Source organism: Erythrolamprus reginae, chromosome 3 (genome assembly GCF_031021105.1).
Source record: "Erythrolamprus reginae isolate rEryReg1 chromosome 3, rEryReg1.hap1, whole genome shotgun sequence".
In the NCBI taxonomy this organism is placed as follows: Eukaryota; Metazoa; Chordata; class Lepidosauria; order Squamata; family Dipsadidae; genus Erythrolamprus; species Erythrolamprus reginae.
In genome coordinates, this window is record NC_091952.1 from 51,507,450 (window position 1) to 51,579,538 (window position 72,089).

Here is a 72,089-nt window from a genome sequence, read left to right on the forward strand (position 1 = left end):
AGCTCATAAAAATTTTATATAATTCTGGTATTATCTTGCATATGGAAGTTTCCTTCCCATGTTTTCCTTCTGACCTTTCTTTTTCCATGAAGCATAAGTACTAATATGACCATGTGATGTACCTTAAAATAACTTAAAACAACCAGTTGATTGGCAGAATGTCAATGTAAATAGTTGTCAAACATTTGTTACAAAAAGTGGATCCTTTCATAATGAAATACTTTAAAAGAATATTTAGAAAAAGGATTTTTCCCATATTGATACAACAGCAAAATCTGATACTATGTAGCCATCATCATCATCATCATGGATAACCATTGTCTATCCACTGCAGGATGAAAACTTCTTCCATGTTTTCAACCAATACGGTCCTTGAGTTTTCTTTTGCTAATTGGGCATGCAATACTTGTTGATATTCTCCATCCATCTTGTTTTAGGCTTCTTTCATGGCCAAGTGGGATCCATTTTGTCACTGCCTTGGTCCACCTGCCATCAGTTCTTCTGATATCTTCATCTTATGTGACCAGCCCATTTCCATTGCAATTCTTTTACTCTCTTGATATCGTATCTTTCGTTTACACTTTAATCCACATACGGGTCTTTCTATCTTGTCTTGTAATGCCGAGCATGTATTTTTCCATGCCTCTTCGCATCATTTGTAGCTTTTATATTGACTGTGAGGTTAGTGTCCATAACATATTTTGGCATATGTTAGAGCAGATAGCACACACCGATCAAAAACTATTCTCTTCAGGCATAGGGGGAAGTTGCTCTTGAAAATTATGCTTAATTTGCTGAATGCCTGCCAAACGTAATTTTCAAGAACAACCTCCCTCTAAACTTGAAGATAAGCTATATTACTTTTAAAAATCCATTTGAGAACTCCAAAATGAAAAAAAACCCTGTTATAAATTATTTAAAAGTTACCATATGTCTACCTTCAATATATAAACCTGCAATATTTTCCATGTGCAACGATTAGATTTAGACAGGCTAGTTTTATTAAAATCTCCAGCCACAATAATCTGATCCAGAGCCAGAGAAAAGCTTTTGAAAACATTTATGTAATATGTCTGGAAAATTCTTACAGAACCACAATTAGTAAATTTAATGTAATAAAGAATTAATAAATGCAGCATGTAATAAAATACAGTACTAATAAAAGCCTAAACATCTGGCTGATTAAGCAGTGTATCATCATCACAATAATCCCCCAATGAGACACTAAATCTTGAGGTGGTGGTGGGGCTTGTTATGCTCGAGGAAGATGAGAACTATGCCAGAGGTTCAAAAATATTGCACAGGTCTCATCAGAGGAGCCAGCTGAAGAATGTGTTTTCTGTAAACAATATGGTGAGATGTAATTTAGAGAAACTCATACTGGATTGGTGTTCACCTGGGGTCAACAAGAACCACGGAAGATACTTCTTGGACAACGAGTGACAAATGGGATAGAGGACAGGTCTATAAGACTGTGTGCTGAACAATCAAGGCTAGCAAATACAGGACTACTGGGAAAAAAGATGAAGAAGAAAATCCAAGTAGATCCTTGGAAAGAGTAGTAGATCCTTGGAACAAACTTCCAGCAGACGTGGTTGGTAAATCCACAGTAACCGAATTTAAACATGCCTGGGATAAACATATATCCATTGTAAGATAAAATACAGGAAATAGTATAAGGGCAGACTAGATGGACCATGAGGTCTTTTTCTGCCGTCAGTCTTCTATGTTTCTATGTTTCATCACAAATATGTAAGGATTGAAAACAACAACAATAATAATAATGTACCAATGTATAACATGGCTTCAATTATAACTTGCAGGGTGTCCAGGGGGAAAGCATTTTGAAATTTCCTGATATTTCCCTGTAACTTGTGATCTAGTTAAGGTGCGGTTGTAGATGACGTCATACCAAACGGCTAAGCCATAGAAAAATATTGGTAGCTGAGGAAGCAAGTTGTTACCAGTTATGCTCATTTTTGCTTGACTCTGCCAGTCAGCGCGATACGGTTTTTTTTCTTCATGATTTTCCCAACTTTTAAACATTTTAATAGAGTTTGTTTTCCCCCCTGCATTTATTCAGGTTTTTTTTCACAAATTCCCTGAAAGTTCTCTGATATTTTCCGAACCGCCGATTTCCCTGATAATTACCTGATTTCCTTTTTTTCCAGGTTTGCTAGACACCCTGAACTGGATACTATGGAAGAAAATTCCACAAAGAGGAAAAAAAAGGTCAAAGAGTGTACCACTACTGTTTTATTAGTACCTTGATTTCTCAGTGAACAACACTGAACAACTCAGGCCATGGCTATCAGTCATCAAAAACATATGCCAGGCTATCTTATGTCTTTTATATGGCTACCTGAAGACCATCAAAAATAGAATCACTGTTCAATACTGTTCAAATATTGCAATAGAGTTTGGACTAGACAAATGTGCCACCCTCACCAGGAGGAAAAATAGTGAAGAGATGAAGGAATCAAGATGCCTTATGGAGATTAAGAAGATAACATTAGGAGTCTGGATAGAGACGATCATTACAAATAATTTGGTGTTCTTCAAATGGACAACATGAAGCACACTGAAGTCAAGAAGGAGGAGAGAAGTGAATACGCCATGAGAGTGAAGATTTTAAAATTCAAACTCAGTGATGGAAATAGCACCAAGGCAATTAACACTTGGGCAATTATATGCATAGCTGGAACAGTGAATAGGACTCATGCAGAACTAAAAAGCATGGATAGGAAGACTAGCAAACTAGTGACAATGAATTACACCCTTCATCTATAAATCAATGCTGACAGACTCTACTTTGCAAAGGAAAGTAGATGAGCATGGATTGCTACAAGTATCCCTAGATAATGGGAGAAGAAAAATGGGCATTGAAGGAATATATGAAGTACTGTATAGTGAAGAAAATGCAGATTTTATATACCATGTAGGCTTACTGAGTACTGAAGATATCAAACTCTTATAAGAATAAAACGAGAATAGAAAAGAAATACAGTGGTACCTCTACCTATGAATTTAATTCTTTCCGTGACCAGGTTCTTAAGTAGAAAAGTTTGTAAGAGGAAGCAATTTTCCCCACAGGAATCAATGTAAAAGCAAATAATGTATGCGATTGGGGAAACCACAGGGAGAGTGCAGGCCCTGTTTCCTCCCAGGAGATTTCTAGAGAGGCCCCATGGAGGCTTTTCCCTGCCTTTTACGGTTACAATTTTGGAGGCTCGGGTTTGTAAGTGGAAAATAGATCTTGAGAAGAGGCAAAGAAGTACAAGGTTTAAAACAGTCCTTATATTTTATGCCCTTAGTTTGCATGTATTGTTATGAGTGACCTAAACTCCCAATACATTTTGATTAAATAAAAATAATTCTCAGTACCACTGCTGCATTAGGTGAACATAAACATAATTATCCAACCCTAATCAGGGAATTAAACTTCTTTGGTGGTGGATTCCAATTATTAATAACAGCAAGACCTATTTGTACCAATTTTTTATTTCCTTGATAAAATGTATAGAGACCAAGTATTTAATAAATAGCACCAGCCTGTTTACATAAAAATAAATGAGCAGTTTAATCAACAGTACAAAATTTTGTTTGGCATTTTCTGTTTGATGTTAGATAGTAAAATACCCCAGTATAATGAATGTGTGCATACTTAACAGGGCTGTGCATGCTTTGAAAATGATTCAAAGAAGTGCTTCAGTCCTGTGTGTGAGCAAAACCTCTCTGTTGAGGACTGAGATCTTATAGTAGTTGAGAAAAAAGAGTATTTTAATGAACAGTGGAATAGCTCACTCAAAAATCTGAATCATTTTTCAAAGGGGTGCAGATCTGGTATTCAAAGCCATAAAAATACAGGCACTGTGGAAGTTTTTGCACATACCAGCAGAAATTACAAACATATTTAAACCAGGGATTTATTTCATACCATCCCATTAGGAGTGTATGCATGGATATTAAAATGGCTAATATCATAGAGGCAGATTTCTGCTAGATGTCTTTGCTCTAATATACAGGCTATACTACAAATTCAGGGCAATTCAGGTTTTTCTTTCACTTAACCAATATGATTGCCTGTTGAATTTTTTTGGGTGTGTGTGTGCGCAGATTTATCTCCTCTGCATCAATTTTCAGCTGATTTCAGCAGGAGGCACATAATGAACTGCTGTGAATTGCAGAGAAAGCAAACTGCAAATAACATCCATAAAAGTTTTAATTTGGCCAGCAGGGGGAGCAGAAGAGCAAATGTAAAGCTAATACCATCAATATTTAAAAATAAAACATGCCGATTTAAAAAATGCCCAAAGTCATAAAAATCCTCAACCAAGTATTTATCAAGGGGTCCATATATGTATATATTATTATAAATACATATGTGTCCTAGCTACATCTGTGGAACAGTAGGATAAATTTATTAAGAAAAAGTAGAATCATTGCTGGCATGTCATTATACAAGTTCTCCAGCAAAACTTTACAGCAAAGGTGTATGGAGTTTTGTAGCAAGGTCTTTTTTCCTTGTTAAATAATTTGCAGAAAGCTGAGCTTGGAGACAAACAAGATGACCTGTACAAAAACCACACCATCACATTGAAAGAGAACAATTTGTCAGTTATGGAAGCATTGCCTAAATGCTTGATCACAGAGACTTCTGTTTGAAGAAAATACTGCAGGAATCACAAACTGATCTCCCTATATAGTAACAATGCCGCTTTACGAGTGCTCTTCACCAAGCCACTTTAACTATAGTAAAATCTTTTAATATTTTTCATATTCAGTTAGGTTCTCTTACTACCCCTTAAGTAAAAAGCACAAAGTTTCTCTGTTTCATTCTTCTGATTTGTCTCCAAAGGCGTGCCTCATCTCACCTCTCATGCTAGAAGCAAGTGTTGGTAGTTGACACAATCACTCAATTCCCTGCAAACCGATAAGAGTATACATCTGTTTTTGGCTGTGACATTTGATTAACAAATCTCTTCCTTTTTCTTTACAGGTAACCTTTAGCAGTTTCAATACAAGTAACAGAGGTCCATAGAACCAGAGAAAAAGTTCTTAATGGCAGCTCTCAATTAAGAAAGTGATTCTTTTTTAAAATAAATAATTCAATTAGAAGAGATTTGTGTACATTGGATATGTTCCAACACATCAACATTTACATCTCTTACAGAAAATGGCTATCCTGAATTGTCATTTCTATTTTTTTTTTTTAAAAGCATTAACTAGTGTCTGGTATGCACCTGAGTATGGATGACAGGAGCTTCCCTAGCCAGTCGCTCTGCACAGTGTTGAAACAGTCTTGCCTCATCTGACAGCTAATGATCAGAGTCAGATAGATACAATGGTTGTGTCCAACGCCAAACTAGCATGTCCTCTCCTGCGACCCTGTGTAATTCAGTCTGAATCCGTGATTCATTGGAGGCAAGAAAATCCTTTGCTCGATCCCAAATGTGCTTCATTTTTCTCCTGGGGGAAAGGGAAACCGATTATGTAAAATTTGGCATACATGTATGCATAAAGAATGTGTACCATCTTTTAAATATGTTTCATGGGTTCATGTGCTAACAAAAAGCTGAAAAGTGTGTTATAAAATGTTCTGATTTGGAACACATGAGACAGCATCAATGCAGAATCAACCAACTTATAAAAATCCAAGATGAATGTGTACATTTTAAGTTACATGTATAACCAATCAAAAGATTAGAATTTTAGGACAACCAACACAATTCATTTTCAAGATTAGTCAAGCAGGAAAGGAAGCCTTTTCCCACAAAAGAAATGAAATGGACGTGAAGGAAATAATTCTTAGGAAGATTATGACCGTCTGTGATCGAATAGTTATTAATCATGCATGAAAATAAAAACCACTCTTCCGTATATCAAAATACTTTTTGCGATTATAGGACTAGTTGTTTGATTTCTAGCGATAATTAGTTTGCTGCTATGAGGCTACATCATCTACAGTGGGAACATATTAGCAGCCCTGAAGAAAACCTCACCGTTCCTGAGGTGGGATGAGCGTATCTCTGATATGAAGGATGCCAACATATGGGTATCGTTCCAGATTCTGCTCCCACTCTTTGTAGTGATTTTGGACAGCAGCTATGAAAAATTCAGTATAAGTAATCAGAGAAACACTATTGAACATGAAACTAAGAGGAATACACGCAAATACATACACACACACACACACACACACACACACACACACACGCACACACCATTACCTATGATTTTCTGCACCATCTCATACATGGCCTGCTCTTGTTCTTCCCTTTTCCGCCAGTAATATTTCAGAAGAATCAGAATTCCCCAAAGGAAAGCTAAACCTGTGAGAGGAAGCACTAAGATTAGACCTTCAAAAAAAAAAAAAATAAGCTGCCTTGCATATAAGATTGTGAGAAAGGAATCTGTTGCCATGTCTTGTCTATGCACTCTTCTAAAGACAACTTTATTTTTGTAGTGAGGGGCTTCTAGACAGCTGCCACATATCTATAAAGTTTTTATTACTTACAGATTCCATAAAACCTGACCACTTCTCAAAAACACAAAGTTGCTTTAGTAGCTGGGATTGCATTTCTTTCACCATGTACATACAGTATATTCTTAAACTAATGAAGAATCTTGAAGCACCTAACACGTATATTATTCCAAGAAACATGCATTTTGCATCCTACTGAAATGGATTATAATCACTTAAAGTTTATACCATACCAAATTTCTTAGCCTTTAAAATGCTATAAAATGTTACAGCTTTACAATTGTACATTGTTATGAATGTTTATGCGTTTACAAAGTTATAATTATATCTACATCCTTCTAATTATATAATTAAAGCAATAAACATGAGACTATTCACTTTATTAAATTTACGTTGACTTCAAAACTAGGTCACAAGCTTCAAAACTAAAGGGAAATCTGAATCCCATCTGCACATCATGTACTCCAAAGCTTTGTTCAATATAGCATAATTTAGTTCCAAAACCAGAGTAGTGATAATATCTCCTTATTCTTGCTATCGTTTATATTATTTATAACCTCTGTAGGGAATTCACTCCTTGTGAATATGCTAGAACTGTTTAACCTTCTCTGGAGTACCATTATAATATATGACTCAGAATAATAAATATTTAAGTAATAAGAAACAATTGTCTGATAATATGGGGAAGAGCATCCACTCTGCTATAAGCATTTGAACAAAAATTGTAAAGTGGTGGTGCACAGCCCACATAGAAATCTTTGATTTTTTAAAAAGTTAATAGAGGAAGCAATTATTAGCCTTCTCTTGGATACTATATCACAAGACTAATTATTCTGGTGAAGGGAATCTTTATTTTTTTTGTATGGTGATGGTACATTTTTATGTTTTATGCGTTTGTTTTGTTTTTTGTAAAACTTTTTAAAAAATCAATAAAAATTATATTTTTTTAAAAAAAGACTAATTATTCAGAATTGTTAGTATCCACTTTCTCCCTTCAACTTTTTAAGGTCTTGAATTGCGCAAGAGATGCACAGACTATTAGCAAAACTTCCCCCGCCCCCCTGTAAACTTACTCCAAAAGAATATAAATAAGTTTGTAACTGCTGTCCATAGCGCCCGATGAAATCGGCAGCCTAACCCCATCCGGGGGCGAGCAGATTCAAGACATACCACTTGCTCCACAGTGGTTACTGGCTCTGAAGGCTCTTTGCCTTGCAACCTGACAGACAGGAGGAAAAAAAAGATATCCCTTTTGAACAATGTGAAACACCTGACATGCCCCAGTAATCAGAATGAAAAAAAATATAAACATTGGGGTTTCTCACTTTTCAAAGTTTTGAAAGACTGGTTGTACAGACTAACTGTAACCTGTATGTTTTTAAATGGGACTCTCCCAGTGACTGCCAAAAAAAGAAAATGTGTTCATACCCGACTATGTTTCCTTGAAGAAATGATTAACATTTAAAAAATAAAAATAATAATCAGGTAGTCCACAATTAATGATTATAATTGGGGCCAAGAACTCCCCTACATGAGCATGTCAACTTATTATGGTAATAGGGTTGCAGCTATTAAACTATGCTTGTTTGTTATGTGCGATGTCACATGGCTGCAACTTGCAACTTCTTGCTGGTTTCCACACTGACTTTGCCTCTGAGAAGTTGGCTAGGAAGGTCATGAAGGGCAATCGTATGGCCACCACTGTTGTAAGTGTGAGCCAGTTATCAAATGCCTTAATTGTGACCAGCTGCAATTTTGTGGACTGCCCTAAGTCCCCTTGTTGAATGCTGTAGTAATTTCAAAAAGTTGTGGAACGAACAGTAGTTAAGCAAGGACTTAACTGCACTTGAATTAAAATCTGAGAAATGCAGTAGAAGTCCCAGTTTCTAGTTCCTTTCAACTAGCATTAACCAACCTATCCAGATGACCATATTTTGAAGAGCTAACTGATGTTACACCAGAGCTGTAAGTTATAAATGAAACACAGAAACTATTTTGTCTAAATCAAAGGCGAGACAAATGCATTCTCAAACTGGCACATTTCATCAGTTTTACTTACTTGATTCATTACCTACAGACTAAAAAGCTGAATATGTAGATAAGCTCTGCTACAGATTTGCTCGTAACAGAACACCATTAAGTAATGCATGTGTTCAAAAATTAGCAACAGCTTTTTAAAATGCTGTACGTTCTTATTTTCACATTGATCTTGTTCTGGTAGCTTAATCTCCTTAAATGTTGATGGAATTCTTAATTATGGTGAGTAAAGGGGCAGAGAGTATATTTTGTTTTTCGAAGCTATAACCTGTAATAGTGAAGCAAATCTTAATTACACAATCCCATCCTACCAACCATTCTAAGCAAGTGCCTAATGGAATAGTGTATAACAAGAGGGATTTTTCACATACAAAGAATGGAGAAAAATAACACAGTTTCAAATATTATAGCCAATTAAATAATATTAAATATTGAGATTAAGGAGGAGTATTTTGCAATTGCTAAAGTTTCATATATACCAACAATTCCATAGATTGAGACATTAATTCTGTTATGTGATAAAAACTAGGGAACTATAGCTATGTACTGATAATCACTTTCAAACCACTACACTTATAGCCTTAATATTTACATTCTGCCAACTTACACTTCTGAACAAACTTTCTGATAGAAATCAAATGGACTTCAACACTGCTGTAAAAGTAAATAATTTCTATATAGAAATGTGACATGTTTTGCTTCAGTGAAGGATTACATTAAAGAACTTAGCACATAATACCACAAATGAAAATTATTTTTACATAATTAGAGCTATAGTAGTGAATGCCAAGTGACTTGAGATTTGTCTGAAAGACCTAAGAATTAAGAGTAATTATTTTGTGAGAACTGAAGCAATTATTGTTAAGCAGATTTAACAATAATTCCTTTGGTAGATGGGTGGCCATGTAAATATGTTTAATATATAAATAAGCAAACAAATAAAGCTAGTATAAAAGGCATAAAATCATGCCTCTACAAACAAATTAATTCCAAAATGATAGCAAGTTGAAATTAGAGTGGTGAATCTAATTAAAAAGAAGTTGTGTGTTTCACTAGCAACTTTTCTAAGCAGAATTTCAAATTCACATTTCCAAAGAAAGCATTTTTAGCACAAAGAAACAGTTTTGATACTTCTGAGTAGGGTAACTACCATATTTGCTGACTTGTACCCAAATAACTGCAAATTGCTACTATCAATTTTCTTGCTCAATAAAATTAATATGCTTTCAAACAACTTATATACATCTGAGAACTAAATATTCAGGTGGGTTTCCTTTCCATAATGAGTAGCTCTTGATATCTCCTTCATAGTTCAAGAGAATATTCTATCATATAAGGATGAGATAGGTTAAAAAGTCCTTATAAATATATAACAGGCACTCCGAGGTACTTTCTTTAAGACTAAGCAAAACCTAAGGGTGTTTTGCACAGAATAATGTTTAGTCTCCAGATACAATTGTATAGATTGTTAATGTATGAGCAGAGTAATCCTTATTTACCAAGGTTATGGACACAAGGAAGTGTTTAGACTGAAATTAGTGGTGAATAACTACTCAGCCACACATCGCTAAACTAACTTGAATTAAATTTTACTTTGAGAAATAACATATTCAGATAAACATTCTGAAGTCATAAACATAATATGTCAAAATAACAACCCAAATATTATCAAGTACAAAGTCTTTGTCATAATCAGCAAGCAAAAATATCAAGACCAAACACATTTTAGCTATAGTACATAACTACAATACAGAGAAAATGCAGAGCAAACCTAACAGGGAGCAGTCATTAAAAGTGAGTAGCTATAGAAAAAGAAACAAAGAGAAAACTCCAGAGAAATAAGCTATAAACCCTAGCTCCCTCTTGTGGTAGTCTGCAACACCTGCAGCCAATATATTGCCAACCCAACAGTTATAGAGTCCTAACACAGACAATAAATTTCAAATATAAAGGGGATATGCTGGTTCACAGAGAATTCAAGTCAGCAACGATGTAACTAAGCATGCCAATGAGGATGTTCTCTGAACATGCTGTTAAGACTATCTAAGTTTTAATTGTGGCCCATTTGTAAAATATGAGTTATCCCACATAAGTAAATGTAGTACCTCCAGTAAATTTCATAAAACTGCCCATGTGAAATCATACTTATCGACTGTACTAAATTAGTATCCCAACTACTTTTAAAGAAAAAAATAATCCAAAGCATTAAACATTAAATACTAAAATACTAAGAGCAGGGAACAGGAATATGCATTATTTTTCTCATAAAATCAGTAAATATTATTTTTATTCTAAAATGTTTTTATATTTCCAACCACAACATAGAGAGAAGCAGATTCACATGGTCCTATCCCAACCTCCATGTTGATTGAATCTGAGAAGAGTGCTACATGATTTTGCTCTCACCAGTGCAAAATATGATGGGAATGTTTCCCAACTGTACATTTACCAATCAGTGAATGGGTCCTATATTGATTTTGTCTGTAAAGTTTCTTTACTCAGTGAGAGACCTGACCCAATCAGGCTTTCCTCTCATATGGAGAAAAGCTATAGTACAACTTTGCCATTTCAGCCAAACGTATAGAAAATATTTTTTATCATAGCTAATTTTTTTATCATGTACAGTTTAGATGCATAAAGAAAATATTGTCACTACAATTGCAATATTTCTTTCTACTTTTTTCTTCTTCAGTGCAGGCAGCCAGGGTATTGGGAATCTTTTCAGAGTTTCAGGTTTTTATTTCTAACACTATGAGATCTAGACTATATTACATGATCTATATCTGTTAACTGTTAAAATATAGCAATAGACTAATATACCACTTCACAGTCTTTTTACAGCCCTCTCTAAGCGGTTTACAGAGTAAGCAGATTGCCCCCAACAATCTGGGTCCTCATTTTACCGACATTAGAAAGATGGAAGGTTGAGTCAACCTTGAGCCTACTGAGATATGATCTGCCAAACTGCTGGTAGCTGGTGATCAGTAGAAGTAGCTTGCAGTACTGCACTCTAACCACTGTGCTCATAAAATATGTGTTTTGATGAATAATTTATTATGCAGAAGTTTAGCTCAGTTTTTCAAATGTCTGGCACTTTATAATAAAGCATTCAGTGAAAACAACAACTAAAAATAATAATTAGCATAGCAACATTTAATTAATTGGTTAGATTAATAAGCTGTCAGAAATCTTTGATCAAGTGACAAGCCATCATGGGCAACACTATTTTTATTTATTTTTTAATATTATTTTTTAACCATGAAAGACAAGTAAAAGAGACCATCTTTGAAAAGGTTTTCTGTCGCAGAAGCTCTCTTTCAAAATAGTGCCTATATTAACAGAGGTTATCATCTGAAAGTGAAGTAGTTTTCTATTTCATTGCTATCATTTCATTTTATACAAATTTGGATTTCTCTAATTATGTGATGACCTAAAAATAATACTTAGCATTTATATACTTCAGAGCAATTAAAAGCCCTTCATATATAATTACTTGCAACAATTCTCTATGACAAGCCTAAAGAGATCCAAGATTAGTAAATTCCTAATTCAGAGTTATCTTTTAACTAAAACTAAAATAAGCTGAACTACATTGCTTAATCTGCCACTGACACAGAAAATTTAACCATTCTTATAAAAATCTTTACATTTATGTTCTATCAAACAGCAGACTATCCACCATCAAATTGTGACATTCCAGATGTTTGAGGCAGGTAAATTGATGAGTTTCAGCATATAATAATAATAATAATAATAATAATAATAATAATAAGCCAGTGAAAGTGGTCCCAGTGGTACTTGGCACGCTGGGCGCGGACATTTGAAAACCATCGGAATTGACAAAATCTCCATCTGTCAATTGCAAAAGGCCGCTTTACTGGGATCGGCAAACATAATTCGCCGCTACATCACGCAGTCCTAGGTGCTTGGGAAGCGCCTGACTGGTGATGAAATACGAAATCCACCATAGTGATCTTGTTTGCTGAATTGTATTGAAATAATAATAATAATAATAATAATAATAATAATAATAATAATAATAATTTATTAGCAATAGTACAATACATTACAAATCTAATATTAAAGTTTAAAAAGTTAACTAAAAAACATTAGCATAAAGATTAGAATTGCCGCCACCCTCCTTGCCTTTCGTAAGCTGCTTAAAACCCACCTCTGCCATCAGCCATGGGGGAATTGAGACCCTCTTCCCCCTAGGCCTTTACAATTCTATGCATGGTATGTATGTATGTATGTTTGGTTTTTTTATATTAATGGACTTTTAATTATTTCTAACATCAGACTACTATTGTACACTGCTTTTATTGTTGCTGTTAGCCGCCTCGAGTCTCCGGAGAGGGGCGGCATACAAATCCAATAAATAAATAACATAATCAGTATCATGAAATCATCAATTACGTAATCATACACACTCAACCCAATTTATCTTACTACAGATGTCAGAAAAACAACAAGGGGGGTAATCATCCTCACTCCTGGCGACAGAGGTGAGTTTTCAACATTTTACGGAAGGCGAGGAGGGTGAGGGCTGTTTGAATCTCTGGAGGGAGTTGATTCTAGAGGGCCGGGGCCGCCACAGAGAAGGCTCTTCCCCTGGGTCCTGCCAACCAACATTGTTTAGTCGAAGGGACCTGGAGAAGGCCAACTCTGTGGGACCTAATTGGCCGCTGGGATTCGTGCAGCAGAAGGCAGTCTCGTAGGTATTCTGGTCCAATGCCATGTAGGGCTTTATTACCAACACTTTGATCGGCAGCCAATGCAGGCCGCGGAGTGTTGATGAAACATGGGCATACCTAGGGAAGGGGCGGCATACAAATCTAATAAATAAATAAATAAATAAGATTGCTCTCGCGGTCGCATTCTGCACGATCTGGAGTTTCCAAACACTCTTCAAAGGTAAACCCATGTAGAGAGTGTTGCAGTAGTCAAACCTCAAGGTGATGAGGGCATGAGTAACTGTGAGCAGTGACTCCCTGTCCAAATAGAGCCGCAACTGGTGCTCCAGGTGAACCTGGGCATACGCCCTCCTCGCCATAGCTGAAAGATGGTGTTCTAATGTTAGCTGTGGATCGAGGAGGACGCCCAAGTTGCGGACCCTCTCTGAGGGAATCAATATTTCCCCCCCAGGGTAATGGATGGACAGATGGAATTGTCCTTGGTAGGCAAAACCAACAGCCACTCCGTCTTGTCAGTGTTGAATTTGAGTCTGTTGACACCCATCCAGACCCTAACAGCCTCCAGGCTGTTACATCACTTCCACTGCTTCGCCAACTGGACATGGGGTGGAGTGTACTGATGATACCTCACTCCATGCCCTTGGATGATCTCACCCAGCGGTTTCATGTAGATATTAAATAGCAGGGGAGGACCGACTCCTGAGGACCCCACAAGGGAGAAACCTAGAGGTCGACCTCTGACCCCCCACTAACACCAACTGCGACTGACCAGAGAGGTAGGAGAACCACTGCAAAACAGTGCCTCCCACTCCCAACTCCTCCAGCCGGCGTAGGAGGATACCATGGTCAATGGTATTGAAAGCTGCTGAGAGGTCAAGAAGCACCAGGACAGAGGATAAACCCTTGCCCCGGGTCCGCCAGAGATCATCCATCAGCGCGATCATATACAGGCAATATTAATGTTGATCTAAATAAAAATATTATATAGCGCCAGATTTTAGGAAACAGAAATATTTTCAGAGGAAAAACATCTCTCTTATATTCCAAACCATTTTAATGTTTTCAGCTTTACAGAAAATGGAGCAAGCATATTGCTAGTATTCAAGGGATTCTTGTATATTTAGAACCAATTGTTCTTAATAACTTACCAAATTCCTGAATCCTGATCACTGTCTAATAACCACTGTAATGCATCTTCAAATTTATTTATTGAATAGCCAGTCATATTCTGTAAGAAAACATACCCACAAATTTAGGGCTATCTAAATATTACAATTACTATTCTCTATTTGCATTATTATTCTATTGTTTGTCCTCAAAAAAACTAAAGATAATATGTATATGCTGAAGATATCATTTCTTTTACCTTTGCTTTTATTTGTACCATGTGGTTGCACAACTACACAACTATAAATGCATTTACACAAATATAACTTGTTGAAAAGCTAAAGGTTTAGAACAGAGTAAGTACAATTTTATAACTACAAAATACATTGCAGCGATTTTATATAAATATATTTTAGGTATAAATACTACTAAAAACTAAAAAGGGGAAACACGTTTTTAAACAGAAACAGATAGATACTAGCTGCTCTATAATATAGCAATTATTTGGCTTCTCAAGGGAAAAAGAAGAGCAAATATGGGCAGACACATTATTTGGGCTTCTTTCTGAAAGAAATACATTGAAAAGAAATGGCTTGGAAAAAACCACAGAAACTAGTGGGGGTGGGGTGGGAGGTGGCACAATCAAATGAAAGTATTTCTTGATGGTAACAAATACAGTGATCCCTTGAGTTTCGCGATCTCGATCTTTGCGAAACGCTATATCGCGATTTTTCCACCCGATGACGTCACTCCCTTCCTTTCTCATCTTTCTTTCTCTCTCTTTCTCTATCTTGCTTCTTCCTCTCTCACACTCTCTTCCTCCCTCTCTCATCTCTTTCTTTCCTTCTCTCTCTTTCTCTATCTCTCCCCCTCTTGCTCTCGAGCGGCGGGCGGCATCCAGGGAAGGTTCCTTCGGCCGCCCAGCAGCTGATCTGCTCGGCAGCGCAGTAGCAGCGAGGAGCCGAAGATGGGGTTTCCCCTTTGCGTGGGCAACGGGGAAACCCCATCTTCGGCTCCTCGCTGCTACTGCGCTGCCGAGCAGATCAGCTGCTGGGCGGCCGAAGGAACCTTCCCTGGGTCTTCAACTCCCAGAATTCCCCGCCGCCCACGCAAAGGGGAAACCCCGATCGTGCACCGAGCGGCGGACAAGCGGCGGACAAGCGGCGGGCGGAAAAGCGGTGGGCGGGCGGAAAAGCGGCGGGCGGAAAAGCGGCGGGCAGGCAGGCGGCTCCTCAGCTGCTGGGCGGCGGAAGGAACCTTCCCTGGGTCTTCCCAGGTGCGGAAGTAAAAAACACCATCCGCGCATGCACAGATGGTGTTTTTACTTCCGCACCACTACATCCCGAAAAATCGATTATCGCGAGGGGTCTTGGAACGGAACCCTCGCGATAATAGAGGGATCACTGTACAATATTTTCCAGTACTCCTTACCTCTATATAGTCCTTTGCTTCACCAAATGGTATGCATTTGCTTTCTAAATTTTCAGGATTTCCACACTCAAAATTGCCTAGGAAAAAGAAAAAAACAATTATCTAGATGAAAAGAATCCAGCTTTAGACAATTATGAATTCTGCCAAATATGAGCCAAGAGTTTCTATTGCATCATTTGTAGAATTGATTAGAAGTACACCTGTAGATCATATGCTTATGTATGTACTGTATGTATATTTATATGGACTAACAAAATAAATTAATATTTTAATGTAAATCATCATCTAAGGAAATAGAATAAACAATAAAAGTAATGTTTTTTTAACTTTCCTTTCACTTCCCAATTCCCTTTTCTTTCTATATCATGTATTTGCAGATAATCTTAGAGCAAAAGAGTAGAAGAGAGAAATGGAATTACATTTATTTTTACAAAATACCTGAAGCACCCTCTCTAATCATGCTTCTTTGGACTTACTCTTAACAAATTGTGCATAGGATTGCAATCTAGGCCAGCTAAGGCACTTTTAAATGCAGAAAAACACATTACCTAACACTAATTTTTATTTAACAGGAAAACATTTACCAAGAAGACTTCAGTTCTACAATGCAGGCAATAAGAAACATTGGCAGAGAAAAATGAATAAGCTTGAAAGAAAGAGGTTGTTACAATCAAAAAGGTAAAAAAATTAAAAATCTTTACATCAAAATGCTACCTGGAATTCATCATGTTTTGTAAAGATCATAAAGGTTAATCCCCTAAACATTAATAAGAACCTGAGAATCCATCTGGTTCAGGCATTTTTCCTAGTTTAATCTTTTTTATAATTTCAGAAACTTCCTTATATAATAATATAATGTTAAAACTTTCACAAGGCATGATAAATTCTACCCTATAGGGAAGAAAGTTACCAGAGAGTTGGAAAAAAGCCATTATAGCATTACTAAAGAAAGAAAAAACAAGATTTCACTTTAACCAAAAAATGATGGTTGAATGACTACAAAGTTATTCATAACAGTTCTATCTGGTAGACTCAAAGTTCACAAGGATTAGTGTGATTTTTACTAAAAGACAGTTAAATAATTATGTTAGAAATGAAGCTGGGACATTTTGGAATTTTGGAGCAATATAATGAAAACACACTGATCCTCTTAGATGCAGAGAATCTTTGGTAATTTCAACTGGGTTTTCTTGTTCAAAGTTTGGAACAGAAATTTATAAAATGGGTAAAATTGATTTAAACTCCATAGTGTAAATATATTTTTAGTATGAGATATAAAAAAGGAACAAGACAGGAATGCCCAGACTGCTTTCTTGTTTATTTTGATTCTTGAAATACTGAATAGAGATATAAGACAAGAGGACTGTGAGAATAAAGATTAAAAAAGAAGAAACTTCTACATTACAGGCTTTTGCAGATGACTTGGGGTTGGCCCTGAAAGATCTTTTAAAGGGAATTGAAATGTTAATGGGCAAATGGAAGAATCTGGTGCATTACCAGGTTTCATGATTAATAAATCTTAGACAAAGATGTTAACAAAAATATGAAAGTAATAATCAAGCAGAATTTGATCAAGTTATTATTATTATTATTAATTGGATTTGTATGCCGCCCCTCTCTGCAGACAGCATGTAACAATCCAATACTAAAACAACTAAAAAACCCTCATTATAAAACCAAACATACATACAAACATACCATGCATAAAATTGTAAAGGCCTAGGGGGAAAGAATATCTCAGTTCCCCCATGCCTGGCGGCAGAGGTGGGTTTTAAGAAGCTTACGAAAGGCAAGGAGGGTGGGGGCAATTCTAATCTCTGGGAGGAGTTGGTTCCAAAGGGCCGGGGCCGCCACAGAGAAGGCTCTTCCCCTAGGTCCCACCAAATGACATTGTTTAGAGAAGGCCCACTCCGTGGGACCTAACTGGTCGCTGGGATTCGTGCAGCAGAAGGCGGTCCCTGAGATAATCTGGTCCAGTGCCATGAAGGGCTTTATAGGTCATAACCAACACTTTTAATTGTGACTGGAAACGGATCAGCAACCAATGCAGACTGCAGAGTGTTGGTGTAACATGGGCATATTTGGGAAAGCCCATGATTGCTCTTGCAGCTACATTCTGCACGATCTGAAGTTTCTGAACACTTTTCAAAGGTAGCCCCATGTAGACAGCATTACAGTAGTCGAGCCTCGAGGTGATGAGGGCATTAGCGACTGTGAGCAGTGACTCCCGGTCCAAATAGGGCCGCAACTGGTGCACCAGGTGAACCTGGGCAAACGCCCCCCTTGCCACAGCTGAAAGATGTTTCTCTAATGTGAGCTGTGGATCGAGGAGGATGCCCAAGTTGCGGACCCTCTCTGAGGGGGGTCAATAATTCCCCCCCCCCCAGGTTATGGACGGACAGATGGAATTGTCCTTGGGAGGCAGAACCCACAGCCACTCCATCTTATCCGGGTTGAGTTTGAGTCTGTTGACACCCATCCAGACCCCAACAGCCTCCAGGCACCGGCACATCACTTCCACTGCTTCGCTGACTGGACAAGGGGTGGAGATGTACAGCTGGGTATCATCTGCTTATTGATGATACCTCACCCCATCCCCTTGGATGATCTCACCCAGCGGTTTAATGTAGATATTAAATAGCAGGGGGGAGAGGACCGACCCCTGAGGTACCCCACAAGGGAGCAACCTAGAGGTCGACCTCTGACCCCCCACTAACACCGACTGCGACCGACCTGAGAGGTAGGAGGAGAACCACTGAAGAACAGTGCCTACCACTCCCAGCCCCTCCAGACGGCGCAGAAGGCAGAATAGTATGGGTTTTAGAATGATAAAAGGGTAAAATATTTGTGTATCATTATGATAAATATGAATTGCATGTTATTTCAAAATAACCATGCTAAGGCATGGAATGAAGTTTAAAAAAGATGTGTTAAGATGGAATAAACTACAACTGTCATTGTTGGGGAGAATTTTTGTGAGAAAAATGAATTTCTTGCCTAGAATGATGTTCTGTTTCAGACAATAACTGTTTTGACAATTTAAACAATGGCAGAAATATATTTGGTAGTTAAATGTATGTGGCAGAGGAAAAAATTACAAGTTAACAATAAAGTGTTATAAGATGCAAGGGAAAAAAGGAACATTGGATTTACCTGATCTGAAATTGTATTTTACAGCTGGTAGTTTGCTTTGGGTGAAAGAGTGGGTATTGCTGAGAAATATAAGGCTTTTGGACATTTTTCTTTTAGTTTTCTCTTTTTCTCAATTTTAAATTTTATATTAGTGTGTATTAGTATTTATATGTATAAAAAGATACTGTCTGAAAAATAACACTAAAGGTTGGGACATTCAGAAAGCATAAAAATAAGTACTTTTCTATCTAGCAGAGTTAAATATTAGCCAGGACTGCCATCTGGGATTGCTTTAACCTGGGATTAAAAAAATAAATAAAACAAATCATGGATATCATTGATGTTAAGTCAGAATAGCTCTTTATTACTTTTACCATTCCAAGGAATATGTCTCTTAATTCCGATTAATTCAAACAAAAGTGAAGCTTTGGTTGCATTAAGTCCTGCTTTTAGGCTTCTATAGATGATTCTTATAGTGCTGTCTTAAGGCTTGATCCCAGAATGTCTAATATTCATCACTTATAAAATTGTATTTATATTTAGTTTGAAAATGCCTCAATTGATAGAAATAATCATTTTCATACTCCAATTAATCAGAACTTACCAGCTTCAATTGCAAGATAGTTGTACAACTCATACAATATGGTGGTTGTAATTTCTTCTTGTTTTCCCCGACAATACTGAAAGAGGAGGAGGAAAAGAACAGTGAAAAGCTCTTTTAAATTCTTTAATCATTTTGCATGTCAATCGGAAATATTTGTAGTATATTATTGGTCCCCTTCATACTCTCCAAAGTTCAAATACTGTACAAGCATGAACCTAAAATATATATAGCTTAGGCACGGTATCAATTTTTTTAAAGCATATTTATATAAATACAAGGATTTAACTTTGCAGAACTATTGATTTATTATAGCATTTGAATGATTCTTTATATCAACCTGACAAAAATTATCTGTAATTCTAATATCGATGAATTATTAAATTATGTGGAAAATGGAAGCTTATTTATACAACATTAATATTAAGTGACTAACACACCATGATTAAGAATTAATTTTAAATAACATTTAACTTACAGTAGTATCTGTGCTTTTTTCACAATCCACGGCCAACAGTTTTACTGTGAATGAAAATATTTAAATTACTTTCCAAAGCACATACAGAATATTTTTCCTAACTTTTCACAGGTGGGAATAGAAAGTGCCAATTTTATGAATAGGTCTTAACCAAGTTGAATGTGTAGAAATTAAATCTTAAAAATGCAATTAATCCCACTAATTTAAAGGAAATTATTATATTAAACAAGAAAATAAATCACATTCTGCATTCATGTCAAAGCAAGAACAGTCATTTACTTTGAAGGTTATCTGGGACTACATTAAAAGTGTCATTTCAATTCTTCAATGTTTATGTCTTAAAACATAATTTTTGACAGAAACTTATGCTACTGTAGCTAAGAAAAATATGCATTTTGTATCTACGAAAACCTATAGCTTGTCCATAAATGTATTAATACCCACATTAGTTGATTACTGAGAGTATCAGCTGTGAACAGCCAAGCCTACAAATAGAGTGCAAGCTAATTATTTTATTATACTGTTTTTAATACAGGGATCTTCTCAATTTAGCAGGTGTCCCTTGGGAATAATGAGATAAAGTTCCAAGGAATGGGGGGGGGGGGGGGGCACCAATTATTTTAAGGTTGCACAGGGACTATCTCTGTGCTTGATTCTTCCTCCCTGCCAGGTTGAATGGCTCCCAGCAGATTAGTTCTTTATTGACACCAGGGCCCAATCTTGCATTATTTGCCAAATGGAAATAAATCTTGTTTTTTTTTAACAGGGACACTGTTTAAAACTCTCTGGGCTAAGCAGGTACACTTTTTCCTAAACATTTTGCAAAAGCAAAGTGTTCTTACTGTGTACTCAATAATCATGGACTCTCTTTGTTGAAGTAATTATTATGATTCTGCAGTAGTGGTTTGATATCCTGAAAAAAATATTCAATAAGGGCTACTTAAAACTCTGACTTCCTATGCAATCAGCTTGCAATCAGCTTGCGGTAATATGGGCAAGTACCGGTACATATTAAGCTCTCAAAATGATAACATAAATTCAGCAAAGTAATTGATCTCATAATAAACAGGAAGGTCATTCTAAGCTAATGTTTTTGGGAGAAAACCCTAACACCATAGCTCTGAGTCCACGGAGAGGGGTGGCATACAAATCTAATAAATAATAGAAAGCTCTGCAGCCGCTTTTACTTGTAAATACAGTATATCCATTAACGGAATAACAAAACTATGATGCAAGAAGGATAGAATTGAGACTGGGGGGGGGGGGGAAATGAGGCAAATTATGTTTACAAGACTTTACACGTACAATTCTCCATGGACCCTTCCAGATGAGCAGATCCCATCATCTTCACCCAAAGGATGCCCAAGAAAATCACCAACAATAGTAAGGTTGCCACCCATAGGAACCAGGACAAATAAAATTCTAGATTTTGGCCCTTTTTCCCTGGGCTCCGAGCTTGATGTTTCTGACCTACATATTTTTGAGTTCCGTCCCAACGGGTACCAAAATTTAAATCTCTCTCTGCTCTCGTCCCCAAGGCCGTTTTGGTACTTCTGGAAGCTCCATCTTTCTCGCCTCTTCTCGGTAACCTATAAGTTAATTCTTCTCCAATTCTCTCGGTTACCGAAGGGCTGGGAACTGCCCACCTCTGGCTTGTGTAGCTGACCCAATTGCTTTCTCCTGTTCTTGGTTTCCAAGCAGCACTGGGCTTCGGGCTCTGCTCTTTTCCCCACCACGTGCTTGAGCTTAAGCCTCCCTCGTTGGAGGGAGCTGGTCTCCACGGGTCGCTATAAGTCAATCTACCTGCCACCGCTTCCCTTTGATAGGGGGAGGGCGTAAAGCCCTCATCAACCTCTAACTGGGTCCTTTTGGAAACGAATCCAGCGCTTGGCCTCCAAGGGCTGCTAACTGGATCCACCTTTTTAGCCGGGAAGTGGATCCTCTCGGGATTGAAAGGAGTCTCTGCAGGCCAGTGGGGAGACTCAGCGACCCTCCTGCTCCCTCCCTCCCCGCGCGACGACGAGTAGTAGTCGTCGCCCTCCTCTTCGTCCTCGCCCTCCTCGTCCTCGCTCTCCCTCCTAACCAAGACGCGGGCCCGGGGAGTCGCTTTGGGGCCAATCTGGGCGGGCGCTGCGGGCCTCCCGGAGCTACTTGAGCCCGGAGGTACCGCCTTGGGGCTGGTGCGGCTCCTTAGGCCGGCCGCCACCTCAGCCCTCAGGCGGGTGAGTTTCTTGACGTAAAGTTTTCGGGTGGAATCGGTAATCGGCCCCGGCTGGTAGCCCAGGGCCAGCAGCTCCGCCCGCAGATCTTCATCGGATAACCCCACGGCGGCCATGGCCGGGGATAGAGAGGAGGAATCGAGACCCTGGTACGACCCGGAAGTAGTAACGCCGACCAAGGAAGTACTTGCGCCATCTCGGATGGTGGCAAAGCTTCGGAGTGCCCCCCCTTTACGGCAACCTGGGCGAGTTCCGCCCTTAACATTTTGCACCGCCATCTCGAGAAGGTCGAAGCCGGTCCGCTCTAGGATGAGAAGCGCCCTTTATGGTTTATATAAAACGTGGTTTTTAAAAAGTACGAACCCAGCCTCGAGAAACGCGCTTTCTTTTACGTGACAGATCACATGGAAGATACTTGCTATGTAAACTTAAGAAACTTTAGAAAAATTCTAAAAAAATTATCAGTAAGGTGGAAAGTTTAAAAGAAGATTGCTAATTTTGTTTTTGTTTTTTAATCCAACAGCTAGGTTTCCTATCTGTCAGTTACATTCATGTATACAATACACATGCATCGCACAAAGATTAAGAGCGAAATTATTTGATTGCTTACTTACATAATTTATACGCTGCCCCTAACTCTAAAAAGTGACTCTGGACAACTTATTGTGATTACTTACATAGCTTACATTACTATCATCATCATCATCATCATCATCATTAATGTCTAATAGAAGAAATATTTACCTGTAAAGCATTTTATAGTAAAAACGTAGGGAATGCAAGTATCAACGAGGATGGTCATTCTTTTGTCCAATATTAATCTGTCCAAAACTATAAATGGTCTTTGTAATCTCATTTTTTAAAAAAATTATTATTTGGACATTTTAGCAGTAAACTAAAATAAAGTAAACTTGGACTTTATGAAAGCCTCAGTTGGCGAAAACCATATTGAATGGTTTCTCCTTTCTCGTAATCTTCCATATATACAATGTATCTGGTTTTCTTTCTTGTATTTTGCACTGAACAAAATACAAGAAAGAAAACCAGATGCATTGTATATATGGAAGATTACGAGAAAGGAGATGCAATAGATAAAAATGAAGGTTATGATGTAGAATTAATGAATTTATACAGGGGAGTGAAGGTGAGCATTTCATTATGGATGGAAGGCAAATAATATATGTTGGAATGAAAGAATTTATGTCATATACATTGTTGCAGAGATCTCTGAAAATAGGAATTGCGAATTATATTGCAGTTACATACAGTGTATGGTGATAATGAAAGAACTAGGAATAAATTCAGGAAAAAATTGCTGTCCCGAAAAAAAAAAGTTACTTTATAAGGTGTTGTAAATCTATAGGTTCACAAGAAGAGAGGTAGAAAAAAGTGATTGAATGAATGAGAATAGTTACTGAATGATAATTATTTGCTTTGAAAAAGGTGAGTTTGTTGTATATAAGGTAAGCATTCAAACATACAACAAAATAATTACTCTGGAAGGATGGTAGTGGAAGATTGAAAGAATTTGTGAAGAATACGAACACAGAGAAGTTCTGAATGGAAAAAATATCTGGGTTATTAACAATGAATCTCTATAAAAATGGGCTTAGATGAAGAGAAAAGAAGGAAAAGAAATGAGTGTTAAATTAGAATGACTCAAAGTATTGGAAGTTTAATAATGTAATTATAGCAATTACTTTTATCAAGCATGGTACATATCAAAAGACAAACAAGTAAAAGACTCCCAGAATTCCCCAGCTCTGCTCTAGTGGGTACAGTAGCATTTATTTTGTGATTGTGCTTGTTTTTATTAAACATTTGTTTTTACTTTCCAGACCAGCTCCCAGCAAGCGGTGGAGGTGGCAGCACAAGAGCTGCTGACTTTTGTGCGCATCTTGTTTGGAACTGGTCTGGAAAGGGGGGGAAAAATACCACAACTGAATTGGCAGGAAGTGTCCCCACCCAGGTCCTTCTGTCTCTGTACATAGCCTCCTTGCTGAACTACCCCAGTGTTTGCCCACCCAGGAACCTGCCCTCTTATCTCTTCTGAGCACCTCCTCTTTTCTGGGGCTGGGAGCATGAAAAGTTAAATTTCTGTTACTGGTTCTTCACCTTCCCCCTGACTAACGACGCCACTAGTGGCCAGTCGCCTGGGACCACTGGCTGCTACCTGGGTGCAGAATGGGGCGAAGAGACAGTAATAAACAGCATGCAGATAGAAGGGAAGAGCTTTTAGTGCCTTCGACTCATTCACTGCAGAAAACAGGTGATTCTAAGAGCTCAGTGGGCAAGCTCCTTGTGCAATTAATGTTGGGTTGCATAATTCACTATGGAGGCTACATAGGAAGCCCGTTTGGAGTGCACTGGATGGAGCGAGTCCCTTTTGGAGAAGGAAGAGGGTGGATACGAAGATGGGGCACATGTGGGAAGCTCGAGAGAAGGGCGAGAGCACCTGAGCAGGCTGGTATAGCTCTTGCCCTTCCTGCTGCAGCTACCACTGATTTTCTGGGTTGGCGAGGCTGCATAGGAGGAATGCTGGGAGCCAATTCAGGCACATAGGGCCACCACCTCCCCCCCCCCATTGCTTCTTCCCTGACTTGGCTGGTGGCAGAGCAGCAGGCGTTGGCGGAGGTTGGGTGGGGGCGTTGTGCACCTCCACCATTTTCATCGAGCTGCCCCCCCAAAAAAAACCTGGACCCCAATGACCTGTTGTTTCAGCCAAAATGGAGTTTGCCTGTCACTCCTTCGCAGACTGACTCCAGCCCTGTTGGCACCCCAACCAGTAAGTTATCCGAACCAGATTACTTATGGGACCGCCTTCTGCTGTATAAATCCCAGCAGCAGATCAGGTCCCACAGGGTTGGCCTTCTCCAGGTCCCGTCGACCAGACAATGTCGTCTGGCGGGGCCTAAGGGAAGAGCCTTCTCTATGATGGCCCCGGCCCTCTGGAATCAGCTCCCTCCAGAGATTCGAACTGCCCCCACCCTCCTCGCCTTCCACAAGAGCCTTGAGACCTATCTATGTCACCAGGCATGGGGCAATTAGTACATGGCCCCCCCTTCTGACCATTAAGAGTTATGTGTGTTTATCATTGGGTAATTGATTGTTTTTAAGATAATGGGTTTTAGTCATAGTTTTAATTATTAGATTTGTACCTATATTGTTTTTATTGTTTATTGTTTTATTGTGAGCTGCCCCGAGTCTCTGGAGAGTGGCAGCATAAAGTCTAATAAATAATAATAAACATTATTATTATTATTATTATTATTATCATCATCATCATCATCATCATCATCATCATCATCATCATCATCTCAGCCCCTTAACGTTAGTGTGCCTTCATAGCTGCTCCATCAGGCCTTTTCATCTCTGCCTCCAGGAAATGGCTGACATTACCTCACTTCGTCCCTCTGACAGGGCAGCCCAGACCTGGTATTCCGCAGCTTGGCACATGCACGCAGTTTTGAAGGAGGCTTTCCTGAAGCCAGGAGAGGGCGAAAACAGTCTCACCTATCCGGAAAGCTGAAATCAGCTGGCCAGGATGTGCATTCATGCTGGAGCTGTTGGGGCAATGCCTCGCGTGCCTTGAATATGGCTCTACGTGCCATCTGCGGCAAGTGTACCATCTGTGACAAGCACGCCATAGGTTCGCCATCAGCTGCGAGAGCAATCATGGGCTTCCCAAGGCATGCCCATGTTACTCCAACACTCCACAGTCTGCATTGGTTTCCGGTCACAATTCAAAGTGTTGGTTATGACCTATAAAGCCCTTCATGACACCGGACCAGAATATCTCCGGGACCGCCTCCTGCCGCACGAATCCCAGCGACCGGTTAGGTCCCACAGAGTTGGCCTTCTCCGGGTCCCATCAAGTAAACAATGTCATTTGGCGGGACCCAGGAGAAGAGCCTTCTCTGTGGCGGCCCCAACCCTCTGGAACCAGCTCCCCCCAGATATCAGAGTTGCCCCCACCCTCCTTGCCTTTTGCAAGCTCCTTAAAACCCACCTCTGTTGTCAGGCATGGGGGAATTGAAATTTTTTTTCTCCCTTCCCCCTAGGCTTATAGAATTTATACATGGTATGTTTGTTGGTATGGTTGGTCTCTTAAATTGGGGTTTTTTAGATTACTTTTTAATATTAGATTTTTTACATTGTTTTTTATTGTTGTTAGCCGCCCCGAGTCTTCGGAGAGGGGCGGCATACAAATCTAAATAAACTAAACTAAACTAAACTAAACTATATAGCAACCTCCCTGCCTGAGCCAGAATAGGCTGCACACATATGAGTGTGTGTATTGTGTACAGAAGCAGCCAGAGTTATTTGGCCACTTTGGTTTAGAGTAGTGCATCACAATGTACAGTACTTTTGTTTTTGTCACAGTACCCATGGGGGTTCAGCTTATGGAATATATTTTTTTACCATTGTTATCTCATTTTTGTTTTTCCATTCTTCTTCCTTTCGTTTTGTGGCACATACATTAATACCTCAAGATGTTATTTAATGAAATAGCTCTCTAAAGTTTACTTCAAGCTTGTATCATCCAAATATGCTGTTAGCTGTTCGATTTGCTAGCAATCTAGGAAGAAAGGGGTGTGGATTTATAAATCAATTGTGGTATTTTCAAAGTGGAATGATCCTGTTATACTAAAGATATGACAACCCTGTGATAGAGGCAGTTTTTTATTTATTATTTTTCAATCCCTGTCATTTTGATTAGGCACTCTTTTAAAGACAGGAATGATATGGCATTGTGTGAAGTGTACTGCATATTACACACACAGCCAAGAGGAAAATTTATTTCTCAGAAACGCAGTTTATAATCCAGTTCAGGGCAAAGTAAGGCTTGCGGTAGTAAAAAGCTTAAACTAGTAATAGTAAAGATAGTTTTAAGGCTAACTATATGGAGTAGGGTGGTCTCACTCCAGGTGCCCACCTTTAAATACCATTTGGTCCAGCGTTTTAAGTTCTGTGATGGGTCTCTAATGGCACTTGTTTATATGAGTGAATTTTTAATTTGTTATATTGGTTTTTTTTGGTTAAACTGTTATTTTCTATATTATTACATTTATTACAATAATATGTACACACACACACACACACACTTCCAAAGTGACATTTTCTTGTGTTTTGTAATTACTATTACTATTACTACTACTATTACTACTATTACTACTACTACTACTACTACTATTATTATTATTATTATTATTATTATTATTATTATTATTATTATTACTATGTCAGTACAACACAGCAAACGAGATCACTATCCTGGATTTTGTATTTCATCACCAGTCGGGCGCTTCCCAAGCACCTATGACTGCTTGATGTAGCGCTGAATTATGTTTGCCGATCCCAGTAAAGTGGCCTTTTGCAATTGACCGATGGAGATTTTGTCAATTCCAATGGTTTTCAAATGTCAGCTGAGATCCTTTGGCACTGCGCCCAGCGTGCCAAGTACCACTGGAATCACTTTCACTGGCTTATGCCAGAGTCGTTGCAGCTCGATTTTTAGATCTTCATATTTCACTAATTTCTCTAGCTGCTTCTCCTCAATTCTGCTGTCTCCTGGGATTGCGATGTCGATGATCCATACTTTCTTTTTCTCCATGATCACAATGTCTGGTGTGTTATGCTTCAGAATTCGGTCAGTCTGAAGTCGGAAGTCCCACAGTAGTTTTGCTTGCTCATTTTCAACCACTTTTTCGGGCTTATGATCCCACCAGTTCTTTGCCACTGGTAAATGGCAGTTCCGGCACAAGTTCCAGTGGATCATCTGTGCCACAGCATCATGTCTATGCTTGTAGTCAGTCTGTGCGATCTTTTTGCAGCAGCTGAGTATGTGATTGATTGTTTCATCTGTTTCTTTACAGAGTCTGCACTTTGGATCGTCTGTTGTTTTTTCAATTCTGGCTTTGACAGCATTTGTTCTAATGGCCTGTTGTTGTTGTTGTTGTTGTTGTTGTTATTATTATTATTATTATTATTATTATTATTATTATTCCTGCAATGCAGCTGGAATCAATCATATTGGCTGTGCTGTTCCATTGGATTATTTCAATTATGTGGAGAGAGGGGATCTGCTGCTTGAATAACAGTCTGTCCTCTATACCGGGGCAGGCAAAGTTGGCTCTTCTATGACATATGGACTTCAACTCCCAGAATTCCTGAGCTAGCATGATTGGCTCAGGAATTCTGGGAGTTGAAGTCCCATATGTCATAGAAGAGCCAACTTTGCTTATCCCTGCTCTGTACCAACCTACCTAGACCTCATGTTCTGGAGAGGACATTCCAACTTTGCATACAGCACTGAAAAAACACGGAAAGCAGCAGTCACATGTTATAAGTCTTTGCTTGATTGGTATAGAACATGTCAGGGGCCTCTTTCAACAGTGGGAGAGGCCAATATATCTCATTGGCATAATGACAAGCAGACTGATAACTTTGCACTGTGTAATAACCATAAGAAAACTTTAGCTTTAAAGTTGGGCACTTGGAATGTTCGGGCAATGTGGTTGTAAAATGCTATATTCCATGATCGCATCACTTAGTGACAACTCTCCCAGACGACCTGGTTACCATTGTACACAATAATCCCAAAACCATATGGGTCTTCATGTGAGAACCTTGTGTGACTGTAAGATGGGAAAAGGGGAGAGTTCAGGCAACAAGCTTGTGGGTGAGAGCTAGGAAAGGGCTGGTGGGGTGCAGGTGAGAGGAATTGTAGATGAATGCTGTGGAGCAAACGTTGATTATGAATGGGTGCAACTTTGAAGATCAGTTCTAAGGCCTCGTTCAGTGCCAAAGCATTAAAAAAACTTAAATAGTATCTTCATTAGACTGGAGGACAGAAGGAAAAGGGGGGACATGATCGAAACATTTAAATATGTTAAAGGGTGAAATAAGGTTCAGGAGGGAAGTGTCTTTAATAGGAAAGTGAACACAAGAACAAGGGGACACAATCTGAAGTTAGTTGGGGGAAAGATCAAAAGCAACGTGAGAAAATATTATTTCACTGAAAGAGTAGTAGATCCTTGGAACAAACTTCCAGAAGACGTGGTTGGTAAATCCACAGTAACTGAATTTAAACATGCCTGGGATAAACATATATCCATTGTAAGATAAAATACAGGAAATAGTATAAGGGCAGACTAGATGGACCATGAAGTCTTTTTCTGCCATCAGTCTTCTATGTTTCTATGTGTTGAAGCAATTTAGGAAGTATATTGCGAGATGAGACCAAGCGCCTATTCGTTGTACATGTCTCATCAAGCTGCGGATACCAGCTGTTAAATGTAAATATAAATCTGAGGTTAGTTGGGGGAAAGATTAGAAGTAACGTGAGAAAATAGTATTTTACTGAAAGAGTAGTAGATGCTTGGAAAAAACTTCCAGCAGACGTGGTTGGTATATTCACAGTAACTGAATTTAAACATGCCTGGGATAAACATATACCCATCCTAAGATAAAATATAAGAAATAGTATAAGGGCAGACTAGATGGACCATGAGGTCTTTTTCTGCCATTAATCTTCTATGTTTCTATGTTTCTATGTTGTTGTGAGTGCTCTTTGTCCACCTCAGGTCATATCAGATTCTGAGGAGGATGAACCAGGCCCCTCTGGATACCCTCTGGATACCCTGGGCCAGGAGGGTTGACAGATGAAGCAGAGAGCGAGAGTGCGGGAGAAAGTGACTTGAGTGAGCCTGAGGAACCAATAGAGGAGGATGATATGACAATGGGGGAGTTGTCCCAGTCGGAGGATGAGGAAGACATGAGAGTGGAAAATCAATGGTTTAACCCTCGCTATAGAAGATTATTGAGAAGGCGAGAGGAGTCTTTGGAGAGGGGCGGCATACAAATCTAATAAATTAAAATTAAATTAAATTAAGTTACATAGTAAAAGGTATTAGCTTACAATCTCAGCCTCTTTGAGGTGTGATGTCACTTCCAGGCAGTATAAAGGCAAAAGATTGTGGGAAATGGGGTGTGGAGATTCAACGTTGTTCAATGTTCCTCCCTTCTCCGAGTCTTTTAAAATCTGCTTTCATCATGTGTGCTTATATCAATAAAAAGTTTGATTTATTCATAAAATAAAGGATTTTTGAGTCGGGGGTTTCGCTCCGAAGGCTGTGCACAGAGTTCAGCAACATCTAGGATCTTCTTTGGGTCCCATCAACTAAACAATGTGGCTTGGCGGGACCCAGGGGAAGAGCCTTCTCTGTGGCGGCCCCGGCCCTCTGGAACCAACTCCTCCCAGAGATTAGAATTGCCCCCACTCTCCTTGCCTTTGGCAAGCTACTTAAAACCCATCTCTGCCGTCAGGCATGGGGGAATTGAGATCCTCTTTCCCTCTAGGCCTTTACAATTCTATGCATGGTATGTATGTATGTATGTTTGGTTTTTATAATAATGGGTTTTTAATCGTTTTTAATATTAGATTACTATTGTACACTGTTTTATTGTTGCTGTTAGCTGCTCCGAGTCTCTGGAGAGGGGCGGCATATAAATAAATAAATACATACATACATACATACATACATACATACATACATACATACATAAATAAATAAATAAATAAATAAATAAATCTCTCATTATCAGGATCAGAAAGAGAGCACTCCCTTCTGGAGAGCTTTAAAAAGAGAATACAGAAATTTCATTTTGCTTTTATTCTTTTCTTATATATCATGGAGGATACATAATGCTTCAACCAGGTTAAAAAAAACCCTCATATCTAGAAAAGGATTGGAGAATCAGAAAAATAAAATAAAATAAACATAGCAAATGAAGAGAAAGGTGTGATTTAGGATCATTTGGTTTTTATGGATTTTATGGGTTTCTCTTAGTTTATGCCTGTGTATTCTGAATATAATTTTACTGTATCTGTAGTGTGTTTGTGTTTGTGTGTGTGTGTGTGTGTAATAAGGGACACCCTACATCCCTACTGCTTATGTGCAAGTTTCTACTAAATATTGCACTGCATTCTGAAAAAACCAAATACATGTCAAAATCATGTATTACTCAAGAAGTGATTATTCTAAGGGAAAATATAACCTATTCTCTTCCAAGAATATTTTCCCTCTGCATATAATACCCTATAAATTTAGTGTCAGATATGATGTAGTGGAGTCCAAATGTTGGCATGATGTAGTATCAGATACTCAGCAGAAAATGACATTTATTTTCAAAATCTCAGTAAAAATCTTGGGGTAGGTTTAGGGAGAAAGATTATTGACAAGCAATGTAAGAGGGACTTGGGGAGAATAATACAGATACAATATACTGCTTGACTCCTCTGCCTGCAAATCTGATCCTTTGTATAATATTTTGAAAGAGATTCCCTTCTTTGATTTCCTACTTAATGTAGATAAAATCTGATTATTTAGCACTGAATTAAGAGGGCATATAGGCCGGGACTTTTTTTCCCTGTAGGGAATGGATGAGAAAACTCATAATTAATGGGGGAGGGGAGAGAATGAAACAGTGATTTGAACATTAAATTTAGTACATTGGAGTCATCTATAATAATTAATTAAAACATAGATATTGGTGCTTAATATTTGGATTTAATTAAAGATCATGCAGAAATAGTGACTAATGTTTCTCATAATTATTTAATGACTGTTCACTTTTAGTATCAGGAATAAGAGGCAGACCTTCCTACAGTGGTGTTGCTTGCACTTGAGCTCCAACATAACCTTTTAATTTTATGTTTTGACTGGGCCAGGAGGTTGAGCAACCTCAATTCATCATCAGCAGAGTGCAGTTTGACTTAAGGTTCATCACCAGGAATTGTTAAATGGTTTGCAGTGAGATAACTATTTCCTGAAGTGATAAATGATGCATATAGCCAATCTGCTATGACATCTTTTGATTGCAAACCTATTATATAGCCACTTACTACAAGCCAGGTATACAAAGTACCGTAGATTGCAAGCTCTGCAGTACTCTCAAAGTCCTTTAAATGAATTATCTCAGCTCTAATCCAGCACAACATATTTCCAATCATTACTATGCTGCTGAACATTTTTGCATAATATTCTTCTTCAGCAGTCAATTATGTTTCTGGCTCCTGGATTCTATAACAAATTAGGCTGGATTGTTGTTGTTGTTGTTGTTATTATTATTATTATTATTAAAAAACATATGAAGAATCTAGGTTTTGTGACACTGCAGTAGGCAGTATATCAGTCATTGTTCCCAATCCTTGATTTACCACAATTCATAGTGACTGTTGAGATTACAACAGCACTGAAAATAACCTACAGCCAGTCCTAGGAATTCCAACCTTTGCAACATCCTCATGGATTTACAAGGATTCCAATATTCTGGGGTCATGTGATCACCATTTGTGACCTTGTCAACTGGCTTCCATTAAGCAAAATCAGTGAGGAAAGCCAGATTTACATCACTTAATTACTATGGTGTTTTGTTTAACAACCAGGGTAAAAAAGCAGGGATCAAATCCAGCAGGTTCTGACAGATTCTGGAGAACTGGTAGTGGAACCTTTGAGTAGTTTGGAGAACAGGTAGTGGAAATTTAGAGTAGTTTGGAGAACCAGTAGTGGAAATTTAGAGTAGTTTGGAGAACCGGTAGTGAAAATTTAGAGTAGTTTGGAGAACCGGTAGTGGAAATTTTGAGTAGTTCAGAGAATTGGCAGTATAAATTTTGAGTAGTTCAGAGAACCAATAGTGGAAATTTTGAGTAGTTCGGAGAATTGGTAATAGAAATTTTGAGTAGTTCAGAGAACCAATAGTGGAAATTTTGAGTAGTTTGGAGAATTGGTAATAGAAATTTTGAGTAGTTCAGAGAACCAATAGTGGAAATTTTGAGTAGTTCGGAGAATTGGTAATAGAAATTTTGAGTAGTTCAGAGAACTAATAGTGGAAATTTTGAGTAGTTCGGAGAATTGGTAATAGAAATTTTGAGTAGTTCAGAGAACCAATAGTGGAAATTTTGAGTAGTTCGGAGAATTGGTAATAAAAATTTTGAGTAGTTCAGAGAACCAATAGTGGAAATTTTGAGTAGTTCGGAGAATTGGTAATAGAAATTTTGAGTAGTTCAGAAAACCAATAGTGGAAATTTTGAGTAGTTCAGAGAACCAATAGTAGAAATTTTGAGTAGTTTAGAGAACCAATAGTGGAAATTTTGAGTAGTTCGGAGAATTGGTAATAGAAATTTTGAGTAGTTCAGAGAACCAATAGTGGAAATTTTGAGTAGTTCGGAGAATTGGTAATAGAAATTTTGAGTAGTTCAGAGAACCAATAGTGGAAATTTTGAGTAGTTTGGAGAATTGGTAATAGAAATTTTGAGTAGTTTAGAAAACCAATAGTGGAAATTTTGAGTAGTTCAGAGAACCAATAGTGGAAATTTTGAGTAGTTCGGAGAATTGGCAGTAGAAATTTTGAGTAGTTCAGAGAACCAATAGTGGAAATTTTGAGTAGTTCGGAGAATTGGTAATAGAAATTTTGAGTAGTTCAGAGAACCAATAGTGGAAATTTTGAGTAGTTCGGAGAATTGGTAATAGAAATTTTGAGTAGTTCAGAGAACCAATAGTGGAAATTTTGAGTAGTTCGGAGAATTGGTAATAGAAATTTTGAGTAGTTCAGAAAACCAATAGTGGAAATTTTGAGTAGTTCAGAGAACCAATAGTAGAAATTTTGAGTAGTTCAGAGAACCAATAGTGGAAATTTTGAGTAGTTCGGAGAATTGGTAATAGAAATTTTGAGTAGTTCAGAGAACCAATAGTGGAAATTTTGAGTAGTTCGGAAAATTGGTAATAGAAATTTTGAGTAGTTCAGAGAACCAATAGTGGAAATTTTGAGTAGTTTGGAGAATTGGTAATAGAAATTTTGAGTAGTTTAGAAAACCAATAGTGGAAATTTTGAGTAGTTCAGAGAACCAATAGTGGAAATTTTGAGTAGTTCGGAGAATTGGTAATAGAAATTTTGAGTAGTTCAGAGAACCAATAGTAGAAATTTTGAGTACTTCGGAGAACCAACAAATGCCACCTCTGGCTGGTCCCAGAGTGGGGTGGGAATTGAGATTTTTGCAGTCCCTGCCATGCCCACCAAGCCACCCAACGACCACCAAGCCACTCCCACAGAACTGGTAATAAAAAAAATGGATTTCACCACTGCCAAAAAGATCATAAAATGGGGCATGACACACTTAACAATCGCCTTGCTTAACAATGGAAATTCAGGTTTCAATTATGGCTAATCCCAATTTCCTGTGACGCTGTTTAAAAAGCAGACTCTTAGTCATGGCTAGGAATCCTCAAAGTCCCCTGATTGAGATAGCAGTCTCTAAAATTGCATTGATTCTAGAACAAATTTACTAGCAATAATAATTGGTACAATCTTTGTCTTAGGTAATGCCAACCGATAATACAGTTCTATTTTTCTGTGTAACCCTTTGGTTTTTACAGATTTATTTTTTTAGAGCTTTGATAAATTATCAGCATTCAGCTTCTTTTCATTTGCATTCACTAAAAGTGCTCTGAAATGATGAGATCTCCCACCTACACATTTTATATTTATATTTAAAGTTGGGAAGCTTAGTTTTCTGTCAGGTTTTTATTTGCATTTATTTATGGGGTTTTATATTTTACTCTCTTTCTATAAATTTAAATGTTTACAGGTTTGAGAATTATGAACTCCTGATAATAATTAGATTATAGATGATGTTTAAATTGATTCTTATTCTTCATGAAAGCTATTAAAGCTGTGAACTATGAGTCATTGTTTGCAGTCTGCATTGTCAACACTCTATGAAAATAATGTATAAAATGCATAACCTTAAACCACTAAATTGCATTTTCTTTCTTTACTTATTTTGTATTAGGTAGTGATTTTAATATGTACTATTCATTACCCTGTCTTGTTATAAATCTTAGCAAAAAAATTCTTGGGGAAATATATGAAATATATACTGTGGATGGATCTGAAATCATAAATGACTCTAACATACAAGTTTATTGCTATTATTGATTAAGTTGTCAATTTGGAAATGAATTGCTCCATGCTGGGATACAGAACTGCTGGTATTGTTTCTATCACTGAATTATGGAGAGGTGGCTTTCTACACTATCTGAGACCTCTACTAGGAATTGTGGCTCAGTGGTAAATGATCTAACCAAGATTCAATCCCCTGTATCCCCACATACGTGTAATAAAACTCCAGCCTAAAACCCAGAGAGCGATTTCCAATGGAGTGGAGGGTTCAAAGTTCTGACTTGTTATAAGACAGTTAATAGATTTTTATGCGAGATTACTTAGAATCTGCTGAAATCTCCTGAAGCAATGTTTCACAATCTCAGCAACTTTAAGGTGTATGGACTTCAACTCTCAGAAGTCCCCTGGCTGGGGAATTTTGAGAGTTGATATCCATACATCTTAAAAGTTGCTGAAGTTGAGAAACATTGTCCTGTAGTCAGGTTAGTATTGAGGTCATAAAATCTGGCCTCTTTATGGAATTCAGCTTCTTTAAGTCTTACCAAATGAGAATTCAGCACCAATATTAGGCGGAACATTCATTAAGCAAAGATTGCTGGAAGCTTACCCAGGCAATTTTAAAAGCATACTACTTTGTTCCCAGCATATTAAAAGAAAAAAAATTAAAAAAGGGAAAACCTTGCATTTTTGAAAATATTCAGTCTTAGAAACATAGCAGCAGGCCATATTGCTTCATTTTATATATTCTTTTCAATTATTCATTTAAAACATCCTCTATCTATTCTCCCAAGTTATATAAATTGTAATAATTTTAAATGCTGCCTCGGGGGGAATGGAATTGTAGATGCTGTATGTATTATTTAGCTTTTATATAACACCCATTTGAATCATCAGAGCAATACAGACTATTAGCTGAAAGGTATTGCTAGACTGCTGTAATATTCCATCAGCGGAGAAATATCCATCTCCTATTAATATAGTTTATATTTCTGTTTAAGAAATGTGATGATCTTTGAGGCATGACAAATATCATTGCATTTTGCTTGACTCAATTGTAAGAGGAGAGCATAGAGGCTTTATAAAATTGCATCAGCTGATTAAAAGCTGCCTGTTGGTGCTACTTCCATGAATAGTTGTCCCTTCCACTATATGAAATAAATTTAGAATAAGAGGAAGTTGGCTGTGTGACTTCTTGTTCCTTAGGACCCCTTTGGTTTTTAAGTTATATTCTGATAGCAGATCAAACATGTTAGTAATAGCACTTTTTAACAGAGCCAGCATATTGCCCCCACAGTCCAGGCCCTCATTTTACCCACCTTGGAAGGATGGAAAGCTGAGCTTGTGATGAGATTTGAACTGCTGACCTGCAGATCTACAGTCAGCTTTAGTGGCCTCTATTACCTTCATTGTGTATTAAACAAAATAAATAAATAAATAAATAAGTAAATAGTGCTTTTCCTCCCTAAGTAGTTTACAGAATCAACATATTGCTCCAAACAATTTGAGTCCTCATTTTACCTACCTTGGAAGGATGGAAGGTTGAGTCAACCTTGAGCCAGTAGTGAGATTTGATACTCTTCCCATGCCTACACAGAGTTTGCAGTAGATATTTTCTCTGCGTCCTAAGCGAGATACATCTGCCACTATCTAGGAATGAATTCTCAATCTTTCAAATGACAGGCAAGTGTCTTCATGACTAGGCGACCATGCCATTCACATGGTTTCAAATCTAATATAATAATTTATTCTAGAACTTCATTCTTGACATTATAAATTGTATTTATTATTATCTTAAATTCAATTGATTTCAGGGCTGCCTAACTCCAAACCATTAATTCTGCAATAATTAATTCTGCACATATCTACAAAGGAGCAAATTCTATAAAATTCAATAGGATTTACTGCTGGATAAATGTATTGAGTAGCCTTCTCAACTTTCAACTTCCTTGGCCACTGGTTTACTTACTGTAAATAATATTGATAATTCGAAGCCCAAGAAGAGAAAAAGTTAATAGATTGGCAGATCCAAGGTCCTTTGAATAAAAAGTATATCCTTATTAGTATGCACTCTGTTTGATGTATAATAACTGATAGCATTTCCTTGAGCTGACTGATACAGTGTGTTTCTTTTAATTGGAATGCACTTGTTTTAAGTAGTTTCGATAAATCTTCCTTGCAAACTCCTGAAACAATTTAACAAGCTATTATTCCTGAACTTGTTAGAGATATTGTATTTACTAGTCTCGACTAAGATAAGCCTTACCAGGAATGAAGAAGTAGTTGTTATCTCTCTCAGGTGCATTGCAAAGTCATTTATGGATTCGCCCTCTTTTTGTCTAGTGTGATAAAATTGATTGCAATTCACTCTGACTGGAGCAGCTGTTTGGAAGTGAGCCGTGAGGTTGTTTTTTTTTGCAGAATGGACCAAGCGATGGTTTCAACGGTTTTGGGGTCCAGCAGTGTTTGAGCTATCCATATACCTCTGGTCCACAGTAGTTCAGGAACAATGCTCTCTTCCTATCGTCTGCAATGTCGTGGAGATTGCTGGCTTGCATGGAAATTTGGAACCTGGACATGTAGGTGTTCCAGATTTCTTTTTCTGCATTGAAAACGGCCAAAGCTTGAGCCTTTGCGGACTATTGCTTTTCTTGTTAATTTACGTGTGGTGTTTCTGGTGCTCTTGTCACCAATGTTATGTTTTAAATAATGGAGGAAGTGTTGTAGCATTTAACCTGCTTATTTGAGCTTGTTTGGAGGTTCTAGCAGGGGAGCGCAGCTATCGTGTACCTTTGATCGAAGATCGGTACACTCCTTCTATCCTCTTCCACCGAGCGCACAGCTTTGGGAGGGAAGCACATGGAGCGGTGAGGGAGGAAGGGGACACCCACCTAGCCCCACAGAGGCTTCTCCCCACCTTTTCCGGCCCTGTTTCCTCCCAGGAGATTCCTAGAGAGGTCCCACGGAGGCTTCTCCCTGTCTTTTCTGTCCCAGCCAATGGGAGAGAATATTGTAACAATTCTTCAATACAGTGCCTCCAGAAAATAAAAATTAAAGAAGATGAAATAATTTTTTCATTCAATGTCACAGCACTCTTCACATCCATAGATACAGAATCAAATTCTGTTTCACTATCTGCTTTCAGGTAATGGACAAATGGACAGATATACCACAAATCAGAATGAACACCATAGAGTCACCACTCACAGGATTCTAATCTAAGATTGTAATGCCACAACTAAAAATTATAGTATTTACCAAGTACATCTAAACTATATTAAAGAAACCAAAATATCTTTACAATTCCCAAAGCATGTCACAACTTTTGAGCACCTACAATGTTTGGAAATTGAAAGTTGAAAAATGTGACACACCCTAAGCCCAAAGAATGAATCTGTTATGTAAACAAAGCCTATATCAAAATAAAAAAGGAACAACTAGAGGAAACATGTTCAAAGGAATAAAATTCACAGAGGAAAAAGAGAACACACTATGCTTATTGGATATTCTCGGAAGACGAGATGATGGCAAATTAAAAATACAAATCTAGTTAAAAATAATCCAAATAACAACCCAACCTCCCACAAAAGGGGCTGTGTGAGAACATTATTCCGACAAGCAGCAACCTGTAAATTGAAGATTGGAATAGAATATAAATTTTTTTGGCCAAGTGTGTTTGGACATGCAAGAAATTTGTCTTTGGTGCATATGCTCTCAGTGTGCATAAAAGAAAATATACTTTTGTCAAGAATCATGAGGTACAACACTTAATGATTGTCATAGGGGTCAAATAAGCAACCAGGAAACAATCAATATTAATAAAAATCTTAAGGATATAAGCAACAAGTTATAGTCATACAGTCCTAAGTGGGAGGAGATGGTGATAGGAATGATGAGAAAAATTAGTAGTGATAGTAATACAGTCTTAGTGAATAGTTTAACAGCGGTGAGGTAATTATTTGTTTAGCAGAATGATGCCATTCAGGAAAAACTGTTCTTGTGTCTAGTTGTCTCGGTGTGCAATACTTTATAATGACGTTTTTGAGGATAGGAGTTGAAATAATTTATGTCCACCTTTGGTCCTTAGCTACTTCTTCTTTACGTTGCCCTTGAACAATGATAAATTTACAAAAATGAATTTACAAGTTACTCCAAGTTTGTTGTATCATTTTGTTTTGTTGGGAAATGAATGCATTGTATTGCAACGTCAGGCTCACCTAAGAAGCACATGGTAGTTTATATGAGCATTTGTTCTGTTACTATTTCTCACTTTTCTGCCATTTTTCAGATCATTTTTATTGTTTTACTAAGCATTTTTGAGCGAGACAGTATTGTAGTATTGTTAGATAATAAAACTTCCTATCTATGACTGTAATTTCTTAATTTGGGGTAGAGTCTGGGTGAGCATTTACTGGCCAGATGCACTTCCTAAACCCACACAGAGTTTGCTGGAGATTTTCCCCCCTTTGTGCCCTAGGACAGAGGTAGGCAAAGTTGGCTCTTCTATGACATGTGGACTTCAACTCCCAGAATTCCTTAGCTAGCATGATTGGCTCAGGAATTCTGGGAGTTGAAGTCCACAAGTCACAGAAGAGCCAATTTTGTCTACTCCTGTCCTAGGACCATGGTGCCCAACCCTCAGTCCATGGACCAACATCAGTCTGTAGCATCTCAACAATTGGGCTGCACAAACAAACAAAGCCCCATTTTTGTGATGCAAACGTCATGTGAAACCACTCATCATTTGATCTGTGGAAAAACCTCTCCCCATGGAACTGCTCCCTGGTGCCCAAAAGATTGGCAGCCACTGTCCTAGGAAACATCTGCTGCTACTTAGTATTGAACTCTCAACCTTCCGAGTGGGAGGTAAGAGTCTTCTCCACTTACGCCGTCATGCCGCTCTATCACTAGAGCAAAAAGTGAGACAAAAAAACTGGCAAACAGTGTGGAAATCATACAGTATATGTCAGGAATGAGTTTTCTCCCATTTTTTTCTTTGACAATAAGCAATAGCAATAGCACTTAGACTTATATACCACTTCACAGTGCTTTACAGCAGAGGTCCCCAACCGCCGGTCCGCGGACCAGGACCGGGCCGTTGTGGGTTTTCAGCCGGTCCACGGCGGCGCTGCCCTCCCGGCAGAGAACATTATGCAGGACGGGGTGGGGCGTCGGGCGGTGACGCAGCCCTCCACACTTCTCCACAGGGCGGGGAGAATCAGGAGGCTCCTTTGGCGGCTGGGGGCTGCCTGGCTTTGTGATTTTGGCTGGGGGGGGAGTTAGGAAGGTCCTACTTCTCCCCCCCCAGCCAAAAATTCAAAGCCTATCTGCTGGATACGGGCGATGAGTGGGACAGAGCGGCGCGGAAGCCTCTTGCAGCAGCTGCCACAGCCACCGGCTTCGGCGCCGTTCGTCCCGCCCATCGCCCATATCCAGCAGAAGCTGCTGCCCGAGTGCTCTTGGCCGGCGGGATTCAAAGTGCTGGGGTGGGGGTGTCCTGACAGCCCCCCCACCCCAGTGCTTCGCCTCCCTCTGAGACACCCCCCACCCCAGCACTTTAAATCCCGCCGGCCAAGAGCACTCGGGCAGCAGCTTCTGCTGGATACGGGCGATGGGCGGGACGAACGGCGCCGAAGCCGGTGGCTGTGGCAGCTGCTGCAAGAGGCTTCCGCGCCGCTCTGTCCCACTCATCGCCCGTATCCAGCAGATAGGCTTTGAATTTTTGGCTGGGGGGGGAGAAGTAGGACCTTCCTAACTCCCCCCCCAGCCAAAATCACAAAGCCAGGCAGCCCCCAGCCGCCAAAGGAGCCTCCTGATTCTCCCCGCCCTGTGGAGAAGTGTGGAGGGCTGCGTCACTAAGCTCCACCCCTCCATAACCCCACCCCCATATGACCAAAGCCCCCCCCCCACCGGGCCGTGGAAAACTCGTCTAACTTAAAGCCGGTCCCTGGTGCTAAAAAGGTTGGGGACCTCTGCTTTACAGCCCTCTCAAAGCAGTTTACAGAGTCAGCATCTCACCCCCAACAATCTGGGTCCTCATTTTACCCACCTCAGAAGGATGGGAGGCTGAGTCAACCTTGACCCTGGTAAGATTTGAACTGTTGAACTACAACCAGCAGTCAGCAGAAGCAGCTTGCAGTACTGTACTCTAACCCAGTGTTTCCCAACCTTGGCAACTTGAAGATTTCCCCCCGGAAGCAGAGTAAAGACGCTGAGACGTATTGTGGATTAAATAAGGGGTCATTTTATTAAATTAGCATAAATTTGAATAAATTTGAATACGTCAATTTAAATATTTAAATTAAAACCTAACTAAGGACCTGCAGAGGCCAAAACTAACGGGGCGGAAATTCCTACCAAAAACTTCCTTGGCAACATTGGGCAAAAACTCCTTGCTGAACCAGGTGAAGGTAGCTACCTTCACCTGGATCCAAGCCACACCCCTTCGTCATGTGGGAGGAGTTCACCCTCCAATCCCCGTGGGAAATTGGATCCGGTGATTCCCATGGACATCCTCTCTCCAATCCCCGAAGTTGTTCCAACCTCTAGTCCCTGGAGAGAGGCGGTCCATCACCCTTTAAGGATGCCCAAAGGAGCATGCGCAGTTGCTTCTAATTGCCCATTTCCGCCCCTAACCTGCCAAACCCCAATGACCAAAGGGAGGCCTATGCTAACAACTAAGTGTGCCGCACCCCCTAACCAATCCAGTCCGTACCGTCAGTGTGGAATAGGCGAAAAAACGGCCGCCTCTAAAGGGGAGGCCGCAAAAAATTCCTATTCGGCCCCGAGGCGACCTCCTTAGGACACACTGTTAATAGCGGAGGGTGGGCGGGTGTTCGCTTTCGGGAGCCAGGAAAGCAAGGAGGAGGTCCTATTCGGATCGCCCTTAAATAGGGTGATCTAGCACCTCCTCCTGTGACCACTAGATGGCGCGCCTCACTTGGCGCGCAGCCAAAAGCCGAAGTTCCGGGTTCCAAGAAACCCGGAAATTTGAAGCTCACTGAGCTGCGGGCAGCATCCCCTTGCTCCATGGGGAATTTTGACCAGCGGTTTAATCCACTGGTCGTGCATATCTGGACATCAACTCCCAGAAGTCCCCAGCCAGCATCCGCTGGCTGTGGAATTCTGGGAGTTGAAGTCCAAATATCTTCAAGTTGCCGAGGTTGGGAAACACTGCTCTAACCACTGCCCCGCCAAGGCTACGGTCATGACTAAGGTCATGATTTTAGGGAAAAGCAACCCGTAGTCTGCATGAGCACAGAGAAACTTTAAATTCCTCTTCTTCCACTTGAAATTACAATGCTACTCATTGATGTATGGAATCCGATTATATGATAAACACACTGAATATTGCATTGAGTTTAGTAACAAAGCAACAATTGCAAGGGGCAGAGTAAAAAAACAACAACTACTGCAACAGTGCCTCATAAATGTGAAGGTAGAGGGGAAGCTGCCCTTCTGTTGTTTTTCTTTGTCCGATTAATTATTTTTAAAGCTGATGGTGAATGAGATTTTGCTTTTGTTTCCATCTCCTCAGTTTGTTTTAGTGACATTTCCCTCCCCCTCCTTTCTCCTTTGAGTATCTGGTGTGGACAGAGGAAGATGAATTTCTTCAGTAGCCTCTTTACAGCTACCCGTGTATTTCTTAGAGTAATGGAGTTTGCTAACCTGGAAACTGGATGAGCTGCTGCTGGTGAAAAAGAATGATTGGAACTGATGGGAGGACAATTGAATGCTGATGATTGGGAGAGAGGAAAAAGGAGTTTCTGAACAGCAAGCTGAGTTGCTTTGCATACAGATGGGAGACTGCAGTGTGCTTTCTGCTGTGGCTCATTACAGGAAAAAGCACCAGAAAGAGGCACACGGCACAACTCTAAAGAAGAGGAACATTATGCTTATATACAAAAATGGCTAAACTATGACACTTTAAAAATGCAGTCAAGCCAGCCTAATCTGAAGGGACCAGCTGTAGCCAAAGAATTGCAAAGAAACTAACCATTTATGTGAAATAAATAAGGATTAATTTACTGAGCCGAGGTGGTGTAGTGGTTAGAGTGCAGCCCTGCAGGCTACTTTAGCTAATTGCTAGCTGTAGTTCAGCAGTTCAAATCTCACCACCGGCTCAAGGTTGACTCAGCTGGGTGAAATGAGGACCCAGATTGTAGGCTGATTCTGTAAACCGCTTAGAGAGGGCTGTAAAAACATTATGAAGCAGTATATAAGTCAAAATGCTGTTGCTATAAATGCTATTAATATTGCTAGGCACATGCACGGGTAAAAGTGATGCTGTTTTATTACGGTAATTTTATTACATTAAGATTTTTTTTTTTTAAAAAAATACAGCATCATTTAATTTTTTTCTTAAACATATAGTAATTTTATAAGTATTGATGTTGCTACCCCCCAGCCCCTGATAAAAATCCAATTAATGTAAAACAAAACAGATTTGGGGGTATTGAAAATTTGGGAGTAGGGAAGATAAGATCAGTGATGAAACTGTCTTAGATTAGTTCTGAAAATCTTAACCTGCTCTCCACTGAACTCCTTGCAGATGAGCAGTGAGAAGAATGGATGTGATTTTTTAGGGGGGAAAAAAAGACTCAGAAAGACAGGTTCTGCAGAACATAGGTTACAGGTTACACTTTAGGACTCCGGGCATAGTTCAACATGTATGAGGGTTGCCCATAAAGTAACGCACCGCATTTTTTTTCTTCAGCAATTATTTATTGAACACAATGAAACTTGCACACAAGAAAGAATGATGTTTCTTCTACACTCCCTATTTTTTCACCTAATCTTCATCTCATTCTATGGCCTTCCTCCAGCGAAACACAAGGGCGTGTATGCTCTGTCGGTACTACTCCTTGTTCTGGTCACAGAGCCATTTCTGCACTGTGCGAATCACCTCTTCGTCATCCTCAAAATGTCCTCCGTGACTAACCGTAATTCTGTTGACTGCAGGTTCTCCATAAACTGTACACAAACGTTTGTGAATGTTCCTAACAGTTTCTTTCTCTGCAGTGAGAAATTCAATGACGACACGCTGCTTGTGACATACATCACTTACAGACGCCATTTTAAAACACTGCTGCAGCTATGCTATCTGTCTGAAGAAACACAACATTTATGCACACATTCCTGGCAATTCAAATAATGTATATCTAAAGTTTCACATTTGTACCATTACTGTAGGCTGAGAAAAAAATGTGGTGGGCAACCCTGGTCAGCTATGTTTGCAATAAAAGCTTATGGTAGAGGAAAGAATAAGAGAAGGGATATTTCTTCACATTGCAAAAATAATTTATAGTCTTGAGAGTGATTAATTACATTCCTAATAAACACTCCCTTTGGGAGGTAGGAGTTGGAGGAGACTCATATTATTTCATATTGGTGGAAAGGTATACAAGTTCTCCTCAAATAGAAAAATCAAATACCAATTGGATGCATGTTTGAACAAATGAATAAGCATCCATAATTTTTAACTGCCAGAATTCATTGAATTGATTCCTACCTAACAAAACATTTGTTAAACTTTTTAAAAACTGGAGGTTTTAAAGAAGGTGTTGGACAACCATATCAAACCCTATACCTCTTTCTGCTTGAGCAGGAGGTTGGATTGGAAGACTTCCAAGGTCCCTTCCAATTCTGTTATTCTGTTATTTCTATGAATAAAAAACAATCATACATCTCAGACAAACCTTGCGTAAACCGGGAAATGGCACGGGGGAGTCAGCAGAGGTGGGTTTTGAGGAGTTTGTGAAAGGCAAGGAGGATGGGGGCAATCCTAATCTCCTGGGGGAGTTGATTCCAGAGGGTCGGGCCCACCACAGAAAAGGCTCTTCCTGAAGTGACTCGAGACAGCTAGTAACAAGACGGTTCCTTTATTTTCAGCTCTTTCGTAAGTGACAATCAGCTGGAACGCGTCTCAGCTGGGCAGGGAGAAAGCGCTCCTTTTATACAGTTTTGGTTCCCACCTAAACCGAGCTGTCAGCGCCTCAACCAATCAGGCGTGACCTGTTATTTACATAATTTCCCTGGTTACAACTTATTTACAGAGGATTTAACACTTCCCCTGGGTCCCGCCAGATGACATTGTTTCGTCGATGGGACCCGGAGAAGACCAACTCTGTGGGACCTAACCGGTCGCTGGGATTCGTGCGGCAGAAGGCGGTCTCGGAGATATTCTGGTCCGATGCCATGAAGGGCTTTATAGGTCATAACCAACACTTTGAATTGTGACCGGAAACTGATCGGCAACCAATGCAGACTGTGGAGTGTTGGTGTGACATGGGCATACCTGGGGAAGCCCATGATAGCTCTCGCAGCTGCATTCTGCACGATCTGAAGTTTCCGAAGTTTCAAAGGTAGCCCCATATAGAGAGCATAGTCGAACCTCAAGATGATGAGGGCATGAATATAAAGTGAAGTATTGATAGAAGAGAATATTTGTAGTTCAGGGTTGAACTGTGGGATCCTTGTTGCTCTCTGATCTTGGTGATTTTCTTGCAGATGTTTCATTAGCAAACTAGGTAACATTATCTGTGCTAGTTCAGCCTTTCAAGGTGCTCAAGACAGATGGTCTGTTCAAGCTGCTCCTCGAGGGTTTCCATGGTGTGCTGATATTTATTCACTCTGAATGTAGATCCATCATCATGAGCATATCATTCTTTGCCCACTCTCTTAGGCTATTTTCCATCCTGCTCAGCAGTTTATGAGAGGTTTGTATCTGACACTGATGAAGTTACATACCGTATTTTTCAGAGTATAATATGCACCGGAGTATAAGATGCACCTTAGTTTTGAGGAAAGAAAATAGGGGGGGGGGATCTATCTACCAGATATTCATTTGGCTAGCATCCTTAGTTTGGTCAGCTTCAGCACTTTATTTTATCCCCTGGCTAGGGCTGGAAAAAACCTTCTTTGGAGGGAGTAGCAATGAAAAAAAGCCTGCAAAGACTTAAGGCTGGGGAAAAAAACCTTAGCAATTAAAGTAGCAATTAAAAAAGTAGCAATTAAAAAAGTAGCAATTAAAAGTAGCAATTAAAAAATCCTGCAAGCTGGGAAGATCATCAGCACCTCATTAGGGCTAGAAAAAAAGCTCTGAAAAAAGCTACATTTGGAGTATAAGAAGCACCTAAATGTTTAGCCTCTTTTTTGGGGGGTGGAGGTGTGTCTTATACTCCAAAAAAATATGGTAGTTGGTAATTAAATGTCTAAAGAAAACTATTTTTTTTCTAGAAGGTCAGACCAAAGGATTTAAAAAGAGAGGCACTGGGCTTTTGGTAATAAGAAGCATAATCAAGCATGGTGTAGCGCAGTTCTGGGAAAGTTCACTGTTCATTTTCTAATTCTTGAGCAATACATCAGTCTCTCACCTATCTCTATCTTCTAATACAGTGTTCCCTCGATTTTCGCGGGGGATGCGTTCCGGGACCGCCCGCGAAAGTCGAATTTCCGTGAAGTACAGATGCAGAAGCAAATACACTATTTTTGGCTATGAGCAATATCGCAAGCCTTCCCTTAACACTTTAAACCCCTAAATTACAATTTCCCATTCGCTTAGCAACCATTTAGATTATTACTCACCATGTTTATTTATTAAAGTTTATTAAAAAAAATATTTCTTAAAGGCAGACGAAGGTTTGGCGATGACATATGACATCATCGGGCAGGGAAAACCGTGGTATAGGGGAAAAAACCATGAAGTGTTTTTTAATTAATATTTTTGAAAAACCATGGTATAGACTTTTCGCAAAGTTTGAACCCGCGAAAATCGAGGGAATATTGTAGAGTTGGAATAAAGGTAACTCATTCCTCTTTTAAAAATTAATTGTATTAAGAACAAAACCTTTGACAATAATTTTTGAGTAGCGATGCATAGTCTCTGAATAACTAAGCAAATCATAAAACACCTTAATTATTTTTAATTTTACGTTTTGTCAGCATCACTCTATAAGATTATATGGTGTTACCCACTGGCTGAAAAGTTTTCTGAGTTGATTAGAGTATGTATGCCAAGCCTCTAAGAAAGATCTCTTATCAATGCGTTGATCACGTACATATCTTTGCCAGGCCGTGCCCAATGATGGAATCATGTCAAAGGCGCTTTATTTTTTATACAAAAGCTTATAATTATTATTAATAAGTCAGCAAATAGAATATTGAGCTACGCCACATCATAATCAGTTGCACTGGAAAACACTCAGATCCTATCTGAAAAACAACATACCTTTCTCCCCTATTGTCCCCACACTTCCTCTTTTTGAAACATGAGCTTTTCAGATAAAGCACTTTTAGCAGGCTTTGTAAAAAATGGCACTGGTATTTTGGTCACAACAGACCAAAGGTCTTGAACAAAATCAGCACAATAAACTATGTAGTAAATACTTTCTAAATATGAGCTACATGGCATATCTTTAGAGAAGGAACGGTTAGATATGAAAAGTTTGGAGGAAACTTTCCATCAGAGCTGTACTACTTGTTCTTTGGGAAATGTGTTGAATTACTCCAAACCAAACCACCCACTATAATGTCCTTTGCTCCCTTCGTTTCTCTCTTTCTCCCTATTGTCCCTGTAGAGGACTATTTTTCACTGCTGTTCCATCTCTTTCCTGTCCTAGTTGTTGTTGTTGTTGTTGTTGTTGTTGTTGTTCTTCTTCTTCTTCTTCTTCTTCTTCTTCTTCTTCTTATTATTATTATTATTATTATTATTATTATTATTATTATTATTATTTATTAGATTTGTAGATTATAGTTCTCATTTATTGGCTGAAGTTGGAAAAAGAAAAAGTCTGTTTTCTTCAGATTGATGGGAATCCAATATATGCAACTAGAATGCTGTTGGTGATATGCTTTCGGGCATGGACATGTTCATAAAGAAATAAGGTATGTTCAGTGTATGTTTTTTATTGGTTATGGGAAAGTTCTGTAAGTTAGGGATTTTGAGAATGCATTGTCTAGTGCAGGAAAAACAACCGATTCTTCTGTTTTAAATTTTCTATGTTGTATAAATAAATAATTTTATACATATGTTTTATTTGTTGTAATAACTGTACATGTGTTAAGAGAAGGGTAGAAGCAAATGATATTGAAACTATAGTTCAAATAAATAAGAATGTCGAATAATTGTTGATAGTTGTACTATTGCAAAACTTTTAAGCAATAGGGATTGTATGAGTAGAGGGTAACAAAAGATCAGAAATGTTATTTACTATGGGAAATTTCAGAATTATATGTAACATACCATATTGTTGGGTATTATCCATCAGATTAATTGATTTCATTGTCCTAGAAGTGCAAGCCTATGAAATGTCTGCTTAGAAATACAACCCATTGAATTATTCTAAAGTGGTCTGATTCAGTTATGATGAAATAAATATATACATAAACAAGAATGCACGGGAACACATTTGAATTAATTCTGAGTTTACAGGTGTGAGTGAAAGTTATGTAGAAAACAAATATAGAGTTATTTGAAACAACAACTTTTTTTCCTATCCTTGGGTGCCTTTTTAAATTTTTCTGACTATGCACTGAACAAAATAATCATATTGAAGCTTCACATTTTATTAGTTTGCATACACATTGTTATTTTGCAGTACAGTGCCTTACAATAGCATTTCCAGTAGATTGACTCTTGTATATTTGCAGAAAATCTTCCAGTCTTCTAATTCTTAGAATATCAGTTAGCTACAGAGACGAAACAGCCAAAAGCCATTATTGTGAATTAATATTGTGCAGACATCAGTTTGACTCATCCTGATCTATCTGTTATAAAAGGAAACAAAAGAATCACATGAAATCATGTGACATTATGATAGGAATCACATATGTAATTTGACTGTAATTTTCCTTCTTTTGTCAACTTTGCATACAATATGATATACAGTGATCCCCCGCTCGTTGCGACGGTTCCGTTCCAGGACCCTCCGCAACGAGCGGGTTTTCGCGAAGTAGTGCTGCGGAAGTAAAAACACCATCTGCGCATGTGCAGATGGTGTTTTTAACTTCCGCAGCGCTAGCGAGGAGCCGAAGATTGGGGGCGGCGCGGCTGTTTTAAAACATCGCCGCCGACATGGGGGGCTGGCTAGCACCCCCCCGAACCCCCAACCCAGGTTTGGGGGGGTGCTAGCGAGCCCCCCATGTCGGCGGGGACGTTTTAAAACACCCGCGCGGCTTTCCAATGAGTCCCGAAGACAAACGGGGAAGTTTGACGTTTGTCTTCGGGACTCATTGGAAAGCCGCGCGGGTGTTTTAAAACGTCCCCGCCGACATGGGGGGCTCGCTAGCACCCCCCCAAACCCGGGTTGGGTTGGGGGTGCGAAATGACTTGGAGGAATGTGAAGCTGAAACCGGCCGATTTGGACTTCCCATTCCTCCAAGTCACTTCGCCGTTCGTGTCCTGGCTAAACCGGGCAGCAGGAGACAGTCTTTGAGTTTTGGCTGCGGGGCGAGGGAGTTAGGAAAGTCCTACTTCTCCCCCCGCAGCCAAAAACTCAAAGCCTGTCTCCTGCTGCCCGGTTTAGCCAGGACACGAGCGGCGAAATGACTTGGAGGAATGTGAAGCTGAAACCGGCCGGTTTGGACTTCCCATTCCTCCAAGTCACTTCGCCGCTCGTGTCCTGGCTAAACCGGGCAGCAGGAGACAGGCTTTGAGTTTTGGCTGCGGGGCGAGGGAGTTAGGAAAGTCCTACTTCTCCCCCCGCAGCCAAAAACTCAAAGCCTGTCTCCTGTTGCCCGGTTTAGCCAGGACACGAGCGGCGAAATGACTTTTGGCTAAACCGGGCAGCAGGAGACAGGCGGTGGGCTGGGAGCCGCAGGCGAAAGGAGCTCGGGCATTGTTCTCCGGACCCCGCCCGCAGCCTGGAGAGGGAAAGGGCCGCCGCGGGGCTGAGCGGGCGGGGTCCGGAGAACAATGCCTGGCGCCGCGCTCCGATGCCCGAGCTCCTTTCGCCTGCGGCTCCCAGCCCACCGCCTCGCTGGTTGGCTTCTCCTCCTGCTCAGCCTCGCCTCGGCCTTTGTGCGCGGCTTGTCCCGACAGCCCCCCACCCCAGCACTTTGAATCCAGCAGCTTCTGCTGGATACGGGCGGTGGGTGGGACGAGCGGCGCGGAAACCAGGGGCTGTGGCAGCTCGCCCCCCCATCGCCCGTATCCAGCAGAAGCGGTGGGATTCAAAGTGCTGGGGTGGGGGGTGTCCCGACAGCCCCCCACCCCAGCACTTTGAATCCAGCAGCTTCTGCTGGATATGGGCGGTGGGTGGGACGAGCGGCGCGGAAGCCAGGGGCTGTGGCAGCTTGCCCCGCCCATCGCCCGTATCCAGCAGAAGCGGCGGGATTCAAAGGGATTCAAGGCTAACTTCTGCGCTTGGCTTGAGGACTCAGCTGGGAAGCGGCACGGGTGTTTTAAAAGGTCTCCGCCGGCATGGGGGGGCTTCCTACCACAACCCCCAACCCCCAACCTGGGTTTGGGGAGGTGCTAAGAAGCCCCCCATGCCGGCGGAGACCTTTTAAAACACCCGTGCCGCTTCCCAACTGAGTCCCGAAGCCAAACGAACCCGGATGGCCGGGCGAGCAGCAAGCAAATGGCGGGTGGCTGGGCGAAGGGCGGGCGAACGGAGGGCGAGCGGGTGCTGGGGGGGGCTTCTCGCCCTCCCGCCAGCAAGAGGGGAAAGACCCAGGGAAGCCGCCCAGCAGCTGATCTGCCCGGCGGGGAACACCATCTACGCATGCGTGGCCATAGGAAAAAAGGGCGCACATGCGCAGATGGTGTTTTTACTTCCGGGTTGAAAAATCGCGATGTAGCCCGTTCGCAATGGTCGGGGACGCAATAACCGGGGGATCACTGTATACGTTTTTAATTAAGAAGCATCATGCTCTGGCTATGGATCTACTTGGAACATTTTGCTACCGCACACTGTAGAGACTTTTCATATACCGGTAATTGTCCATCTAGTATTTCATGATTCTTGGTTTTACACAATTTCCTAAAATTTGGATTTTAGTATACTGGCTTTTCAAATGACCATGTTTATGCCAATGAACAGGAACTGAAAGATAATAATATTTTATTGTATTTCCTCATCAATGTATACACAATCTATAGCAACCTGCAAGCTTAGAGTTCACTTAACTTCTAAATTTGGTAACAATTTCAGTGAGAAAATGCAATATCTACTCTGAAAGCAGAAGTCATAATGCATTGTAATCACAGGTTTTAAATTTTCTTATAGCTTTAGTGAAAGTTGCTTAAATTACCTAGAAATGCAGTACAGAAGATGAAAACCGACAATACAATTGTCTTCCATCAGACATATGATTTCTAATAGCTGAAAATCTTCCAAAGCATAGGGCCCTTCTGTTACTGATACACTGTTTCATCTTTTTATGCTAATACAAACTACAATATATTTTCTAGTGGTGTACTATTTTGGGGGATAGGGAATTGGGGATATTTATTTCTTTAAAAGAAAAACACAGAACCTATACAGTACCTTGTAAAAATGTGACACAAGGCAAAAGGTATTTCTGAAATCTCAGGACTTAGATAATGCCCAAGGAAAGAGAAAAGCCAATTTTAAGATTTCTGTAGTGCCATTCTTAGTATCTGAGAACAACTCTGTCAGAAGCTCCTTCAAGACATCTTGGTATTTTTCCAACTGTTTGGAGTTCAGATGTATTCCAATTTCTACTGGAGCAATAATCTATGAAGGAGAAGTTGATTAACATATACGGCAAGCCAACATTTTAACCACTGTATGCATCAGGTATAGTACAGTAGATATTCCCATAAGTAGGAATTTGTTATTGTTGAATATCATTGGCAAAGGGGTTTCTCAATTCAGATTTTAGCTGGATGGTGTGACCTGTAAAATTGCTGTAAACTGCTTTTTTCAAAGGGTGATTGTGAAACTCAAGTTTTGGTGCTTTTTGTTCTTACAGATTTTGACAGTTTATCCCTTTTTGAAGTCCTTGAGACCATAGGTCCAGTTCACAATGATGCATGCAAATCAGTGACTGTTGAACTATTGGACGGTGATTGATTCAAGCATCTGGAATAGCAAGAACATTAGCTTTCATACACAAGAAATATGGAGTCTCTCGGGTGGCATAGAAAAATCTCTCCTAAAAACACAATGTTCAGAGAATAGAATGCAAATAAAACAAACGTATTTGCTCCTGTTGCTTGTTTTCATGGTTTTTGAACATTTTTAATAAGTAATGCAGAAGGATTAAAAAGAAATCATGAGAGATGTAATACTTTTGGGGTGGATTGGGACATTTTAAAAGGCTCTGGTGGTTTGTATGCAGCCTTTTGAGAGAATGAGACAAGATTAATTTTCATAATTGCATAATTGCACCCTTTGGATGTGATCTGCTGGGACTTGCTCACAGTGAATGGTAGATAGTATCTACATTTTCAGAATAGTGGTTGCTGGTGTTCTACAGATGAAATGGGGGGTGGGTGGGGGAGAAATAATGGATATAAATTTGGCCTTTGAAATGAAGGTACCTGAATTATCTTTTCAGCATAGTTACAAATGTTCTATATCTTCCTTCATACTGCTGGAAATGGTGTGATATATGTAAACATAATGCATGCTAGATAGTTTAGTGTCACAAAAATATAGAGAAAATTCAAGGTGCATCACTTATTCATCTAAAGGAAAATATAGAAAAAAATGGGACAAGATGCCCAAGTTGTCAGTTGAAGGCAATAGTTACAGGTAATCAGCATATTGGTGGGTGGAAGAGAAGAATTTGTATGCCAAGCTTAAATTCACATTGCATTTCCTTTCCACTGTTCTGATTGTTTAAGGAAGAGAGAAAGGATACATTAATCTGAAATGATGTGGCTTGAACAGTGATGTGTCTAGGTACAGTGAAGGGCTCCACTTACCTTTTCTTACTGGTACCAGGATCCCAAGGCAGGATCCCAAGGCTGGAGTGTGCATGCCCGACATGTGTGCATATACTGCATTGGTAATGACCTTTAAAGCCCTACATGGCACTGGGCCAGAATACATCCAGAACCGCCTTCTACCACACGAATCCCTGCGGCCAATAAGGTCTCACAGAGTTGGCCTTCTCTGGGTCCCGTCGACCAAACAATGTCGTTTGGTGGGCCCCAGGGGAAGAGCCTTCTCTGTGGCAGCCCCGGCCCTCTGGAATCAACTCCCCCAGAGATTAGAACGGCCCCCACCCTCCTTGTCTTTCGCAAATTACTCAAGACCCACCTTTGTCGCCAGGCATGGGGGAGTTAGGATATTCCTTCCCCCAGGCCATTACAAGTTATGTATGGTATGTTTGTGTGTATGTTTGGTTTTTATAATAAGGGTTTTTAGTTGTTTTATTAAATTGGATTGTTACATGTTGTTTTTTATCATTGTTGTTAGCCGCCCCGAGTCTGCGGAGAGGGGCGGCATACAAATCCAATTAATAATAATAATAATAATAATAATAATAATAATAATAATAATATATACCTGTGCGAGACTTTGCTTGTGCGCATGCGCCTGAAGCAAAATCTCACCCGAGGGCGTTCATGGGGGTGAGATTTTGGCAATTTTTGCCTTCTTCGCATGCACAGAAACAAAAAAAATTGCTGAAATTGCTGAAATCTTGCCCGCATGAGTATCCTCACACGAGATTTTGCTTCAGGCGCATGTGCACAAGTGAACTCTTGCATGGGTGTATGTGCACACATGTCAGGCGCACATCCGAACTCTGGAGCCCACTAAAAAGTCCTAATGGATTGCCGATCCCATTCGTACCGGGTGGGGCCCATTAGTGCCTAAGTAACACCTCCATTTCAAGAGCTGCAGTGCCTACTAGTTGGCTTCTGGGTGCAATCCACGGTGTTGGTTATCCCTTCATGGTTCAGGGCCTGGATATTTGTGGACTTTCTTCTCTCTCCATGTCCAATAAGATTAAGATGGCCAGGCTTGGTGCATTGAGTCCCTTTTCTCATGAATTATAATCTGCTGGGACCATGGAAGCATGCCTTTCTTGTTGCGGCTGCTGCACTCTGGAATAGCTTGCCTACTAAGATCAAAATGACTCCTATTTCCTGGCCTGCAAATTGTTAATTAAACTTGGTTACTTATTAGGGCAACAGGGAATCGAATTCCATGGCTGCTGACTTGGTTTTTGAGTGTGGTATTTCTGGAGTTTACATTTACCTCCTTTTATTTGTCTTCAAATTTCAATTTCCCCCCAAAAAGAATGTTAACTGATAGAGGAAAGTCAAAAAAGGGCAGTCTAAGGCAAATTAGCTATTTTAGAATAATCAGGTAAATGATCCAGTACAGACAAATGAAATGGAAGGAAAATGGAAAGCCATACGGAAACCCTTTATAAACAGAATTATAGTGTGATAGAAACAGTAAAAGACACAGAATCTATTCCTGTGCCTGCTGCATTAGAAACTGAAGCACAAGGGGCAATAGATCACCTATCAAATAGGAAAACACCCGCTACAGATGAATTAACAATGTGGTTGCTTAATGCTTAGTATGAAACAAGACCGTGTGGCCTTAAGATTGTGAAAGAACGATGTACATACCCATACTGAATAATGGAGATACAATAGAATGTGCAAATTAGCAAACCATTGCGCTAATTTGTCTAGCAAGCAATGTTTTGCTTAAGATTGTACAAATAATCCGACAGGGAGAGATAAACCTCACATAAACAAGCAGATTTTAGAAAAGGCAGAGGGGCATGAGGAAATTATTATTCATAAGATGGGTACTGGAGAAAGCAAGGGTATTTAATTGACTTTGCCTTTGGGGTTTTCTTTTGAATAGAGTGAGGCATTGTATTGCACAGTTCATGATACACTGCAGAATAGGAATGGCTAAGGGGTGTGGCGGAACACATGATTATTCATATGAAAAATACTTAGAATGAACTAGAAACTACTGTAAAACTGAGTTCGAAGACAGAATGTTTCACAGTAATGAAGGGAATAAGGCAAGAAGATATATATATAGCAAATACTGTATATTATAAAATGTTCATCTGAATGAGACAACTGATATTAAAATAAAAGGTCAAATGAAAGATTTGAAATGACACACATTTCTTAACTGAAAATGTGTGTGGGTGTGCATGTGCACACAAAGGTGCACATTTAAGTAAGCATTGATTCCTGGCAACTATCTGAACAGGTCCCTGCCTTTTTCTTGGCCAGATTTCAGAAGTGGTTTGCCATTGCCTGCTTTCTGGGGCTTAGAAAATGTGACTGATACAAGGTCACAACAGCTGGCTTCATGCCTAGGGTGGGACAAAAACTCACAGTCTCCTGTTGCTAGCCTTGTGCCTTAACTAATACACCAAACTGGCATTCTAACTAACAGTAGAGAAGTTTGTCAGAGCTTGAAAATTGTAAGGAAAAATGGAAATATTCTGGGTTGATATTAAATATTAAGACAATAGTAAAGCCAACCAACATTTGGTGCATTCACAGTTGACAGTGAAGGTAGCACTGTCAAAGAAAGTAGAGTATTTATATCCAGTCATACTCTAATTCCTTTAATTCTTTAGCACTCTGACTCCAGAAAGAGAAGTTTTTGGGTTTTTAAAATTCACGCATTATCCTCTTGTTCTTTCAAGTTGGTTGGATGTTTATGTTCTCTGCATTTCTGCTATCCTGTCTAGATAACTTGCTTGAAGTTAGGCTGGGATTTTCCTGCCATTATGGATATGAGACTGAGAGATAGTTTCTTGGGCTGAAGAATAGTTAAAATAGAAACTGTTAATCTTAGGGAAAAGCAATGACAATGTTAGACAAGAGCACGAAGGATAAAGATGTCCCCATGATTCCAAGATGGGAATGGTTGATATTATGGTTTTTCTAATCATGATTTAGAAGATAAGCATCTTTAAATGATGACTTTGGAGACAATAAAATGAACAAGCATAGCAAACACTTATTCCTGGCCAGGTAAAGACTAGCTGCTTCTCTAAGATCAGCAAGTATCATACTTGGAACATAGGATTCAAATGATGATGGACTAGAAGAAAACTACAGTGGTTGGTAAGACAGAGGATAGAAAACAGTGGATAGAGTAATGTCAAAGAATGTCATGGAAGATTCAAGGATTGTTCAAGATGGGGATATCCGTCCATGTTATTGCCAGGTTATTAACTGGGTAATTCAGTATTACATTTAAACAAACAAGTAGACTCCCCCCCCCACTTTCTCTCTGATTAATGGGAGAAGTAGATTTTCTGATCTTGATTACCTGAACTCATCAATGATAGCATCTGAGTCAAATGAATTGAACTTAATGTGAGCTCAAAAAGAATGAACATTTATATTTGACTTGTGATTTATGATAATGTTTCTTTCAATCAACTCAAGTATATCTCATTTTGAAGACTAGAATAGTTTATAATAATAATAATAATAATAATAATAATAATAATAATAATAATAGTATTTGTATTGCAAGGGAACTTTTATCAGCTAAAGTGTTTTTTGAAACCTACAGGGTATAAAGTTGTGCAAAAAAGAATAAAGCAAATTCTTGCCTGTGAATATCTCAGTCTAAGAATATTGCAATAAATTTGGCTTGCATTAGTTTTCTCTATATGTAAGCCCTTCCGTTACACTGAGATATTTCAGAAAAGCTGCCTTTTCTTACTTGCTTAATTGCCAAAATCCAAAGAATAGCGTACCTTGATTACTTGCCCTTCATCTTCTGCGAATTCAACAACATCTCTTGTGTCAAGCGATTTCTTCTGGGCTTGATTCTTTTCTTTCTCCTGGGGATGTATGGAGGAAGGATACAATAATCAAGTAGACCAGCTTTTGGGCAGATAATGACTGAAATGCAGCTACATAGGCAATACAGATGTCAATAGACAGTTCCCTTAACAGCATGTATTTAAAAACTATTTTTTACATTCAGAGTCCTACTGAAGAAAACGACCCATGGACATAACACAATCTCTTCATCATTGCATCAAATCATAAGCTGAATTTTATTTCATGTTCTACATATTAGATCACCTTTTGCAATTTGTACGGGTAAATAGCAATAGCAATAGCACTTAGACTTATATTCCGCTTCACAGTGCTTTTACAGCCCTCTCTAAGTGGTTTACAGAGTCAGCATATTGCCTCCAACAATCTGGGTCCTCATTTTACCCACCTCAGAAGGATGGGAGGCTGAGTCAACCTTGAGCCTGGTGAAATTTGAACTGGTGAACTACAGCCAGCAGAAGCAGCTTGCAGTACTGCACTCTAACCACTGCGCCACCAAGGCTCATCAAGTTAGGCATCAACCAAGGGTGGGTTCTAACTTATCTTGGTTCTGGTTCTCTTCCTCCTTCACTGCATGGGTGTGTGCATACTTTGCATGCGCGCATACGCAGTGCCAAAAAATAAAAAAATCCCCCCCAAAAGCCCAAAATAATATGGCGACGCATGCACAGAACTGGAAAATCGGCTTCTGTGTATGTGCAGAAGAATTTTTTTTTAAAAAAAATCCTAAAACGTTCCCCAAGAAAGATGGTGTTGTCCACAGACCAGGAATGATAGAACCGGTTCTGTGATGTCATCATGACATCACCAGCGGGTTGCTACTGGGAGGAACCCACCTCTGGCATCAACCCGTAATTCCAGGTGACCTGATCAAAAGTAATCTGAATGAGATATATTTGGAGGAGACACAGTATATTTGGAGGAGAAACAAAGTTGGTAAATGCTATAAGTCAGATATTCCTGGCTGCAGATTTTTTGGGCAATCTATTGAATCAATAGATTTGGGCAATCTATTGAATCAATAAAACACTGGACGTGCTTTAGTTCTCATAATCTTCATTAGGTAATGGTGGGACTAGCTTCAACTTAAAGCTAATAATTGGGCTTTAAGATCTTTTCTTATATGTTAGCTGACCATTGAAGTTCCATAGAACATGTTTTGAACCTTTTTCATGCCAAGGCCAGTGTTGGTTATTGGTTATTTTGTTAGTGTGCCACACATCAAACAATGAGGTACACCAGGATGAGAAAGTGATTAATTAGACAGACATAGGTTAATTAGATTGATGTGATGCTATTAATATGTTGAGAAAACATGTATAGCATGTTGATCCATGAAGAAAATGCATGGATAAATAATACATTTATAAGGATCAACTACACTTTTCTCTTTCTGTCACAAACAAAAATCATTTGTATATTTTGAAGATGCTGTGAAGATAACTTTCCAAATTTTGGATGATTGAATAAGGCCTGTAGTTTATGTGCTTGCTTTCATTATGGCATTATTCATACATCGTACACGATTTTTTAATATATCTTAATAGGCATTTTCTGAGAAAGTGAATTAAGTTATTCTCAGAGAATATAGACACTGGTCTGCTAAATTTTCCAGCAATTTCTGCTTAAAGAAATTATTATTAACTTGTCTCCTTTGAATTAATTTGGTAATGCACATGGGTTCATTTGGATGGTGTGACAGCTGCCTCAGAGACTGAACCCAACAATGCCAAGATCTGAATAATATAACTCTTTAAGAAATAGACAATTGTTCTACTTCAGTGAAATTTGAAAGCAGGAAGCACATCTAAATTAACCTCAAGGCCAAATTCTGAATCTAGATTCTAGCTGGTTTCCAATGATTAGAGAATAAAACGAGAGTAAAATATTGCAAGAGGAGGACATAATAATGCAGTACAATGGTGAACAGAAAGGATTAGAAGTGGAAGGAAATCTAATCACTAGAATATAAAATGATATTCTACTCCAAGTCAGACATTGGTCCATTTAGCTCAGTACTGGCTAAACTGACCAGTCATTGACCTTTCAAGTTCTGGATAGAAAAAGAAAGGTCATATTGTTCATATCTTATCAGAAATCCCTGGAACTGTATTTAAAGCTCAACCACATTCAGCTAAATATAATTTCTGGCCATTGACCCATTTCTCGAGAGGCTCACCTGCATTCTTCTGAAATCTTCACGACTATAGAAGGTAACATACCCTTCAATCTCTTTAGCCAACATGGCTGTTATGTAGAGGAGCAAAAGACTTGTTATCACTTTCTTTGGAACCATCCTGAAGCTTCAAAATAAATAAAAAATAAATAAAACAAATTAATAATAATGAGAAAAATGACACTGATCACAAAAGATTATGATTTTTCCATGCATCTTTCTTTGACTGCTGAGTCCATATTTGTCTAATATTTTCAACTGTGGCTGTATATTATCTAGACATTATTGTCTTCATTAAAGTTAAGCAATTATTTCTTGTTTCCTGGATGGAAAAACCTCCCACAAATGTGATAAGTATGAAATATAGTTCTTTTGTATAGGCCTTTTGAATCCCTGCAATTTACAACTCAATTGGTACATCTTTCTAAAGTAGGTTTTCTGTAATCATACCTTTGAGTGGGAAAAAAGAGGTTTTATTGAGTCTATCTAGCATGCTAAACCCGAAGCCATGTTTTATCAGCTAAAATGTCTGGATTCGCACAACCTTTTTTATACAAAAGCAAAACAGTCACTTTAAGATTTGACCTGCAATATGTGTACAGGTCAAAACCAGATGCTAGTTCCCAGTTATGAGATCAGTATAGGATTATCTCTGTGTATATAACTTGCAGTCACATCAGCCCTTTCTTTCAGAATTCTAATTGTAGATTTACTGCAGCAAATGAAAAAGGGAGTTTTAATTCTTTCCCCAGTTTTACAGAAAGAGGGAAATCTTCTCTTGTAGTTTGGCCTAAAACATTTTTTCTTTCCTAAAAAAATAAATAGGATAAAATAAAATAAAAAGTCTGATTGCAAGTCATGCTCTTAGCAAAGCATGCCATTAAGAATTTATAAACCTTTTCTTGGAGTTAAATACAATATAGAATGCAACCTGAAATTATGATGTTTTGAGTTTTTATTTGCATTATTAGCCTTGTTTGCTAATAAAGGAGAATATTTGTAGTTCTGAGCAACCCTTTCTCTCTGAGCAAGAAAACAAGGAAGCTCAGAGGGCACCAAGGACCCCTCAACCCTTGTTTGCTTCAGATTTAGCACAGTGCTTTATTCCAACCATTGTTTTTCATATTCTATATTTGCTTGCTGTACGGTTAGCCCAGGCAAGAATGGAGTTTTTGCAGTACACCATGGTTAAACATGGCTTTGCACATGCAAACTAAATATGTATCTCTTGTTTAGAATGGTCTGCTCAACTTGTGCATTCCAGATATTTATGGACTTTCATTTCTATTATTTCCCCGTGAACATGACCATTTCAGAACTTAATCTGTGTTAATATTTATTTGAACAATGCAATTAGCATTTTGATGGCGCATGCAGAATGAATGAATTTTCACTAACCAATGTTCAGAGGCAAAAACTTCTGCCAATAGATTCAGGTGCTACTCTAGTCTCAGGAGTTCAGTTCTTCCCAGTCACTATAATTCATGTACATTTATGTATTAAGTATATATGCATATGCGTCAGGGGTGGGCACTACTATTCTTCACCGCTGGTTTGCTCCTTGACAAGCGCATGTACAGTGCTAAAAAAACTAGCTTCTGTGCATGTGCAGAAGCTAAAAACAGCTTCTGCATGTGCGTAGAAGCAAAAAGCAAGATGAAAAAACCCCCAAGAGAGCCAGTTTTGAGGTGTCGGGGGCCTGGGTTGCTGCTGATTCCAGCAACCCACGCTGCCAAATTACTACTTGTTCCATAGAACTAGTCCGAACTGGTCCAAACGCACCTCTGAGATGCATGTATGTGTGAAAGTCTATTTTACAACCACTTTCTATAGTCTGACACCTTCAAAATGTGAGGGCTACTAGTCCATGTAGGCTGGCAATTCTGAGAGTTTTAATCACAATATGTTTGCTTTTCAGTGTAGACTAGGAATTAAAAAGATGAATAAGACTTATTTTTAAGGACACTTTTTCATGTCATTCCCACATTGGAATTTGTAGTCCAGGGTGTAAGATGTTAAGTAACAACTATCTTGACTGAAAAAAATGAATAAAAAGACAAAATGTAAATATGGTACATAAAACAAATAGCATTTTAAGTGGTAAGTAGTTCAAAATATAAATTATTATTATTATTATTATTATTATTAATAATAATAATAATAATAATAATAATAATAATAATAATAATAATTAGATTTGTATGCTGCCCCTCTTCGCAGACTCGGGGTTATTATGATTTTGATAAATTATTATTAAACTCAATAATACAAAATCTCTTTCTAAGACTTGTAAATCACCAATGTCCTACAGATATGCAATTGTAGCCCCTTTAGATATATTTAGAAAACATTCTTCTCTGAGCTGAAAACAAAGTCAAAAGCTCCAAGAAATAGTTTCTCTAAACCAGCATTTTTTTTAAGTTCCTGAGGGACATCTGTGTTTTCCTCATACCTCGGCCATATTCCAATATTTTCATAAGTAATCATTGAGAATTTACCTTAAAATCGAGCTGTTCAACAACTAAAGTGCATTTTCAAAAACACCCAATTATTTCTTACATCTGTTCATTCTCAAAGGATGACCAGAGGGAATAAGGTAGCTCTTTATAGAAGTCAGTTTATCTTCTAATTAAGGAACACCTGATAGTGTGATTAGATTAAGCAGAAGGCTACTTCTGGGTCCTCACATCATTCTACTTTTTTTTTTGGTTGTTTAACAAAACAGAGTGAGTTAGATCACATTTACTATTAAGCTTTACAAACTGCAGTATTTGAGTTAGCATCTCCTGTTATTCCAGAATCAATCAAATCAGTAGAGGTGGGTTTCAGCAGGTTCTGACCAGTTCTGGAGAACTGGTAGCAGAAATGTTGAGTAGTTCAGAGAACCGGTAGTGAAAATTTTAAGTAGATTGGAGATCTGCTAGCGGAAAAGGGGGGACATGATCAAAACATTTAAATATATTAAAGGGTTAAATAAGGTCCAGGAGGGAAGTGTTTTTAATAGGAAAGTGAACACAAGAACAAGGGGACACAATCTGAAGTTAGTTGGGAGAAAGATCAAAAGCAACATGAGAAAATATTATTTTACTGAAAGAGTAGTAGATCCTTGGAACAAACTTCCAGCAGACGTGGTAGATAAATCCACAGTAACTGAATTTAAACATGCCTGGGATAAACATATATCCATCCTAAGATAAAATACAGAAAATAGTATAAGGGCAGACTAGATGGACCATGAGGTCTTTTTCTGCCGTCACACTTCTATGTTTCTATGTTTCTAAATTTTGAGTAGTTTTGAGAACTGGTAAATACCACCTCTGATTGGCTCCGCCCCCATCTATTCTCTAACTCCCGAGTCCCAGCTTATCGGGAGGAAAATGGGATTTTGCCCATTTTTGGAGTGGGGTGGCAATGGAGATTTTACATTATCCTTCCCCTATCATGTCCACCAAGCCATGGCTACAGAACCGGTAGTACATTTTTTTGAATCCCACCCCTGCAAATTACGTGAAAGTTTAGTGGGATAGATGATTCCAATATGGTGTAATTCACATGCAATTCTAAGGTTGTGGCCATCCTTAGATTTACATATGAACTTCATCTTGCTCCAGCCTTCAATTTTCCAATTCCCTGTTCATTTCTAGATCCAGGCTTGTTATATCCAAATCAGCAAACTATTATTCGGCTGACATATTACACCAATTCACATTATGATTCAATATGTTATGTGGAACTGATTTATATTTTATGTTTGTCCTCCAGATCAGCAGTGGATCAAGCAAAGTTCATGCCTAGCTTGGTGGGCAATTGAGCCTATTTTCTCACAATCCAGAGAAATAAATGTGCCAAACCTGAAAACCAGGCTATTGGAAAACTCAAGGAGATGAGAAAGGAAGGAGTGGAAATTGTCCCTAGTATATATAAATTGATCCATGCCTTTGGTTGGGACAAGAGATTACAGTCTCTGTTTTCTTCTCTAATACTAGATTATTCACTGATGAAATAAAGACCGAGGGATTTTACAAATCCACTGGACTCTTGCTAAGAAATAACCACATTTATAACTGAGTTACAAGACATTTGAAACTGTCATTCGGCATTGCTAAAATGAAAAGTTTATTGTAGTTTTAAAGTTGTATTTCAGAATATTTAGGTATTTAAATGGAGAACTTTGTAGGATTAATTAGTTCTTTTCATTTTTTCTTATAATTCATTTCCCGATGAGAAAAAATGTCTCTATTTTTTTTTTTGCAAGAAAAGAGAATTTTGTATTGTTGTTCATTATATTTTCAAGTTCTTCTTCCTTCTATATATTTTGACAAAGGGATGAAATCAGACAGATGTAGTGAGAAGAAATCTAAAAATGCCTCAGGTCATTTTACATTAGTGTGCTTAATTCCTTAATACACCTTGATAGATTATACTGCCAAGAACATGTTTTATCACTCTCACTCTATAAGAACCTCAGTTTAAGGGACCGATGTAAACTATTTTCAACATGACTAGATAACAATACTGCATTGCAAGGAACGCTTATGTAAAGTTTTGTTTTAATTATTAAATGCTCTTTCATGAACAAACTTAATGAAGTGTGGTCAAAATACTTAGAAGCTTTAATCCTTAGAGTTAATTAATTTTTTTAAAATGCTTTTACCATTATGTGGATACTGCTCTTGGGTCAGATTTAATTCCAATCAAGCCTTTATGTATTAATAATGCTGAAACCAATATTCTCAGTACTTAGAATGTGGTAGAAGAAAGCTACCTTTCAAAGACCAAAGATATTTCTGTTGAGATAAGGCAAGAAATTATCTTTAATTTATTGTGGTGATTTTACATAAGAGCATATATTGGACCTATGTAATTAGATACTGGACTTGTATGCTTACTCTCTTGTTCATTTTAATTGATTGCACCATACAAATATCAAAGGACTGGAATTTAGCCATTATGGTGTCCATCCATAAAAAATGTAGTTGCAGCTATTGGCCCATCAGCCTTTAAAGCATACAGTAATAAATAAGATATAGCCTAAATTCGTATCTGTGAAATAAATTGGCTGATTTCTCTTTTCAGAAACACTTGATAATTCAAAACTATTTTTAACTCAACTTTAAGACTTTTTGTTACTATTTTGCAGTTCTAGTTCTCATGGACAGTTTTTACCGTGTGTTCCAAACTAGAAAATATCCAATTTAACCTATTATCAGTTATATAAGGCACACCAATCTGTTATGATTCTAGGCAGTATATGAAAGAAACAGTTAAAATACAATAAAGACACCACACATCTCAAATGTCCAGGAAAGACATTTAGAAAAACAAGAACATTATACAAGGAATCCTGCCACTTTGATCCACAACCTGCAAATAAGGCTTCCTGAATCAGAGTGTAAGCAAAAGTTTTTCCCTTTTATGTGGTAAAAGAATAATATATAATGCAATAAAATATAAAAAAGTTAAACACCATTTCCCGAACAGCTCTGAAAATGGAGCCCAATAGAGCCCAATGCCTCAGAGTGAATTTCTGGATATTGCTTTGAGCCAATTGCATCATAAAGCTCAGTGAACCAAAGTCATGGCTTCTGGTTTGTTATGATTGAAAAGGGGGGACTCATAACTATATAATACAACCTTCTTCCTGATTTGAACAGTGGCACCTACCTTTGCACAAATACGTTATTGCATTTGTCATCTCATCAGGGCTCAGAATCAGTTAACCTCTTTTGCTTGTTCTGGATTTTCCTTGTGATTTCTCTGCTAGGTTATGACCTATAAAGCCCTTCATGGCACCGGACCAGATTATCTCCAGGACCGCCTTCTGCCGCATGAATACCAGCGACCAGTTAGGTCCCACAGAGTGGGCCTTCTCCGGGTCCCATCAATTAAACAATGTTGTTTGGCGGGACCCAGGGGAAGAGCCTTCTCTGTGGCGGCCCCGGCCCTCTGGAACCAACTCCCCCCAGAGATTAGAATAGCCCCCACCTTCCTTGCCTTTCGTAAGTTCCTTAAAACCCATCTCTGCTGTCAGGCATGGGGGAACTGAGATATTCTTTCCCCCTAGGCTTCTACAATTTATGCATGGTATGTTTGTATGTATGATTGGTTTTATAATAAGGGTTTTTAGCTGTTTTAGTATTGGATTGTCACATGCTGTTTTTACCACTGTTGTTAGCCGCCCCGAGTCCACGGATAGGGGCGGCATACAAATCCAATAAATAAATAAATAAATAAATAAATAAATAAATAAATAAATAAATAAATAAATAAATAAATAAATAAATAAATAAATAAATAAATAAATAAATAAATAAATAAATAAATAAATAAATAAATAAATAAATAAATAAATAAATAAATAAATAAATAAATAAACAAACAAACAAACAAACAAACAAATAAATAAAAAGCCTTCCAGTTTCTTTTAGTCTGATTGGTTATGCCCCTTCATTGCTTGGCTACCTGGACCCAACTTCTCTACATTAATATTCTGATTATGCCTTCCAAGCAAACAGTGTGTTTCCTGTTTGTAAATCAGCAATACTTCCAAACAGAAGAGTCTAAATTTTTATCTTGGGAGTCGGATTACTTTCATTATCCTGTTTTCTAATCGTTTAGGACAAAAAAATTGAGAAAACAATACAAAGAGACACAAAGGCTCAGGAAAAATCTTTCTGTCTTGTTTCACAATTGCTTTTGCCTCTTAATTTGATCGGCCTGGAGAGACCCAACAAAGTGTTGTATTTGCTACTCATATTTTTTGCTTTCTATTTGCCCTTTATATATTCAAAGATTTCATGCTTGGCGAACTATCCGACTGGCTGATATTTCTCCGAAGGATAGTTGGTAGAGTTGTGTTTTCTTGATCCCACCCTGAGCCAGATCAAATTTTTCCCCATCTGCTATTTGTAATGGAAGTAACTGAAGAGCTTTCTTTCCTGAGTGAGCAGTAAGCACATAATAGAGAAGAGCTTCCAACTCACTCAGGACCATAGCAGGAGGTTATAGCTCCAAAGCCAGTTATTTGTTAAACGAAATTAAGTTATAAGAGAAACAGACTGCATGCCAAATATCACTCCTTTTTGACTTTGAGTCCTATCAACTATTTAGTAATACTTGAGAAAAGTACTGATTATTATGGCATTAGATTTTTTAAAATTTACTTTTGTCAAGTCTGTATACAAGACTATTATAAGATGAACAAATGTGGTTTAATTTATATCTATGGTAATTTTAGCATACTGTTTAAATTTTGCCCTGCAAATTTCACAAAACATTCATATAAGGAGAAATAGAAGAACAGCAAACACAATTGTTCTACTGAAAAAACTTTCTAGCATGGAAATGGATGTGTAGAATGCTTACCCAATGAAAGCCTTGTCTTCTGTTTTGCAGATATTGAGGATGTCTCCTATCTCTTCTCTGCAATCACACAGCTTTTTTATAATCCCTGTCAGCACCTCATGGCATCAACAACTGTTCTTGTTGGCACCCAGGACCCTTGAGGAATCTGGGGTGATTGGATACACAGGAATATAAAACTGGCCTGTTTATCTGGGTTTGGGAAAATATCTGGGTTCCTAATTCACATTATTTGCCGCCAATGGAAATTCTGAGCTGTGTTTTTATTGCTTTTTCCTCCTCCCTCTAGATAACACAATCAATTTATCTTTGTAACTGTGGGCTACAAAGCATGCCCAACAACCTTAGAATTTAAACATCTTGATGTATGTCACAAACCTCTTCCATGAATATTATCACGAATACTTTTAATTTTATGTTAGCTGGTTGCATGGTTAAGGAGTTAACTTGACTTCCAGATTGCTGCATATGTCAAGTTTCTCTCTCTTAAATTACACAGAATCACATGAAAATAGTACAGCTTTCTTTTAAAGCAAACACCTAATGTTTATCAATTTTCACACACTATAGAAAATGATAGCTTTTAGTGTATCCCAACATTTATTCATGTTTTTGGTATTATAATAAGGTGTCACACAGTAATTATGTGAACAATGAGATTCTACAGGTCAGATATTTACTGCTTTCCTAAATGATGTCCAAAATTATTGCCCCAAATAGAATATGCCCAAAATAGAATATGCCCAAAATAGAATATGCCATATAGACATATTTAATTCTGTATATCACTGGGAATATATTTATGTTGCCCAAGTATGCATTTAATTTATCCTTGACAATTTCTGTTCGGTATACCTATATAGATATGATAAGTATGTGTAAAGGCTAGTTATAGCTTTTTAAATTATAATCTATATTCATAATTTTAAGACCAAATCTAGAAGCGTTAGTATTTGATTTACCTGTTTCACTAGTATAAGCATGAATATGAAATCCTGATTTTCTTCTAAGCATGAGGGAAGCCTACTTCCTTTAAATAGCTGTAGACATTATGAAAAGCTAGTCTAATCTTCCTAATTTACCACAAAAAATGGATGGGGCTGCATTTTGCATTTTGCAAAATGGACACTACCCAGCACCAATAGCTTTCTGCTGAGGCTGGGTAGTCCCTGTACATATAAGATTAGTTACCTGGAAGTCCTAGAGAGCGAGAGACATTAGAATTAAAGAGGGAAAATTCTAAGGATATATATTTAAAATAATAGGGGAACTTTACATTAGAAATTCTCCAAATTCTCTATGTTTGTGGGCTGGGAAATTGGGGTGGCCAAGACTTTCTTGAAAAATTCTAAATTAGTTTTGAGGCTATGGCTCAAATGATAGGGGGATATAAGACAGACAAATATGGTAAAAATTGTTTGCTGCTTCTTTGATGGTTGACAATGGCCCAGATCAAAGAGGTCCAACAGTGGAATTTCATCCAGGTTTTATGACCAGTTTCCCCCTATCGTCCCAGTCAATAATGTGACGCTTGACATAAAACACTCTCTAAAAATGCATTGGTAGTTAAGGCACTCCCTAGAGCCTTTTGCATTTATTGTGGCTTGTTGCAAATTTTATAAAGTGGCCACAGCTGTAAACCTCCAAGAAGGGCCGAATAGTTTTGCTCCTAAGAAGTTTGTATCTTCCTCTGACAAATTTGTGACACCAGTTTTCATTTTAATTGAGTTTTAATTTTTTACAGCTATGATGGATGTGGTTGTGAGACAGCAGATGGTGTTGGGCACAGCAAATTAATTATCAGGAAAGGTCATTCTTTGAAAGCACAAAATCTTTCACACCTACCCCCTCCCTTTACTGCAGAGAAATGTGTCTGAAATGTGTCTGCCAGTCATACCATGGACAGTTTTTTAAGTAAGAAGAAAATAGTAGATCAATCATGCTTGTAACTATTAGTGTCAAACTCACTATGTAGAACAAATTCAGTATGTAGATGCTGCTTCCATAGCATGTAATTTTGGGGCAAAATGAGCACTTTTGTTACGTGATGTAATCTACTGAGAAATCGTTCATTAGAGTAGCACAATAGTTATTTGTAGCATGAAAGGGGGGAAAAAAATCATAGCTTGCAATAGTTGCCAAGAAGCCAGAATTAAATTTAATGGAACAAAGTATTGGTATCAATGTGATTGATAATATCTCCTCTTGATATCATTAGCATCAAATGTTTTTGGTAGTTTCTAAGCCATGCGTAATGTTCAGCTAGCTAGTGAGATCATCTTTGCAGATTCTCTGCCCCTATTGACATCAAGATAGTTGGGATAAGGGGGAAAGGTCCTTTTTATCCTGATTTGTAGAACTCCTCTGCTTTGTCCAGTGGTGAAATCAATTTTTTTACTACTGGTTCTGTGGGCATGGCGTGGCTTGGTGGACGTGGCATGGCTTGTTGGTTGTTCGAACTAATCAAAATTTCTATTACCGGTTCTCCAGAATCTCTCAGAAACTGCTGGATTTCATCCCTATAGCTATCCCTTTCTGTACCCTGGTCTCTGCTGCATAGTGATGGGCATGAAGAACTTAGCTTGCATTACAGGTTGTCCTTAATTTATGGTCTTTGAAGTTGAAGTTATGAGGGTGCTGAAAAAAGTAACTTATGACTGGTCCTTGCACTGACAACTGTCGCAGCATCTCTACAATAGCACAATCAAAATTTTGGTACTGAGGGGCTAGCCTATATTTATGATGGTTGCAGAACCCTAGGGTCCAGTGATCACCATTTGCAACCTAAACCTCTACCAAGCAAAGTTAATACAGGAAGCTGGACGGCTATGATGATTTGCTTAAAGGACCTCAGCAAAACAGGTTGTAAAATTGGATGCAACTCATTTAATGCCCACCTCACTTAATGACAGAATTTCCAGTGCCAATTGTTATCATAAATTGACAATTTCTTGTAATTCTTTATTACATTTAAAACTGAAAACTCTAGTTCAGTGTTAGTAAACAAATCATGGAAGCATCCCATGGCTCCATCAAACACAAATAAAGGTAAAGGTTCTCCTTGCACATACATGTTAGTCATTCCTGACTCTAGGGGGCGGTGTTCATCTCTGTTTCAAAGCTGAAGAGCCAGCGCTGTCTGAAGATGTCTCCATCTCCAGATGTGGCCAGCATCACTAAATGCTAAAGGTGCATGGAATGCTGTTACCTTCCCACCAAAGGTAGTAACTATTTTTCTTCATTTTTAAACATTAATTTGAACTGCTAGGTTGGCAGAAGCTGGGATATCTAATGAGAGCTCACTTCATTATGTGGCACCAGGAAGTTGAGCCACTGAACTGCCGATCTTTCTGTTGACAAGCTCAGTGTCTTAGCCACTCAGCCATCCCATTCCTAAAAAAATTACAAATAGTTAATTTATCCAAGAGCAAGTGTTTAATGTTCACCAAGCGGTACCAAAAATCACTGTATCAAATTAAACACAGTCTTGTATTATATTGGTTTGGCTGGGTGTGCAGCAAAAGTAAGTCAGAAAAACCCTGAGACATTGTTAGGAAATGAAGATAGTGGAGGTACTTTGACTTGAAATAACACACAACACACAGTGTAAAATATCTGAAAAAAGGTAGAAAGAGATCCAGCTGCCAGACAATCCTCATGGAAGGAGCACTGGGAGAACATCAAAAGCAGAGGGGTCAGGGATCAACGAGTTTGGGGCCCGAGGAGGAAATGGAAGTTATGTTTATGGATAAATGTGGATGGACGGAAGATGCATTTGCAGGAAAAAAGAAGAATTTGGGATGCAAGAAAATGACGTGACTTTGTGTGATTGATCCCGAGATAGAAATAATGTCGCATAATTAGCTATATGGTGATCCTGAATGAGAAAGAGTACCAGGAGTGATACCTCTCCAATCTCACATCTAGTTATAAACAGATGGTTGGGAAACAAACTGATATTTTCTGAAAAGCAGACACATTCTAATCCAAGCAACATTTGCAGACTGTGTCAGCTAATGCATAGATACATTCTGGACAACAGCACAGACTGCTTTATCTGTGGATGCTCAGCTTTGCTAATGAAGAAAAGTGCCTTTGGCAACTTTTAATACATTTTTCTTAATATTAGATTTTTCTCCCCTCGCGTACATAAATATTTGAAATTCAGTGAGTTTTAACACGGGCCCATTTACATTATAAATATTTTAAATGTGCATCCTTTAACTTGTGTTTCTATTCTTCCCTCCAGACTGCTTGCATTTCTCCCAATTTCTGTGCAAATGTAATTCATGTTCATTCATTGGAACATAGCAGGGATGGGAGACACAATCAATAGTAAGATTTAACTCCTGCTGGGTTTGGACCACAATGCTATATACTCCTCTTTTTTCTTTTTTTTTGGAGAAGGAAAGCAACATTAGAATAACAACATTTGGTGGGGGTATTGTTTTCTTGCTGCACTGTGTTATTTCTTCTGCTTCTTTGCTTCCAACTTGATCCCAGGACTATTGTCCAATCCTTATCGGGGAATATTATCACTTATTTGAACAAAAGCCAATTCAGTTTCAAGCAGAGCCTCCTGTGACAAACAATAGAGCCTTGATATCATTCCTCCCCGCTCTCGAATAAAACAGCTTAATGATCTTGCTAAAGTAGATGTCCCCTCCTGTACCATGAAGCAGACAAAAGATTGTTCAAATGCAAGTTATCTCTGAACGTGTGCACCGAGAGCCATTCATACCAGTCCCACCCTTTCCCGTCCATCCCTCGGAATTCCCACACTAGTTCTTTCACTGGGCGGCCAGCCTGCTTCGGCCCCTGAATCTCTTCCTTGGCTAAAACAAACTCACATCAGCCGAACAAACTCGTCAGCTTCATCAAGCTCTGGGGCCGCTTCCTTGTCGAGTTCTGCCACCCACTCTGATATTTCCCCCTCGTTCATCCCCTCTGTTATCATGTCAATCAGTTCTCAATCTGACTGGAATTGGGCCCTCTAATGGTCAGTATATACCTGGACTTGGTGTAGGAAGTAGGCCAGTTTCCTGGGATTTCCACCAAATGTGGCACAGAACCGAGGGGGTTGTGCTGGGGCTGGTTGGACTTTTGCGGCCGGCATGATGATCACTTGTGACTGGGGTCTGAATTGGGGCTCAGGACCCTATTTGTCTATTGTGCTTGAAAGATACTCTGGCCATTTACACTCCTGTTCTTTCCATATGGGACTAGGACAAGAAGGATAGGGGGAAGGACAGGCTTCTCCACCACTGGTGGCAAAATGTTGGCTAACATATCCTAAAGCAGGGTTGGGCAATTAATTTTGCCATGGGGCCACATGAGAAATTGGGATGGTTTTAGAGGGCCGGACTAATATAATTATTTGTTGTTATTATTATTATTATTATTATTATTATTATTATTATTATTATTTAGATTTGTATGCCTCCCCTCTCCATAGACTTGGGGCGGCTCACAACAGTAATAAAAACAATATATAATGACAAATCTAATAGAATCTAAAATAACAATAGTACATTTAAAAACATACATACAGTCATATCATGCACAAAAACTACATAGGCAGGGGGAGATGTCTCAGTTCCCCCACACTTGACTTTATATGGTTTCTTCCCTGAGTGAAG

General features: G+C 38.8%; 2 protein-coding genes across 3 annotated transcripts; both read right to left on the reverse strand.

The window, feature by feature from the left end:
* Nucleotides 1-3,483: 3,483 nt before the first annotated feature.
* Nucleotides 3,484-22,483, reverse strand: LEMD2 (LEM domain nuclear envelope protein 2). 2 transcript variants are annotated; one of them, XM_070745259.1, is made up of 9 exons: nt 21,270-22,483; nt 19,965-20,008; nt 19,490-19,565; nt 15,754-15,830; nt 14,364-14,443; nt 7,558-7,703; nt 6,231-6,332; nt 6,003-6,105; nt 3,484-5,469 (listed from the first exon to the last, which is right to left on the reverse strand). In XM_070745259.1, exons 1-9 carry the CDS (start codon nt 22,459-22,461, stop codon nt 5,319-5,321), a joined length of 1,971 nt encoding a protein of 656 aa, XP_070601360.1. In that variant the 5' UTR covers nt 22,462-22,483; the 3' UTR covers nt 3,484-5,318. The 2 variants fall into 2 exon arrangements, with proteins under 2 accessions (XP_070601360.1, XP_070601361.1); XM_070745260.1 differs by having other exon boundaries at nt 19,968-20,008; nt 21,270-22,350.
* Nucleotides 22,484-48,833: 26,350 nt separating this feature from the next.
* MLN (motilin) lies at nt 48,834-66,502 on the reverse strand. Its single transcript, XM_070748873.1, has 5 exons — nt 66,454-66,502; nt 59,092-59,215; nt 56,825-56,911; nt 51,634-51,843; nt 48,834-48,910 (listed from the first exon to the last, which is right to left on the reverse strand). Exons 2-4 carry the CDS (start codon nt 59,206-59,208, stop codon nt 51,676-51,678), a joined length of 372 nt encoding a protein of 123 aa, XP_070604974.1. The 5' UTR covers nt 59,209-59,215; nt 66,454-66,502; the 3' UTR covers nt 48,834-48,910; nt 51,634-51,675.
* Nucleotides 66,503-72,089: the final 5,587 nt, after the last annotated feature.

Excerpts from the sequence above, each read along its gene's own strand:
- LEMD2 (XM_070745259.1), bottom strand. The coding sequence starts at position 22,461 with ATGGCGGTGCAAAATGTTAAGGGCGGAACTCGCCCAGGTTGCCGTAAA. Across the intron at positions 15,831-19,489 it reads CTATCTTGCAATTGAAGCTG|GCAATTTTGAGTGTGGAAAT; the intron begins GTAAGTTCTGAT and ends TCTTTTTCCTAG. Across the intron at positions 14,444-15,753 it reads AAGCAAAGGACTATATAGAG|AATATGACTGGCTATTCAAT; the intron begins GTAAGGAGTACT and ends GTTTTCTTACAG.
- MLN (XM_070748873.1), bottom strand. The coding sequence starts at position 59,208 with ATGGTTCCAAAGAAAGTGATAACAAGTCTTTTGCTCCTCTACATAACA. Across the intron at positions 56,912-59,091 it reads AAGATTTCAGAAGAATGCAG|GAGAAAGAAAAGAATCAAGC; the intron begins GTGAGCCTCTCG and ends ATACATCCCCAG. Across the intron at positions 51,844-56,824 it reads ATGAAGGGCAAGTAATCAAG|ATTATTGCTCCAGTAGAAAT; the intron begins GTACGCTATTCT and ends TCTCCTTCATAG.